The 71,768-nt window shown below is 51.3% G+C and overlaps 2 protein-coding genes across 2 annotated transcripts; both read right to left on the minus strand.

Annotated features, from left to right (window-relative positions):
* Nucleotides 1-15,591: 15,591 nt before the first annotated feature.
* Nucleotides 15,592-53,613, minus strand: nAChRalpha6 (nicotinic acetylcholine receptor alpha6). The gene is made up of 13 exons (XM_029111121.1): nt 53,595-53,613; nt 49,981-50,132; nt 35,785-35,829; nt 28,187-28,296; nt 25,537-25,616; nt 25,282-25,458; nt 24,767-24,961; nt 23,675-23,761; nt 22,829-22,915; nt 18,515-18,624; nt 17,681-17,981; nt 17,496-17,617; nt 15,592-15,711 (listed from the first exon to the last, which is right to left on the minus strand). The coding sequence occupies exons 4-13, from the start codon at nt 28,195-28,197 to the stop codon at nt 15,592-15,594; spliced, it is 1,290 nt and encodes a 429-aa protein (XP_028966954.1). The 5' UTR covers nt 28,198-28,296; nt 35,785-35,829; nt 49,981-50,132; nt 53,595-53,613.
* LOC100902014 (polycystin-2-like) lies at nt 44,427-46,772 on the minus strand. The gene has a single exon (XM_003742123.3). It carries the CDS (start codon nt 46,770-46,772, stop codon nt 44,427-44,429), a length of 2,346 nt encoding a protein of 781 aa, XP_003742171.3.
* Nucleotides 53,614-71,768: the final 18,155 nt, after the last annotated feature.

Here is a 71,768-nt window from a genome sequence, read left to right on the forward strand (position 1 = left end):
TTCCGGCCCCTACTGGGACTTGCCCCGAGGGAACAGATGTTTTCCCATCGCAAGTCTTACCAAAAGCAAGGGTGAAACGTCCTACGAGAGGAGAGTCGTCTTCGGCGCTGACCTCGTTGTCGCTGTTTCCATCATCACAGTCGTCATCGCACAAATACACCTGAACGACAACAGCGACTGCAACGGCAAAGATGACAACCGAGACCGCTGATTTGGAAGAATTTTAGTGAGTATTTGCCAGCGTCCCCCTGTGGTTCCTGTTCCATGGGGAAGAAGCTCACAGGAGCGAGCAACTGTCTCGATGACAACTCTCCGGATCCGCGAGGAGCCTCATTTACGATATGTTGAGATCTATATATGGCATTTACGATATGTCGCAATGGAGCCTGAAATTGACTCCTGTGGGGGAATCCATGGAAGAATGTTGATCAGGGAATTCCCCTTGTGATGAGTCGTGCGCCGGGATCGACCACGGGACGTCTTTTCTCTACGAGAAGAGTTCATCGTTTACCTGTACGACGGTCGAAATGGCCATGCTTCCTTCAGGGGAATTTATTCTGCACGGTGGCAGGAGTTCGACTGAATAATCACATTCTCGAGTCATTCAACTCACGGTTGCTTAATATAGGTTCTCTTTCTAATCGCAGGAGGGAATACCCGATGTTCATCCTCTGATTCGGTCAGGAACGATGAGCAAGTTCAGGGAGCAGCAAAGTTGATAAGAGATGGGCTACGTACTGGACATCCACCAGCTCTTACCTGTTCGAGCGACAACCTACTGAGCAACGGACGGGCACTCCCAGACTGGGTTCCTCTCAGCTTCAGACGCCAGCTTTCTTCTTCAGAGAGGATCAAGGGATTGTTCCGCCGGGTGGAGCCGTAGCCTCTGACACTCGCGTTCGTTCGCTCTCCGACCATGCGTTCGCCCCCTAAGTCGTCTTTCCGACTGAAAAAGCGAACGTCTGTCGCAGTCGCTGATGTCGCGTAATTATTAAAAGCCTCCACTTTAATAATTCAAGCCAGGCAACTTTTGAGCTCATTCGCACCGAGGGCAACGAGGAACTGACGTGCGATGCCAATCCAGCGTGCGTCGGTAGGGTCCACATCGGAGATTCACCGACGAACCAGGGGCGCCAGGCGAACGGGATCACTTCGTGCATACTCAACTTAAGCTTTTCAACCCGAGACCCTACAGTCGAACACCGCGATGGGCTTGCGTGAATCGGAACTTCAGAACAGCGGTCCAATGTTTCGTAACCTGTGATCTAACGAGAAGCGGGATTAGTTTCTGCCCCGACAGCAGCGTTCCCTCAGGAGGTCCTTCGGATAGGACCAGAATCGGATACGATAAATAAGGAAGAGAAATGAGCTCTATGATCGCCGAAATTCCGGGGTAATCTCGGCTGATCTTTGCGCCATTCGATTATGTGATTATTTTCACGGCTCGATTGTCGTTGACGAGGTTGCTGATTCTCTGATGATTTACAGTTGGACCTCTGTTTAGGTGCGGACAAGATGATCGCGCGTCCGGCGCTCAAGCCCGCGAGTCTGATGTGGGCATCCCTGCGGAGCGCAAGCCGGCCGCTGACAAACTGCGCGAGACGAGACCTCGAGCTGCCGCACTCGGCTCGGGAACGATACTTTCTTGGAGCTGGATAGAGCATCAGGCTCCCGAATGTCAGTCCGGTGAAATCTTCATGGCCCCCCGATCACTGCAAAAAAATCCGAAACTTTGAGCGATGCGATGCCGAACTTGTAGATACCACCGAATCCACGTCAAAGAAACCGGGGGAATCTAGAACTGTTCGACAAACTCTATCTCAGGATTTCTCCGCAAAGGGAATCAGGCGTGAGAATGGGTGATGGAAAAACTCCCGCTCCGCACAAAGCCGACAGCTCGTTTCGACGGCTATTGTCGTGACAACGACTGTCCAGGATGTGGATCATGATAGCTTTTTCTACCAGAGCCACAAAGCGTTTGCTTACCTCTTTTCAGGATGCTTCATTTCTTCTGAATGCATGGGCTCGCTCCGGACATTGTTGCCTGGAATAGGGTTGAAGAGTCCGACGGCGGAGAGCATGGCATTTTATTCCCTCCTCTTCCTTTTCCAGGGGGAGGTTGCCTGCTACTAGTGTGGACCTCCTCTGTTCATACGCCATCAGAAGCCACGACATCGAAAAAACTGAACGAATATTCATCCGTCGGCTTGGTCGGGCCTCTCTTAGAGCACGTTGAGCGAGACAGATACTTCATCGCTGCAACTCTAATGCCAAGGCAGGCACGATCCGTGGACATCGAGCTGGTGAGCTCCTTTCTGTATGTTATCTGATTATAATTATAATCTATAATCTATAATCTATCTATCTATCTATCTATCTATCTATATACATAAAAATGGAAGTCCACAAAATCGTTGTGTCGTATGGACTCAGTTAATATTGAAAACATACTCTAGATCTTTTAAGAGGACCTTCAGAAGTTTCCCTGGTACCCCCCCGACACACGAGATCGACGATTCCGCTTCTAGATTTTAAACATTCAACGATTTTACGTGATTTTTGCCTACTTCGTTGTTATTGTCGATGGATGACGATGCTCGATGCTGCTCATGAATCACTACGGAGACCTGATCTCGATTCTTTGGCTCCTTCGGAATCGGTAGAAGAGCTCCTCCAGAATGGGCGCCTCATTCGTAACGTTCTAGTTCGTACCTACTCGGCGCACGAGATCGTGATTTTTCGGTGCTCTCCGTCTCTGAGTTGATTTCAAGCTGCTTCTAATCTATGCCTGATTGAGTTTATCGGAACAGAAGATTGTTTTCAGGCTCCTTTGGAACGGGTGGAAGACAAGACGGTCTTCTGGAGCCCACTTCTGGGTGGGGAAGTCATTTTCTAGGATAGTTTCATCAGTGCGGGCTGGTAACGGTTATCAGTTGTCCTCAGAGCAGGGGAAAATCTTCCTTAAGTTATTTCTTCTTCTTCTTCCTCTATTCTTGATTAGGAGGCCGACGAGGACAATAATCAAAAACGGGAGGCTAGGAGGAGAGTAGGGGAGGAGTGAAGAATGGAAGAAACATATATGGGGAACGAGAGGAATGAGAAATAGTAGGAGATCCGAGAGCCAAAGGACCAAAGAGCTTAAGAAGAGGCACGGGAAAGAAGTACCAACGAGGTAAAAAAGATAAAGAAGAGAAAAATGACAGGGACGGAGAAATAGCAGAAATTCAGGGAGAGGGAGCGGGAACAGGTATCGAGAAGTGATTGGAATGTGTGAGACAGGGGGGGATGAGAACGGGAAAAGAGGAGGCAAACGCTTACGATATCATGAGAAACGGGAGCAGAGGAGGGGATTAAAACGTGGATGAAAATTGGAGAGATATGGGAAATGAGAAAAGGGTGTAACGGGAGGATGGGGACATCTGAGAGTAGACGAGTAGCGGGGCAAATACGCGAAGGGACGGGGAAAACAAGGGAAAAGTATGAAATGATAGAAACGGACGAAGTGTGGGGGAGTACAGAGTGACTCGGAAAAGAAGCACACGACAGAGGGGAGAAGGAGGGTAAACGGGAAGAAGAGGGACTGAGCAGACAATTGGGAGAATTGAGGAGATCCGGGAGGAGAATAGAAACGAGGAAATGAGAGTGACGGGAGCCAAAACTGAGAGCAGCAGAGAAACGGGAAGAATCGGGGTAGTGGAGAAAAGGGGAAAGCCGGGGGAAACAAGGGAAACGAGGAGGAGAAAGAAAATGGGGAAATATCTGATCCAGGCGGAGAGAGGGGAGACACGAGACACGAAGGTGAGAATAGTGTGAAAGAAGGAGAGATCGAAGTATAAGAGGGGGAACGGGAAGACGAGAGGATCGGGGGGTGGCGGATAGACGGTTGAGCGAGGAAAGTAAGGAGGAGAAGGGAGGACACAGGGAAGTGGGGGAAGATGTGAAAAAGTCAAGGGTTAGTGAAGGAAGAGAACCAATTCTGAAGAGCAAACGAGAGGGAGCCTGAAGGGCGACCGGGAGACGAATAGAAGAGGGAATGTGTGGAGCAGCGGGAAAAAAACAGAAATCGTGACCGCGAAATTAGGTACGGGTAGAGATCAGAGGTTCTGGAGCAGAGAGAAGAAACTCGGATACTAAGGGACAAGAATCGAGGAAGAGGAAGTCCTATTGAAGCGAAGAGACGAGCTGGGAATGGCCAGATCTTGACAACGCCACTGATTTCTAGATTTTGTTCGTCACGATCTTAGAATAAACATTTATCTAGATACAATGTAAGCCGCAGCGCAGCGCGGCCGGGCACGCTAGTTCCTCAATAAAACTCGAACACATACAACACACTACCTTGTTCATTCCCACTGGAGAGTAGTCTCGAACATACGAACAATCTCTGAGAGAGGAGCAGGTTTCGGGGATTTGAAAGTAATATAAGGACAGTCCCAGACATACGGGCAGTCTCTTATAACGGTCACCTTCTACAGCCGGAAATCAGACAACCATGTCCGAAAGACTTGAAAAAGATTTCCGGGAATGACTCCGATGAACAACTCCGTATGGCCCACACATTCGTACGGTGGATCCCGCGGTGGCCGCATTCGGAAGGAATCTCGGTCTATGCTATGGTGGGGAATGACAAAAATCGAAGGACAGCCTCTGTCACACGAGCAACTAGGATATTCATGGTGTTATATATTTCAGCGTTGTATTTCCATGATCTAACTCTTCGTATAAGGCTATGAATCCCAAGGGAATCGTCGGAATGAGCCTGATTGTCAATGAGACATCGCAAGGGAAGCAAGATTGAGATCTGGGTGTCAGATCTGCGAGCACTCAGCCTGGCGAAGATCGTATGACCGTACTCCCGTCGCTGATGTCTTGTCTCTTACGGCAATTTCGAGTGGAAAGTTTCACCAAGTAAAACTAAGGAGGTGAATGCTCGAGCCGGCCTTAAAACACAGTTTCGTGGGGAAGCGACAACTTCCCATCTTTTCACAAGTGGAATGATGCACCGGGTGCAGGACAACTCCGTACACCAAAATATCCGAGCTTTGCTCTCGTCGGCGTGGCGTACCATTCGGAAGCTGTTCGCACGATAAGCTATTATGAGGCAAGGGTCCCTTCACGGAAACACGGGCCGCATCTTTCGCAAACCACGGTATTTCCTGATCCCTAGACTTATCGGCCGTCCTATATACGCGCAGGTCTGGCCGCATCTAAGGAAAACCAGCTCTGCGGAGGAGCCGACCACTGGAAACAGTTTAGCCCTTCTCTTCACTGCAAAAAGCATCAAAAATAGGTTTTCATTCATCCTGATATGCTCGGGCAATTCGACCCCTTCCCTGCAATTGTCACGAATAAGACCCTGATCGCGTTCGAACTCCAAAACGGAGATTGCGACGACTGCTCTGATCGTTTCTTCTGACCGATTGCAGTCTACGACTTTATATCTGCTGAACGAGAGCCTGCTGCAGGAAATGTGGATTTCCGACCCTTGATGGTCGGTGCCAGCACAAAGGAACTCGAAGGAGACCACTCAACCGTATTTATACCGATTTGAGAGCATACCCCTGAATTTTTCAACCCACAGAAGGGACCTCTCCCGAGAATCAGGGCACCACACTCGATTTAGTTCCATAAGGGCAAACATCAGAATTAATCTCCGTCTCGTGTATAAGTATCTATCTTGTTGGAGGCGTCTGATGCGGCTCCGATTTCTTTCCCCGAACTCAAGAAATCCGATCAAGAAACCTCGGATCGACTTGAGCTCATCTGACATACGATACAGGTGGCCTCGCGAAGGACGGTCAGCGCTCCGGAGTAGACATCTCCACCTGAGGAGCTTGACATTGCCGGAAAAAATTTCGCATGCTTCTCGCTTAGTCCTCGCTCGATGGAACAGAGGGTTCTAGTGAGCGAAATGTTCACATACGCGGCTTGTGATTCTAGTACACCATTGGTGAGTGGAACCTCTCGCCCCCTCGAGCATCCACCCATATAGACACACGCTGTATGTGCTCGGCTGGGCCAAGGAAGAATTGCGATTTGAGGCCGAGGCGGCCATCCATGTCCGATCTGTATTTCTGAAAAGGGATGAATCTGGACTTTCGGAATATTCGACAATTTCGGAAGTCCGACCGACATCTTCTCTTTTCTCGTTCACCTTCGCGGGCGCGGGTTGCTGAATTTCTGAAATTATGTGACGGGGACAATACATCGACAGCTAGTGCTTCTTGATATGATTACAATGCTCCGCAGGAAGGTTCGGAAAAGAGGCTCTGATTGGTCAGCGAGTCGCTTCGTGGGATTAAACGTCCCCCGCTTCTCATGTTTTTCCTAGGCTAAGGGGAACTCGAGCTCGAGCTTCCACTCTCTCGGGAGCCGATTCGACCCGCGGTGGAGCTGATCTTCTTCGAATGTTATTCCAGGCTCTAAATCAAGACGCGATCCGCAATCACCCGTGTGCTCAGACGGAGTCGAACTACCCCCACCGCGCCGGCCCATAAGAAGACAGGGACATCGAATACATGACTTCTCTGCGCGGACAAGGAATTAAGTGCATTGGCCTGAGATTCTCGGCGCCAGAGACTATAGGTGCCGTTCTTGAGGTGCGCAGATTGCTTCCAACTCACGTTCGAAGCTCCTTTCATAGGAGTGTGTGTTCTCTTCGAGGAAGCGTAAACTCACAAGTCGTGGGTCATCTCGATGAGGTGTGGGGCACTTGAAGGTGGGCAAGCGGGTGTGATCTGAATGTCGGTCTCAAAAGCTAGTGCGCGGATACTCATAAAACCGGTTTCTGATGTTCGTTTCCAGGGTAACCGCTGACAGGGTCACTTTAGCCAGTGGTCCGTTTGTACTTCCGGTCGGGATAAATCTCGAGAGCTTCCCTCTGCCGCTCTTGAATTCTCCGGGACCCCGAGACGGCTTAGGAATGAGAGACTCATCCGGAGCCGAAATATCATTACCACTTTCACCGCGAAGAAACCTTCGGTCCGGAGTCCGGAGACGGTCTACCTGTCCCTTTTCGGGATGCTCGATATCTTCTCACATGGTCACAGATTCCACATCCCCCAGGGGGGGGGGGGGCATTTTCTTGGCAGGGGCTAGCTACCGATGATTATGAGCCTCAACATGGAACTCTATGGGCCAGAAAGAGATCTTGAGGGGAACCACGGCTCCTCGCCCCCGCTGGGCTCGCCGTTGCTTCCCTGATATGCCTATGCTCTTCATTGAGCCTCTCAGGCCAAAAAAGATTCGGAGAGTTTCTCATTATAATCATAAACCATTCGGGGGAGGAGCCACGTATTCGGTGAGAATCCGATTCGGTAAAGAGCAAACCCGGCAAGCTTCCTGCGAGCATGGGTGCTTCGGTTCCAAACGTCTATCATCATCATTACTGAAAGGCGCTACGGAAGCGTTCCGACGATGCTCCACTCGCCCCGTCCTCAAGCCGACACGCGTTCCGGAAGAGTCACGTGACCCCTCTAGGCTTGGGCTGCTGTTCTCTGCTACCCCATCAGTCGATAAATCAACCTGTTTTCGAACCAATTGATCGACGGACGATTCGTTAATGGCCTCGACGATCTAAACATTTTGTCGATGCTATGAATTTTGTTTATTAAATGATCTTGTCATGGAGATGGTGTCTGAATCTTATCAACCTATGCCAGCGAGGCCATCGGCATTCGGTGATGATCCGAGGACCGCCGCCGCATCTCCCTTCTGCACCTCGATGGATATCCTCTGTGGGAGAGACTCTTCAGCTCTCTTATCCCCTGATGACTATTTGATCCGGCTCCCCATTCTATAAAGTAATAAATGGAAAACCGAGGGGATATTCTCGGCTGTCCCCGCTCTGAATGGCGTCCTTATTTTTCGACATGAATGCGGCGCTCGGATTTCGAGTTCTTGGGGGGTACGGTCGTCATTCGCGGCGCAATGAATTATGAATCCCCTCGAGCCTCAAGTTTCCCATGCGTAATTTGCTTATGGAATTCTGAAGCAACAGTTTGCCGCCAGCCTTCGAATGGATTTCCTTTCATGGAGACATTTTTCACCCCTGTGATTCGCGACAGCAACGTCAGCAAAGCACTCGCCAGCAGCGCGCCCGAGACAGCCATCGAGCGCGACCGGATGCCTCTGTCACCTCTGTCAATGCAGACTCTGTCACTTTCCTTCATCGTCCCCGTTTGAGCCCGGGATAAGGGTAGACTCAGCTGAGACAAGGGAAAGTTAATGTTTTCCTCGCTGGAAGACTGCAGGGAGAAGGTAGACGGGATAGGTGCGGAGCTCTTTCGAATTCAATGACGCGAAACGAAATCATCTCCTCTTCTCTTTTCGGTGCTTGATAAAGACTCTTGCACTCGGTACCTACCTCGCCCGACATCTATGTTCGACTTTTCTCCGTTCAGCACTCATACTTCAACGATTTCGATTACCTACTCATTTTAAGCTCCCTCCATCAGACGATTCCCCGAGAGTAGTCGGCTGCCGTCTGTCCGGAGCGATTGAGGCTGTTCCGTCGATGGGACGGTGCCGCGACGTTCGGTGTCGATACCTGGCGGGACTGAACTCCACCTCGGATTATCATGGGCGCGACGAAGTAAGTTGCGTTGCTAGGCTCGAATCAGGTCGACGTCCTGGGAGGACGCTTCAGAACACCTAGGAATTTTTGCCAGTTGTTAAACCCTCGTCCCCTCGCGCGTTCCCTCCGGTGTATGTATTCTCCCTCAGCTGCAGAATGAAAGACAAAGCGTCCGACCGAGTCCCGGGCTCACACAGCAGGAGTCCGAACTCTCCATATCTTTTCACTTTTTCCCTCGATCCACGCCTCCGCAGCCTGACCCCGATGACCGTCTACATACACCGAGTCCGGGAGTATTGACCAAAGTCCTACGCTGACAACATCGTTCATTAGCTCGGTGAGAGTGCTCTTGTTGGCTGTCATTCTGTTTCTTTGTCCTCTAGCGCTTCGGCTTGGCGTCCGGACGGCCGAACAGCCTTCCAGACTCACAAGCTACTTTGTAGGTTTCCCTGAGCTGTGGTATTGGACCATTGGAAGGAGTGGTTCTCCGGTGTTGTGTGCAAGATGGCTTGATGAGATGTACTCATGTTGGATATCGATTGCGGCCTGCTTAGTTCTATACGGACCGACTCGTTTGCCGGCCCAGCCGTTCTTGAAAGAGAATAGCCGTCTACACTGAAAGAACCCCGGCGATCCTTCCGGCCGACATGCCTCGATGCTCAGATCTAGGGAAGTGAGAACAAGCTCGATTTATTATATTAACAACAGTCATTTACTCTCGTTTATTCCAAACTGACTCCATTATTCCAGGAATTCGTAGATTGCTCGATCTCGAGTGAGATCTCTCCGGTACTCTCCCTGCTTAGCTCTCTCCGATCAACTTTAAATTACATTACGTTCCGCTAAGTCAACATGGTGGCGTACCCTCCTTTTCCAATTGTTGAGATTTTTGATTAGCTTATCAAATGAAACGTGAGTCTCAGCTACACTCACTCCCTCCCGACCAGCTCCGCCTGCATAGACGGATACCATTCCCAATCGGCGTTTCCCTCATTCAAGTTTCTCATCGACATCGTTCCAGGTTCTGAGCTTAGCATCGTGACCTCCCGATATCGAGAAATCGTGACCATTGCGGAATTCTCGCTCATGAGAGCTTATTCGTCCCGCGAATTACCGGTTGTCCCAAGGACTTTGCACGACGAGAGCGAGCCCGGCTCAGCCCCGACCACGGATTTGACTCCCGAATTGAGGATCCGGAGGATGGGTGATCGGTTCAGAGGCATTCCGATGTTGAGCTCAGATCCCATGAGTTATCTGGGAGAACTAATGATAGAACTTCCAAATGAGCTCAAATATATTATGTAGAAGTCACACCACTTAAGATTTTCTCGAACAGTGTGCTATAGATAAGCGATGGAGCTCTGCTCAAGGAGCCGAATCATTCGCACATTGATTCGCTGCATGTAGATCTTTTTAGCTTCGAAATGACCGCTAGACTCTATCATCGGAATTCTTATCTGACCTCTGTGATTTCTTCCTAACGAGTTGTAGAAATATGAAAATGTGCGTTGACTTCATTTCTCCCCTCGAAAACACGACTGACCCCGATTTGAGCTCTGTCACGTGACCTGTCCCAAGGGAACGGCGGATTCCGCCCGATACGGAGATTCGAGATCTTCGACAGTTGATCCGTCGACGAGACGTGACCGTTCGTCAGACTTCGTCTACCACCCGAAGGATTTAGCTACTTGTTGAGAATATGTTCCCGGATTGAATAACCTTGATGTTTTGTCTCCTCTCCGCGATAGAGCCACAATATTCCCCTTGACTGATCGTCGTCAATATGAGGTCTATATCGCGTCCATACTCCCTCAGCCCTCATCAGGATCTCCACACACCTCCATCACGACTCAATCTCGTTTGAGTGATTGGCGTTCACAGCCAGAAGAGAATTTCTATTCCATCGTTCTCGAGGAATTCAGCAAATGTGACAGAATAACGTGATCAATTTGAGCTGGTTTGCACAAGATGGGAAATTTTCCCATGCATTTCCGCTGCGGTCGTGCAACCGAGGTCAATATCCCAAGTGCTCGGGTTGTGAGTAAATCTTAATTCTTTTCACAGCCAGAGCACGCAATAGGTAATCTCGCCCATCATCGGGGCATATCTGCTCCTCTCCATGGTATAGCACAAACTCCGCGAGCCAGGCTAAAAGCTCGAAGAGGATTTGAGCTTCAAGAAAAGACCTCTCCTTGCCTTGCTTCTGAGTTCCCGAAGTGCCCTCAACTCCCGCACTTGATAGGCCCCTCATACACTAAACGCTCTCTATCTGGAAGAATTTGCATTGGCCTATGGTGACCGATGTGGATCTCCTCTAATATATGGATTGCTTCTACGAGAAATTCAGAATAGATCGGAAATGATCAAGAGGGACGCCATATTCCCGGCGTTTTCGCGTTCGAGATCCATGGCCTCGGAGTGAAGTCCTGGATTTCAAACTCGTGGAAGGAGAATCCGAGCGTCAGCTCTAAATAGAGAGATTGGATACTGAATAGTTTCGCGCGTCTCACGGGGCCTCGGATCGGCCTGCCAAGGTCCGCCGTTTGGAGAGAGATTCTTCCGTGAGGTAGAGCAAGAGGATGCTTCCGATCAATAATTACGGTGAAGCTCACCGGATTTCATCGTGATCTCGATTCCCCGGGAAAACTACGTACTCTCTAGCTTAGTCCATACGTAACGACTGATTGAACTTCCCCGGGGAGTTCGGTCCAATGTACAATTTCTCATGAGGAATCCTGTGCTTTCAGAGACCTCCACTCTTCAGTGCTATTCATGGTTGGCACAGCGGCTCCTGGAGAACGCATTCAGTCGCAGACCAAATAGTCCGATTCCGGATATCACTCAATAGTCGTCTCGATTCTCGACTGCGGAACTGCGGACAATGAAGTTCTGCGATGATTGAGGGTGGAGCATGCCGAGAAGTTATCTCATAATCGTCCATGGTGGTAGGATTCGGGGACGCCACTCTCGATCGCGAAACCGTGGAGCCCCTTGCGTGACTCCTATCCCGCAAAGTAGCACAGGTAACATTCTACATACTCCACTAAGAAAACTTTTGAAGCTCTAGATGATGAGATAATACCTGAAACACGTCCTAGTATAGATCTGAGTCCGCGAAGGGCAGTTTGTAGCGAATCCATTGCCTTTAAAAGTGAAGTCCAATTCAAATTGCAGGATTATGCCCACGAGCAGTTGGAATCGCATTCGCACCTATTCTTTTCTCAGCCGTAAGCTAACGCACGTTCAGAGCTCCTTCTGCTTGCGTACAAATTTCAAATTGTCTTTAGGTCGGTTTTAGTTACTCGTTTTAGGAAGTTTCCACAAATTGTCTGCGGTCGTTAGAAAATTATCAAAAATTACCTAGGTGCACTAGAGCGTTTCAACGCCTCGCCTCTTCCCACGATGTCCGGCCGAATAATGGAAAAAAAGAGTTTCCAATTCCACTCTTGGGCATCGTAATTTGATAACAGTTTTGAGAGTGTCCTAGGGAGGTTTCTCGATCTTACAGCTCGGACTCAAACGATTGGGGAATCCATTCCCGAACCCCGAGCATGGATTGCCCTCAGACAGGCAAGAGTCGATACACGCTAGTAGAAACGCACATCATCGGCAGAGCATTGATTTGTCATTGACTGATACGTGAAGAGTCGATTCGGGACGCGAAGAACTGAGTATTCGACCGGCTGTCGTGTTCTCTCGCTTCTCTGCATCTCCTGCGAAACTCCTCAGACTCATCGGGAGTTCGTAGCGATATGCTCCTAGAGAGTAATGCAAGCATGTATTTCTGAAGACGGCTGTCGGCGTCGGTCTCTCATCTCTCCTCAGCCTAGGAATAACTTATCTACAGAAAAAGCTTTTCAATCGGCTCGAGTGTAAGTATGTTCCATCAGTTGGTCTAGATATTTTTTTTCCGAGTGTTTGACGGGATGTTCGTTCCAATCTTCGCAGGTAGGTACATTTCTCTCTTCAGTGCCGTCGCTGGTAGAATGCTCGACATTAGTTCTCGTTTATGGTGGGTGTTTAGCTCTGATCTTAGCTAGCTAGAAGGTGCTAGGCTCGCGAGAAGTCTCCCTTTTCTCTCGCATCGATCCTATGACCGAGCCTCAGGGTGACTTCGCTCCTACAGGATTATGCAGCATGCCGTACGGGGCTCTTCTGTCCTTGCATGTGCGATCCCGTGGAGGCGATCATTCGTAATCGCGTGTCTTGTGCTCTCAATGATTGATCCATCGACCGAACCCAACCTGCGACCCACTGATCTGAACGGTGTTCTCAGCGGACCCGGCTGTCGATCGACTCTCAATCAAACAATCATTCATACACAGAATGAGTAAGTTCCGTGGCCGGATCGATGTTCCTGAAACACGGTGCAAGCGTTTCCGAGCAGACGCACTCGTTTTAGACACTATCGGGCAACCGTCTGCTCTTCTAAATTGTTATACTTCTTCGGAAGTTGTATTCTCATCCGAACTCAATCCAGAGTATAGCCCCGTGAATCATTCCGTATGTACCAGTGGCAGAAGTGCGGTAGACTCAAGAAATTCGGCGCGGCGCCTCGAAAATTCCGGTGTTTTGCGTATGCCTCGTTTACGAAAAATGTGACGATGAATGAAGTGCTGACTCCGAACAAGCGAGACTGATTGACGTGAGCATGAGGACCGAATTTCGCAGACCTGACAAGATTAAGTGTTCCTATCTTCTACTGGTGTTCAGTGACTGTTGAATCGCTGTGGATATCCGAGATCTATCTGATATTGTCGAGCAAGCTTAGATTGCTTGAAGGCTGCAGCTCTCGAAGCGAGCTCTTGTTTGGCGATAGGAATAATCCTCAAAGTTCGATTTGTTGAAACGTCCCACTTGTTTGCTACGCAGTTTTACTGACAGCGCTCGAGGACATCAGCTCCATAGGCATTCGAGCCTTAGCAGAAGGATCCCGCTGACTGCTATACATCGTTATCTAGCCTTAGCGTCAGATCGTCACTGGCGCGAGTGATGCCGCGTACGGATTCCGCGCGGAGATGCGTGTGCAAGTTTGACGAATTCCGTGAGGGTGAACATTGATTTGCAACATCCATAAGGCTGGCATCAGACAAATATATCATTGGGATTACACGGTGTCGGAAAACCACGTCTTCATAATCACTATCCGGAACGAGATGGAAACGAGATCACCTCCTCTGGGGCGCTATGTTCGGGAGAAAGAATGAGTATCGATCGCACCCTGATTTGACCGCGGTCTCCTTTCGGATTTTAATGATGCTAAATTAAAAATCGGAAAGATCGATCGGGCATCGAACCCCCGAAATCTGTGATCCTCCGAAATTTTCCACGGACGGGGAAAGGGAACTTTTCCTAGCCAGGAAGCCCAGCTGATAGCTCTTTGCAACTCTCTCCAATGCTGATTCCTGGAACCGTTCGCCTGGATCGGTCAGAACAGAAAATCGACTTCCGCGCTTGCAGTCCGAGCGAAACGGCCACCCTAACCTGTTGTACTTGAGAGGCACGTTTGACAAGGGAATCTCAATCAACTTCCCCAAGAAATACGGAAATAGAATGTAATCACAGACTCAACTATTGATCATTGTTGTCTCATCGACGATTCTCTGTCAATAATTTGAACAGGCTTTCTACTCGGTGAACTTTCTCGATAGGAGGTATAGCCGCGGTTTTTCAATGGGGGTAGTCCCCAGAGCCGACGTTCCCACCGATCAGACAACAATGACGGCTAAAACAGAATATCCACCTCGGCGATCCTCCCTCGCCGTCTCATTATTTAGGCCATCTCCGCGAACGAGAGTTCCTCCAACTCGGACTCGACGTAGCAGCGAGCATTCAATGGATACCGGAGTCCACTGCAGTTCGGCTCACGTAAGACGTGGCATGACTATTCGAATGATTACGGAGCTGAAGTCCACGCGCAGAGACCCGTGTGTGTATGATGACATCAATGAAGTCGATGGAGTTTCAGATCGATGGTAGACTTTGTGACAGTTGTCCGTCTTTTGGGTGTCATTGTGTGTAATAAATGGTTGTCTCAATCTGTGAGCGAGAGCTGTTTCGAACCTCCCGTATACCATGGCTGGCACTTCTCCGGATCACAATTCTCTCCGCTTAGTCGATGCAACGTTGCGTTTTAAGCGGGCTCCTCCTCTACGGCTCATTACAGTCTTGAGTTTAGGTTTGTGCTCGGTCGTAGCCGAGGAGTTGTCGCATGAATTTCCGTCCATCCTACTGGTTAGCCCGCTGGTCAGCCTGCTTGCGAACTCGCTTGCGGAGCACTACATTTCAGGGATCTTTCGATCTTTGCGTCTTTCTGTGTTCGTCAGATCGTTCGACTGTCCGACATATGAACGGAATGAAAAGAAGGAAGATCTTTAACGCGGCAATCACAAACCCGAGTTTAAGGTGAAAACTGAAAAGCATGATATGGGTCAAAACAGAAGAAAAACCTTCTCCTTCCGTGGAATCTGATTTATCGATGGAGGAAATGTTGGGAAAGTATTCCAAAATCAAGGGACTCGGTGCCTGATTCTCTCACATTCAAAAAGAAGGTCCTCAGGAGAATCCATAGGACAATGACATAATGAACAATGGAGAATGATGAAAGTACAATTGCAGATAAGAGAATCGGGAGAGCAATGGTCAATTTACGTATCGGATCATAATCATTCTCCCCTCGTCCGCGGTATCACCCTCTCTGACAGCGACGCCCCCAGCTAGCTTTCAGTTTCTGGCTTCAATGGATCAACTTAGTGAAGTACTCAATATTTTCGGTTTCGAGGTCGGCTATCGATTCTAGAGATGAAATTCCTAATCTTGGCATTGAGTCCTCCGATATTCGAGCGAGGACATGAGTGCAACGACCGAATCCAACCAGGAATTCAGTCACGACCCGGAAACCAGTAGAAACCGCTAGGCCAATTTCGAACAACGTCGCAAGACAAAATCTTCCATTGTGTTGGAGCATTGAATTCCACGCGATTGTAGCTAGGCGTATCTCAGTTCGTAGATGCTATTCAAGCGTATAGATGGGGCGCCGAAAAGAGGCACGCGATCGTCGAAATTGCGGTAAATGCTGAGAAGAAGAGGAAGCACACTCGATCTATGACTTTAGCGGCAAATCGCCATTCCGAAACCTGGAAAAGAGTATCCTTCATTAGTTCATCAATAAGCAGAGAATACGCCCCAGAGTCTCACCACCAGGAGCGCCACGAGCCCTTCTAATGGAGGGCTCGTGTCTTCTGTCAGATAATCTTAAGCCGTCTACCCGAGCTCCGAATCGATTCATCTTGATTGTGTGTTACCCCAGTCATGAGTATTAATACAGTATTCACCATTCGGCCCGCTCGGAACGAGTCTCCGGACCTTCTAATTGAGCTGGGGACTATGCTGGATCCGCAAGCATGGATTGTGCGAAACGCGTCACAGCGTCAGATGCAAGAATTGCGTGTATCGAATGATTTTCTGTATAGGGTTCTACCCCCGAGACGAACTCGTGCTGGTGGCAGTGATGTGTACAGAGAACAGCGATAGGAACAGGAACGGTAGAAGATTTCTTAGGAGAGGCCATCGATAAAAATAATATTTTTTCCTCTTCTAAATCGGACGCAGTGTCGATATCAATCTTGGTGTCAAGTGAACCTCACAATCATGTCACGGAGCTAAGCTTTCAGCGAATGATGGATGTCAGGGCAGTAGAGCTCCCCGGCTGCCCTCGCCTACGTCAGGAATGAAGCGACTCTGATAGAGTTGCCAACCAAAAAAAATTTTGCACTCTGGGCGCACTAACGAGATTTGCTTGAGAGCCACCGAGAAGTTTCTCGTTTAGCGTCAGCCCGAAAGCCTCCGTCGCCAATGCGCCAATCAGTCCCGGCCTGCCAAAAAGCCCTCGGAAGTCACTTCGGCATTATTTAAGCAAGAAGTATGCCTTACTCGAGCGGAAGGCCATCCCGAGTACGGTATGGCTTTTCTTTACCGTCCGATGAGCTATGGGGCACGGTGAACTTGGCGCGGGGATCTTTCAAACGTTTATCCTCTCGAGGCTTTTTGGGAAGGTGAATCATTCGCAGCAGTCGAACTACCCATGTCGGGAGAGCTTTCTGAGCGGTGGATCATTTGTCAAGGGTATACGGGTCTGACGAAAAGCGACCGCGTTCATCCAAGCCCCGGCGGAAGCGTGTTGAGAGCGGCAGAAGGCTCAATCGCTCTAGTCTCGAAACATTTGGAGTCACCTCGACTCTGAACTTATACAGACACTCTGGGAAAAGGGAAAGATAATTCACTCGTCGATCAACCAAAGGAGCGACGGGAGTCACTCATTCTGATAGTACTTAGATATTTGGTCTTCATGGACGGCTTGAGCAGCCGAGGACAGTCGAGAACATTCGGAACGGATCTGCGAGGAGGTAATAAGCGCTCCTCCGAGAATCGCCGAGCGATTCTTCTCATCCAGAGCTCGTATCCGGTTCCACCGATCGCTCCAAGGCTGTTCAATGCGCACGGGAAGGCGGTGAGAGACAGGAAGAATAATTGCTACGAGCCGAAAACTCGAGCGATACTAATCGGGGGCAATCTGTTGAGAGATATCAATGACTTGTGATAACACCGTAATCTCCAGTGTTTCCGTTGCTGCCGTCGTGTGGAACGAGAATCAGATTAATCGACTCGCGAAACAATTACACTGACGCTCGCATTCAACTCCGTTTACGGAAGCGGTAATGAATCAAGCGTGCTCCGCTCTACTCGAGCACCGGAGGTCGGGAAGCAAGATCGGTTCGAGCGGCAACTAGATTCCGAGCCGCCTCGCTCCGTCAGAGAATATCGAGCCGATGCTCCCGAAACCGGGAAGCCGACATTCCAATCTGAATCCGCATAATGAAAATAGACATTGAAGACATTCGAAACAATGATTTCCACTTACGACTTCATGTTCCTCTTCGTCTTTCCTCATCTTGTCAGTAATATACCGGAGATCGACCATGATCGTTTGCAGTTCACGCGGAATGTTGGCCATCGAAGATGGAGCCGAGCTCGAGGGTTTGTCTATTGGGTCCGAGATGATATCGTGGTATGATCGATGGTGACGTGCAGACGAGCTGCTCCCACGGAACGAAGTACCAGTCCCGGCTGGGGGCTGTGACCTAGGCGGCGGCGGAGGATGCAAGTAACAGGCTGCGTTCGAAGGTCTGAAATCGTCCTCCAGATCAAGGACGTTAGCTAAGAGGCTGCGACTTGAGCGCTCTTTGAGCTCAAGCTCCTTGAACATCCGCCTAGCGGCACTCGATCGGAAACTCGGGGAGGCATTGCTTTCGGGCGAGCTCTGGCGCCGCTCGAGATTCGCTTTCAAGCTGGCAGGTACTTGCATTCGAAGAAGCCACGGAAGCCACACCAGGAATATGGATCGAACCTGTAAACAAGATATCCGCTTCCGTGTCAGCATCAGTGCACCAGCGCAGAGGTTTAATTGAATAGGGGACCGGGATCGGGTCCGCTTCCCGTGACGGGAAACGCGGGGCGATCTTCTCCCAGGGGAAGCGAAAATCTGAGACACGAAAATCTCCGATGGGATATTCAGATTGCTCGGGGCCCCGAGAGAAGTTATGAATAAATTGGAGGTGATCGTGGGAAACCCAAGAGAATCGTCAAGCGCAAAACGGGAAACGAAATTCCTTGCTAATAGTGGAACTCAGAGAGAGAAAAAAGAGAACTCACCCGAGCTGGCATCTACAAATTGGAATTCCGTCAAAGGAAGGAAGACGAAATCTGAACGTTCTGACATAAAGCATAAAAAATAACAGAGGAGAGATCTATGAACATTATTCAAGGAGTGAGAAACCAAGGAAAGAGTTCAGCTTCGGTTCTGAGATCTCTGTGAGCTGGGACCGAAGTGTATTCGGCATCCACGGGAAGGCGAAATGAGGACGAGAGACATGTACGTACCACTTTGGGCATCTCAGCGCATTCTTTGTTCCGATGATGATAATTTAGCACCAATACGGTCATAACCACAGAAAAGGCCACCATCATCATGATACAGGCGAAGTACGTTCCTGATATGATTGAATCTGGTTAGTGACCGAATCTACGCCCAGAACCGCGGCCAGAGCTTATCGTATTCGAACAATATATCCTTGGATCAGTCCTGCTCCAGAGCTCGGCTCAACTCAATCTCTCCGACTCGCCGGATGAGCGAAGATCGGAAATCCGCACCGTCATCGTTTTCCGCATACGACATAGTCCCTCCGTACATTTATTCAATGAGCGAGTCCCGTTTGAACAGAAGAGACCGCTAACCATGGAATTAAGATCTCATCCGATTTAGGGGCGCTTCGTTCTCCGGGGATCACGGAATCAGGACCGGGAACATGGGCAAGAATCGAGGATTCACATCATTCTACCAGGGGAACCCGCACTGCGGGGAATCATTTCCCCTATGGAGGACTCGCAACCTTGATGTCGTTCCTTTCTGTGCAACCTCTACATCAGCAGAGTCGACCCGGATCCGAACTCGTACCATGCGGGATATTCTTTGACCCGACTCCTAGCAATATGGATCCGAATCAATCTGCTCCGATAGGATGAGGCTGACTCGAGTCGCCTCAGAGCCGTCGCCACCACTTTGACCGACTCGGATGAGGCTCATGGAATCTGTTGAACTTCGAATCGAAAGTAGGGCAGGATTCGAAGTGAAGCGGAGCTGATCAGCGCTGAAATCTGGCAGGGGCTGACAGCCACGGCAGCCAAGCTTCACAGGGCGCGGGAGAAGAAGCCTCTCCGGAGACCGAGTCTGGTGAAAGCAGGCGAGATTCATTCGATGAGAGGCTTCATGAAGACTGACAAACGAGACAGCGATGATGCGGACTCGGGAGCGTTTTGTCGCATGAAATTGTACCTCGTTAATTAGGTCCCCATCAATGGATGCGTCTTGCCCCGAATAGCTCCCGAGTCACGCCTCTAAGCAGCTCCCCACTCTTTGCCCGAGTCTCGTCAAAATAGATTCTCATTGGAAGGTGAACACCAACGTGTCACGGGGTTCTGTTAGATTCCGCTTCGTAGCTCTCGTTTTCCCACCCTGAATAAGCGGCGGATGGCCGGCCGGGCATTCGGCATGCCCGTTGCCCGATTCCTCTCCGCAAGGTACTCCGGCAGCCCCGACCGAGGCGAAGATCGGTCACAAGTGTGGCGCCTGCGGCCTCAAGATAAATACGGGAAGCCTGGCAAGCTGGTCGAGTTCTCAATGTTGCGTGCCATTGAGCTCGCGGAGCTGTCGAGGCGAACCGGCTCGCTCGGTTTCTTCCCTGTTCTACTGCCGCTACAAGAAACGAAGACGACAACTTCCCCAAGTGATTCAAGAGGGCGGATTCGAGAGACGCAAGGACATGCATCATCCGAATCCGAGGACGACGGATTGCGGTTCGAAATTGAAGAGATTCATGTCGATGCGTTACCGATGGGAGTCGGCTCCGGAGCAGGATCACCAGCGGGAGCAGTAAGACCACTGCTTCCCGATCGTCGTGAGGCTAGTCCTCCGTAGAACATAGAATCGACCTATTATTAACTAGACTAGAGGTAATGATGCAAAGCTTGAGTGGAGGCACATGGAGTTAGAGATCGGTTTTCTTGTCATTTCGTTTCTTCGGTGAATTGTCAATGATCCCATCACTGGAAGCACACATAGTCAGTCAGGAGGAAACTCACAGTCAGATAATGGATTTATGGATGAGAAACGTTTCATACAGTTAATCAATCGATCAATCAAGGAGTCACACAAGTGCGCTATCGGCGAAAGTCTCGGCTCGAGGAACGGCGCAGGGAAAAGGGAATCGCGAAAGGCTCGGAGACATAGTGGAGCGTCGAAAAAGGAAGCGTCTCGCGAAGTGGAGTCTTCTCGTCTCTCAAATCCAAAAGCATAATCCAGAATCGTTTACGAAGTATTGGGCCCTCGACTAGATAAGGCTTGGGGTACATTCGATCTGGAAGTCCTCATCAAGATGGAATTCGAATGGAAAATCGTTCTCAAAACGAACATTGTTCTCGAAAAGCCTGAAAAAGTCTCATCTTACGAAAAATGCTCGCGGTAGACGGAGCTCTGATGTCTGAACTCTCAAAGTTTGGTTCCCCGTGCTTGCTGAGCGCTCCGGCGAAAAATGTCCTCAAAACTTGTCCGGAAGGAGCGTTGCCACGCCGGCCGGCGGCTCATCCGTGTTGATCCGGGTCATCTAACCTGATCCACAGGTAGGGTTGTCGTCGCTCTTATTCGCTCGAAAATTCAAAATACTACTCCGAAATCGGAAAAAGTTACGCGGTCCCCGAAAACGTGAATTCAGTCAATAAGAGCTCGGCGACTAGTCGGGGCTAATGGCTGAGTCTTCGTCACGGAGAACTCATCCAGGGAAAACCCTCGACGGGGGAGAGAGGGAGGGGAACGAGATTGGTTGAGGAGTGCCTCCGACGGAGCGCAAGGAACCGAGCCGGTCTTAAACTCTCGACTCATATCAGAAGCAACATGCAACCGAATTATTCTCTGAAGGAAAGCGAACGCATCTCCGAAGAATCGTTCCCGGAAGAAGAGACAACTAGCCTGGCTCGCCGTGCTAAGCAACTTCCCCTCGCAGATTGTGTGAATAGTTCACTTCCACAACCTCTTGCTACCGACTCAATCAGGTCACTCGTCCTGTGCAACGGAGAAAACCTCGACGACTGCGTCATCAGACTCCACTAATCCCTCGAGCGGGTCGTAAGACGAGCCGCAGTCTTCGACGACGACATCCACAACTGCCTTAGGACTTAAGCCCAGGCTTTGCATCTTGAATGTTGCACGTTTCAGCAACTCGCTCGCTGGCGAATTTCGCGTATCTGGGCAGAGGTAGATCTAGTCCAAGAGAACGCTTCAAGTCGATTCCGACCACAAGCGTAAAAATTGGATACAATGAAGACTCATATGGGCGCATATGTGTCTTATTATTACACATGGGCGCATCTGAAGCGTCAGCTTACAACTCACTCGGACGGAGACACCGTCGGGAGCGGCTGGAGTTTAGATTTCACCGATGAGTTCCGTAGCGTCGTTGCGCCCCGCAAAGTCTCGGGGACTCGCCACATCGAGTCACGCCGACTCGACGTGAACCACGCCGAGGTGGAGAACTTTGAAAAGTTGAGGACAAATCCGCCATTTGAAAGGAGCGCGATAGCCGGATGCTGTCAAGGTCGAACACCTGAGTCTCTCCTCTTCGACTCTCACCGAGTGTCTCCTGGGAGAATATGATCGAGTCGAAACTCAGTGGAGCGGTAAAATTCGGAAAACTCTCCTCTTCCCAGACTTCATCAGTTGAGCTCGCCGCCGTCACATCAACGTTATAATAAACGGGGCGTCATATGAGCCCTATGGAGATGACTTCTTTTTCCGCGGACTGAGTGACTTCTGAATGAACAGGAATGACGGGGCCGCCTTCAAGAGAAGAGAAATTCATCTCAATTTCAGCGTACATATTCGATCTTTCGCGCGTCGATCGGCGTTCTCCGAAGGATGATCGGAGAATAAGTGGAAGCCTGTGCGACGGAGTTTTCCTTAATTGATGGACAGCCGACTTTGCCGCCTATCTGCGGTCCTAGGCACTGGACCGGGGACATTGAGGTTTCCTGCGATACGATTTTCGGCAGGCTGAGTCGGTGTATTCTTATGAATCGACGAGAGAGATGCTAGAAGCGCAGGCATATTGAAACGAGACCAAAGGCAAACGAGTGAACAAGCATTGGAAGAGACAGAGCGGGGGGGGGGGCGGCGGCGAGGAACTAACACGTCGAGTTGAGCGCTTGCAGCATCTGTATCGGAAAATTGCTGAGCAAAGACTACGCGGAGCGGGCTCCTGACTTTTGGCGTAGCAAGTCGGCGACATTCGTAATACGCGGAAACTCTCTCTCAAGCGATGCTCGGATGTCAGAGAATAGGATCAGAGTTCTCGTCGTGACACTCAACAGGGAGTAGGGGGAACGAGAATCCCGACATCGAAGCTTAATGGAACGATCGGGAAGACACCGATTTAAGGAATCTGCTCCGGGATTATCACAGTACGGTCGTATGCGAGAATCTAGAACTTGATCGGAGGCAGGGATCTCGGTGAGCTTTGATGAGTGGATGATGATTTTTTGGTAACTCGGGAGATGAGGTCTTTGGAGCGAGCGCTCCGGATTCTGGAAATCATGACCGTATGTCTCGGCTGCGGATGCGTCTAGTCAACAAGGAACGGAAATTACCAATAAGCGGCACCGCGTCCGAAGTTTCTGGCATTTTTTCGCAAATCAGTAGCAAGAACACAACGAGCGAGAGTAGAATGGTTATTCCTGAAGAGAAAATGAAACACGTCCTCTTAGCCTTTCAGAGAGTCATTCAGGTCGCTCTACACTCAGCGATCTAGGGCTGTCCAGGACCCGGACGGTGAATGGCTATATGAATAAAGCGCGAGATCTAGGTGATTATGCTTCTCTCGCTTCATCGGGGGCTCGGAACTATTCTAAGCCATTCTTTTTTCGCCAATCACTGATATGGAAAATTTGCATGGTCATGCTGTGTGCACTCCCATCCAGCACCTCCGTCTGATGGCAGTGTCTTCGAACAGGATGATCCGTTCGAGGCAAGGACAAGGCCGGAAACCGGAACCTCTAGACTCTGGACGGACTACTTACCGTGGTTTGCAGGCGGGGTAAAGACCCATCGAGCAAACCGAACACTATTAGGATTGCAAGAGGAAATCACAAGAGGATTATCGACTGTCCCCGATCGGACTCGACAGATTCGTGATTCCAAGCTCGTGCTGATAAACTTTTCATGAAGCGCGAGCAGGGAACTTCTTCAACAGAGCTCTCTATCGAGCCTCCAGATTCTTGAAAGTCATCTCTTCTATAAAACGGATTCGAGACGCCGTATTCTGAAGTGAGCCGCGATTTGAAATGTGCATTCCAGCTGTAAGACCTCATGACTGCCAGCGCGACGACGGTTTCTATGAAAATTCTCCAAATATAAGCGGAATTTCCTCCTCCAGGTGCCTCCACCCTGTCCAAGAATCTCATAAGACTCCGGGTGGCATTCCCTGACGAACGAACCTATAATGGATACGGCGTCCGAAACTGGAGGCAAAGCTTCAGCCAGTTGCAACATGAATACAGTCAGAGACAACAGTATGGTGACACCTGTAAGAGACTGGGGGTTACGATTTCCGAGGTCCCCGCAGCTAGCTTCGCCATGGTCGACGGATTTCGCTCCGTGCAACTGTATCATACAAAACGTCGTGGGAGCACATGAGCAGTCGTGCCGGGCGAGTTGCCGGATGGATCCCGCCTGTCTGGAGTTCTACGATGTTTTCCCTCCTCCGAAGCGCTTGTGTGTAAGCGCCATGTTAGCTCTCCCCATCTCCCGAGAATCAGACACTGCAGATTAGGCGTGTAAGCGGAGACGCGATAACTCATTGTCACTCTTTGGGAGCCTTATGGAGCTTCTCAGTCGGAGGCAGTCGAGGCGCGAAAATTAATTTCGCTTAGGTAGCAGTCGCTCCACCAGAAGTGGCTGTTTGTGTTGTTTCCCGGGCGAAATTTGTCAAGACAGGAGCGAAATGGAGTCAGTCGAGATCCCTTGGACGCGTGGACAGATCGGCAGAGTTGGTTGGGGCCGCTCGCTAAGGACCAAAATCCTTCCGAGGGTAAAAATGGTAGGCGGTTCTCTCGGTGCAGCGCAGCCCTCGAAATTTTTCTCTGACGTCGGAACGCACAATCGCTTCTGCGAAGTCGAGGTCGAGTTCCGTGTTCTTGTTTTGATGATTCCAGTCAGCGCGTTCAGGAGGGTATTGCGAAGGAAGATGTTTCCCCTTCAATTTTCAATATTGACCGATCTCACCATATAGACAGACACGCTCCATTCGCGAGAGACAGAAGGGAAACACACGGATTGTTCGTCTCTCGCTCCGTTGAGACGGAAAGGTCCGGTCCCTCTTGTTCGAGAGATACCTGTCTTTCTTACACAGCGGACCGACTGGAATTAGGTCGTGATGTCGGAACGCAGGCGCAGATGAATATGGCGAAAGCTCTACCATGTGGTCGTAGATTAGGAGGATCAGCTGATTCAGTGGGAGAAGTCAATGTTCAGTCAATGATATGCTTTGAGAGGCTTGAGGTGCCGAGGAAGAGATCGAATCGACTTACCCAGGGTCAGACGCTCTCCAGTGTCTGGAGGCAGAGTGAAACCAAGAAGTGTCATGGATGATATCAACACGCAGGGTATGATGAGATTGACGCCATAGTAGAGAGTCCTCCGACGGATTTTTATCGTATAAGTGATGTCGATGTACGGCTCCGGACAGCACGTGTAATTGAACACGTTGCGTTCCCCCGGAAGCTCTGAGTGAGAGAATCGAATCACACACTTCATAATATCGTCACTACAGAGTCCCTCTGTTCGCTCTTTCTTATTTGGAAAACAGTCTTGGGGAAGCGGACTGTGAATTCTTGGTGCGTTAAGACATTGAGATTGAGGGGCGAATCCTACTTATGCCGCTTGGTTTGTGAATAGAGACCTCCGGTATACTTTCAGAGATCTCTGATACGAATGGAGAAATGCTGAAGATATCCGCTTCCAGTAATGATTAAAGAACTCGATACATAAGGAAGATGGATCTGAGTTCGAGCGGCATCGAGAGACATCCGGGAGCACTTCTCACCTAAGAGGTCCCATTCTCCGTTTGGGATATACGTAGTCAGGTCACCCCCGTCTTCGGAATTGAGTTGGAGATCTAACTGTAGTCCTGCATATGTCCACGATCCGAATTTCAGTTGGCACATTTGGTCGTCAAATGGGAACCATCGGATATTAATCTTGCACGTCGATTTGAAGATACCTGTCGATGCGTAAGTTTGCTTAACATTGAACGGGAAGACCTCATATCGGACTTTTCGAACAGACGGACGCTACGCACCTGGTGGAATATAATTACAGCTGCCGTTGCTGCGAACTACCACATTTGTGGGGTAAGTCCCATCGAACTTTTCGTCGGCGCTGGAATTTACAGTGAAAGGGATTCTGAGAACTCGTATCGCTCTGGAGTGGAAATCGAATAAGCCGAATTTGCGGGGATGTTGCCGCCGAATCGGGAGAGCAGGAAGAAATGTAACTGCATGTCCTCCCGATTTGAACCGTGATTCTACCGGAAGATCGCCGAAACTCGGGCTATCCATCATTCCGGACAAGACGGGCACAGCCGCTGACGGTGGAATACCATCCGTGGACAGCAGGTTCCGCGCTCAATTATGCTCGATCGTGACATAGGCGGGGACGTGTGAAGAACAACACTGGTGATGACGACTGGCATGACAGTAATTGGATGACGCGAAGACACTCCTTGGGCAAGCGCTTACTGTGGAAGATCTCGATTCGACCCGTTGTCATCGGCGTCCTCCTCATCGTCTCGTCTTTGATGTAGGAGTCATCGTCCTCGTTTCGCCTTGGTCATCTCAACTTTCCTTCCGTTAGCTGTCACTCAGTCAGTCAGCATCGCAATCGCGAGAGCTACATATGTGCCGCCATCAAAGATTGGACGTATTGGTATGCAAGCACGTTGTCTGGCCGTGGCAGTCGAGCAAGTAGGACTCCCGCTCCTCCGCAGAATGCCACCGCTCAACGGGGAATCGGTCGCGCACGCCACCGTCAAGGTCGTGGATTGTGCAAGGTCCTGCAGTAGTGAAGGACCGGGCAATGAACATGTGATTTGCGTCGAGCGTCTCGGAACAGAGAGGAGGATATTCTCGAGGAGAGAACTCTATGAAGGCTGTTGGGGGTACCCCTATCCGCGCAGAGCTCATGATGGGGTGCGCATGAAATTCGGCACCGAGTGAGTCACTGGGAGCTTGTTCGATAGAAAAAAGTGTTCCAGCGAGAGACCGAATTTCGAGCGAGATGGAGTCTCGCGGTGTTTGAATTCCCTAGACTTCTCGTTGTCGCGGGGTACACAAAATATTCCATCCGGAAAAAAGCAAGCGAAGGGTTTTTCGATTCCTAGCCGAACAGTCTGAAGCGATGGATTAGTATTCGGAAGAGAGTTCCCATATCGACGGACGGCTCTCGAAACTCTTTCATGACCCTGACGGCAGGCAGACGCATACGAGAGAAACTGCCATACTAGATTCCTGCTCCCGGCGGCTCATGCTTCTCCTTCGATCCCTCCGATCGGATGCTGACTTCAGCATTGAGAGTTCCGAAGAAGATGTCCGGTTTTGAGTGTAGGTGTATATAAGTAAGTGCGAATATTGGGAACTTCGGATTAGTCCGCCGATTCTGCTCGAATTAAACAGGGTTGAATCGCAAAATCAAGCTGTCCAATAGTCGAATCGTTCTCGTTCAGGTTCGATCATGCGTACGCTTCCTGTTTGACTTTCGAATCGCTCCGGAAGGGGACGGGTAGGTGTTTCGAAGGCTGACTCGCTTCCGGTAGATTATCACAGGTAGTTTGCCGACGATTAGCATCGATCCCCCAATGATCAAGACTGGATCGAGAAATGATGTGCTAGGGAGGGGACTTCCGATGACTGACTGAGATCATCCAAGGAGTTCTCAGGTGCCTAGGGAGACATCGATAACGCGAGGTGCCCAAGAGCGACTCCGTTGGGGAACGAGGGGTTCACCTGTTCTGAGCCTCGTTATCCTTATTTCCTATTCCTTCCCGAATTCTTTCACCTGTCGATTCCCGCGAAACGGTTTCCTGGTGAAACCCATGGATCACAAGGCGTGTCTCTGCTCACATCGGCTCGAATTTCGACATGCTAAGCCTTTATCTCTTCTGTTCCCACCCGTCTTTGAATCTATTGTCTCTAGATTCTCTCGGGTCGTCTGCCTGACCCGTTCGCCTTTCATTTGCACAGCGAGCACCCTCCCCCTTTTGCATCACATTCCACTGAGGTATCATTGGCAACCGCAAAGCGCCAGTCGCCGCGATCGCTAAGACCTTGTGGGAAAGGGCGGCTCATCCCGCTGGGACTCGGCACGCGGGACTGTGCGGCGAAAATCCCCTACTCAAGGTGCCGAAATTCGGCAAATTTACATACTCGTACTTAGTCAAGGCCGAGAGCTCGGGAGCCTTCTAGACATCTTTCATCAGCCCGCTGACATGAATAAGGAAAGCAGAGCCAAAGAAGCCTTGTAGGTACGACTTTCGAGTCTACCGAACGCAGATGCTGCCGAGTATGAGTGGCGTCTCGCAATCCGGAGCCCGATATCGGACCAGCCTGTTGGCGGAGCAAGTCTGGAAGCAGTAATTCCACCTAGGAGGAGCGCGTCGCTAAAATAGCGAGTTCGGAAAACTTCCGAGGGGGAGTGTGCTTCGGGGAAGCCGCCGAAAATGACATCGCCTCGGAACAAAATTCACCGAAGAGGAGTCAATATCTCTCCGAAACGGAACTTCGCGTAAGGAGAGAATTTTGAGGAGAGCCCCAGGCCAACCCCTCAGTGCGGCGGTGGAATGAAGGGAAAATGACCCAAGCAGCGAGATCAGCTTACGCTCGATTATTTCTTGTCGTAAGCTCCGCGGGGAGCTCCGAATCCCGGAGTTGCCGACTCGGTCTGTAGGTACTCACCTATTGTACATAAGGATATCCGGTTTCCATATTCTATGAGGAGGAATTCTAAGGTCGGACACTCCTCCGTACTTGGCTGGGTCCCAACGAAGGTTGACATCAACCCAATCCTGAAACGGTGCGACGACGGAGTACTCCATTAGAGAATCTTGTATGTCTCTTATAATAGTCGTTGTATATTCAGAATTCCGACTCAATCTGATGAACGTCACTTGCAATATTCTCGAAAAATCAAATCGTGCGAAGCCTCTTCCTACGATTCCTCTTTATCGGTGCGACGCCAACAGTGATTCAAAGGGAGCATCTTTTCTGACTGAGACTCGTCCCTCGATTCGACGCTGCGAATTCTGAATTGTCCAGGGTCCAGAGAGCAATAAAACATCTTCTCCAGGAAAGATACTTTCCACATCTCGGATATTTTCCTTCCTACACGATCCTGAATTCCAACTGAGCGATTGTAATTTCTGAATCAGCTTCGATTCGGAGAGGAATCAGATTACTGTCGGAGTTGACCTTTTCGTTCCTGTCCCGATTGGAAACTGTTGACGCCGCTTTGGGTCGCATTCCAGGGGATCACACTCCTTGTCTCTTGGGAAAAACACCGCCAATAAGCGAACAAGCTGATACGCGAGCGAACGAACAAACAACCAAACAAACATTCATGCCCACTCTGGTTAGCATACACCCAGCGAAAATCTTTCCCATGCTTCAGAGCATCGCTCAGGCGATCCGAAGGCGCTCGGACGAGAAGCTGCTGAATTTGTATCGGCGGGGACTTAGGCGGGATACAGAGGGAAGCGGAGACATTGCACGCCGGAGAAGAGTCGAGAGAGAAAGGAGCTCGCTCGCTTGCTCGCCCCCCTTGGAAATGCTGCAGGAAGCGCTGAAATGTGTCAGGTCTGCGCTGTTGAACGCCGAGTGGCTGTCGGTAAAGCGTTCTTCCTTTATTTCATTTCTGTCACAGGCCCCTTCTTTGCGTTTCGTCACGAATCTCGGAGAGCTCACACTCCTACAGGAATGAGTCAAAGAGGATGTCGTATCGATACCTTCTCTGATGGGGCCCCGGTGTACCCTTTCCGATCAGGTCTTTTTTCCTCTTGAATAATCTAGATAGGAGGAAGTCTCTCCGCCTGATATCGTCCTCCCGGACATACGTATGGAGATATCGTCTGATGACTCTATTTCCCCTCTCTCTCTGATCTAGCCTCCTGTCGAGATCCGACCAACACGTTTTAGCATTGTTCGGAGCAGATCAATGCCTGACATGGATACTTCCGTTAGGATCAGCTGTACTTGAAGGTCACGATAGCATGCAGTTGGAAATCGGTTTTATTCATTAGCCGTCCTTCATAACTTGATGTCTTTCGGAGAACCATTCCCGATAACCGCAGCTGTGCAAGATCATACGATTCAGGGGCCGAAATTCAGAGAACGTGTAGACTTCGGAAGGAATCAGTGTTTTGAAGCTTCCCGGTTTCCCATCCTACGTAGTGTGTCCAGGACTCGCACAAGAGCGACGAAAGCGACGGCTGGACGCTCAATAAACCCCGCACATTACCATTGAGCCGGGTACTAGACAGTGTTATCTCGCTCATGAATGATTGCCTCGCGGGAAAGCGGAAGAAAAGGAGATATGCTTCAAGACAAGAATCCAGTTGGCTTCGCTCATCATAATGACAATGCATCTATCCTCTCACGTACGCACACAGAATGGCTGAGCGCCAGCAACTGAGAGAGGGGCCAGTGTGAGAAATAGATTCAGAAGACAGAGAGAGATAGTGCTCCCACTGCGGGAGTCTGGAGTGACAGAAAAAGACGGTGCTGCCGAGATAATACGTGGAACCTAAAAGATCGTCAGCAACAATCGCTTCTCGGAAGGCCGTGACACACGAATGGTTTCTCCAGCAGTCGGACATGGCACGGTTCCGCGCCGGAGCGTGCGTACGCTAAAAGGGAGAGGGAAAATTTTGCTATGAGAGCCCTACGTATTCGATGCGGGAAACCGGCCCCTCTGAGAGGCGAGGAAAGCAATGGTTTCAACCTAATCACAATCAGTCGCACATTGTGCATGCGGATATCCGATTGAATTAATTGCAAAACCTCGATAGGTATGGTAGTTCCGCGTACTCGATCACCGACTTGAAGTCTGCTCGGACACACGTTGCGCCCAAGAAAACCCACGCGAGAACGAAGCATTATTGCATAGAATACCGTTAACACCTTGTCAAGTCTCCGACATTGCGTTTCTACCGACGCATCGTCTCGCTTCCCTTCCTGTGAATAGCGAGCAGGGTAATGGGGATGATCACAGCTCCGGCTATCTCCTCTAGGAAGGCGTAAGTTCCTTCTGCAAATCCTTCGGGTTGTGACGCAACCTCGTACTCTTCTCTCGACCCTCGCCTTCGCAGAGCAACGCAAGTGAGACGTGTCTGCACATATGTGCATATTCATGGTCATATAAATGTTCCGAAGTCCAGCACGGAATCTCACGCAATATCCGGCCAATTACCCCATCGGGCAGTCATTCTGGAGGCTCGTTCGTCGTCGGTAGAGAGATCCAACACTTCGGGTGTTTGCGACGAGATTCACGCCTTGCCGATTCGGAGCAAGACTGTCTTTCCGAAGCTCTCTCATTTTTTTCCAATAATGGGCGCGCAGGTGTCTCTCGACCGCCCTTGGGGGCAGGGAGCCGGGGAGAAACAGCGGGAACTGACACCAATTGGACCGCATGCCGGTTTTATCGCTTTTTGTAACAAAGCACTCACTACCACACCTGTATGCGATGCCTGGTGAATTCCCTTCGTTTTCGACAAAAAACCGTCCCGACCGTCGTCCTCGAGAACGGAATAAATCCTCACCGAGCCACCGGGGCTCACATCTCCGCGACTGGTATCCCCTTGCTTGCTCGAGAAGGATGAGAGAATGTACCACAAATACTTCCCCACTCCGAACATTCTTTCGGTTGTGATTGTCATCGTCGTCGGCGAAGGCGGCCATACAGAGGCGATTTGTTCCTCCAAGGGAGCTCGATTCAAGTGTTTTTCCTGCCTGTCCCCTGTCCCCTGTCCGCAACCGTAATTCCGCGCTTTTCCAACGTCGGCGTCGTTCCGCAGAAGCCTCACATTCGCTGAACTTTTTGGACAGTGATGTGCAACTTTCGCTGGCATGTTCGGTATGGGCGTCTCCCTCCTGGGAGGGAAAGTTCCTTCGGGCCATTCGATGAAATGTTCAGGCGCCACGCGGCCTCGAGCAGAAAGCGAGAGCCGATGATATTCGATTCGGATCCATGATCGTGCGTTGTTTCACGACAATGCCGATGTCTGGAGGAAATTTGTCCCACATAATTGTGGAGAAGAGAACAGCGATGGTTTTCCCCGCAATGCAGACTTGCGACGAGGCAATGGATGAAACGCTCTCCGAATCTCTCCTCTCTCCCTTGACGAATGCGAGGGAATGGGAACTCCGTCTGGAACAGAAGTTGCCGAAGACCTGGCAAAGAACCGAAGTTTCCATTCAAATCCCCAGAAACGGTCCGTCTCCGGCTCGTTTTCCATCTCCCTTTGGATTCCATTATATCGAACGGTGCAATTGGTTCGCCCGAAGAAGCGACTGCCAACAAAGTTGATCACCAGCCTCGGTTTCTGAGGCCGCTCCCAGCACTGAAGAACCAGAGGGGCTAAATTCGATTCGAGTTGAAAAGCTGTTCCTGCTCCTCTTCGGAAGTGCAGGAGCAGCAGTCTCTCTCGAAGCTCTGACTGAGTAGTCTCTCTGCCATCTCCCGGCGTTCCAAATTCGAGACCGCGCAAGGAACGCCGAAAAAGCAACTCGCCCCTAACTCAGCTCTACTGGTGTTTTACCGACGATCAGTTGTCTGTTGAGTCGGGCTCAACAATCTGAACCCCATGAAGGTGTCTGTCCATCTATCCTGCTTACGATCCCCTTTCGGCTCACACCATGTCGCCTCGTGAACGGAATGGAGACCTTACCCCTGGATCCTCGTCCCGAATCGTCAGAAGCGAAATTCTAGAACTGGGAAACCTTTCCGACGCGGTAGGCGTTCGCCTTTTGTCCCGCCTTCGATTTTGCAGACCTGCGGAAAGCCCGGAAAAAGAAAACAGTGTGTGTCATGCCAGGCCTGACGCTGGATGGGTGGTTGGGCAGGGGGTCCGAAGGCTGACAACCAGAGTTGCTCTCTTTTTTCATTGACAATGTTTTTTGTCAACCTGACGACTTTTGTTCGGAGCCTTTGTGCTCAAAGGGAGCATGTTCCGTCGAAATCGTTGAATGTGGTCGCTCCGCTCCGAGAGTCACTTCGATCACGGCACTACCGTTTTACAGAGTTCGCGGGAGCTATGCCAGCTAACGCCGTGGAGCCGCGGTCGGTCGTAAGCATTGGAGCGCTGCGCGAATCTCGGCGACTGTATTGGCTGTGAATGGCGGTTGGCGCTGGCTCTGACAACGACGTCATCGATGATCCGTTCTGGAGCACAGGAACGTCGAGGGAGTCATTGTCTCGGTGTTCCGGGGCCATTATCACGTCACCAGGCGGCACCGCGTGAAGTCCGCAAGGTGATCCTAATGCCTGCGCATTTTTCATGGGGACTCGGTCCCCTCCGGTTAAATATTCCGCCGATGTTGGGGAAGAACCCTCCTGGAGCTGTGAGCTTGCGCCGAAATTTCAAAGTCTTGTTGAATAAGTCTTCGCGGGTGTTCAATTCTGCATGCGATGTATATTCCCTTGCATTATCCGTGTGAGATGCATTCGCCCGTTTCCTTCTTCTGCTTCGCTCCAAGTACATAACATACATATACCTAAGCCGCCTCTGCGTCGAACGCAGCGCGATGCGAGTTCGGGATGAAAACAAAAGGTGAGAAATTCCGAGGAGCCCTTTCTCGTGAATGCAGCATCGGAGATTCGTTCTGTCCGCTTTTAGCGGACGAGATTGAATTGTGGAGGCAACACCGCCGGAAGATTTGGAATTGTAGGCATCGCTCTCGGGAGGCGGGATTAGAGCACGGAGGAGCGAAGACCGGTCGAAATGCAAGGGAAACTTCGAAGCGCGAGGAGGAATTTCTTCGTTCTCTCCATCTTCAGCTCAAACCGAGAACGAGCCTCACCTCCGATGCGTTTGAGTGTCGTAATCGTTCCTCAGCATTCCGAAGCTGCCATCTGCTTCACCGTGAATCTTCTCAGATTCGAAACGAAAACACCGACTTCACCCAGGTGAATCAAGAGACGGGCGTGGGCGATCCAATTCAAGTGCGCGACATGAAGTCGGGAAGAGCAAGCTGTCTGGCGGCGGACGAAATCGCTTGCCCTTCTCGGACCGGTTCTCCAGTCAGATGTTCATTCCTTCGTTTCTTTCAGCAGGATGTATAGCATTCCTCGTACCCGTCCTATTAATCCAACCGGCGATGCCTTCGAGATGAACCGGCTGGGAAAACTTCGTCTCCACACGTTTTGGGGAAGAGAATCGGAGAATCCGGGTGGGGAATTCTCGTCCTCGTGGTCATTATCCTTCGGATGAAGTTCCTTGATCTTCCTCAATCTGTGAAAGATTGCCGTGCGAAAATCCGTCGTAGGTGTGATGGGTGGAAGTCGGTGGACCGTCGTCTTCACTCTAGTCAATGTCCAGGGCCATGATTGAACCCTGTGCAAAATTCATAGGATTTGGAGCGCGATCGGATGTTATGGTTGTGTTCCGGGACCGGCATTCTGCCGACGAACTCCGTTTGGAATCGACAGCTCCGGAGAAACGAAAAATCTATCAGGTGTGGGTTTGAGCACATTTGTTTCCCTCTCAGAGGGCATTCTGACGAAGTCGATCGAGAGGTTCAATGCACGGCGGAAGTCTAGTAGCAGTGTCGACGACTCGGTGCTCCAGATAATTCCCGCTACGAAAAACGACAAAGATTGCGATTTCAAAAATCAACGCCACGTCCAGAGCAAGGCTGAGGATAGACAGCCATCGAAGCCATTCCTTGGGGCGCTGTGGAGACGAGAAGGATCGGGAGCATGCGGCTAAGCTTACACACAGAAAATGGATCAGTTAGACCCGAGCTTGATTAGTTTTCAATACATTCAACAGGGTTCGAACGTGTCGACTCAGCTCATATGCATCATATAGCTTCAGCCCGATTCTGAGTGGCTTTGATTATGCCACTGAGAAAAAAGACTAGGATTCTTCAGGACCCTAGGATGTATCGAGAGCCTATTCCTGACGAAACGGGTGTTTAAAATCTCCGGTGACCGTGCCCCGTAGGACATGCACAGATTCAATGCTTATTTTTTCGGCTGCGAATTCTTCTCCATCGAAGGGATTGTGGGTCTTCCCAACGCTTCCTATACGTGCGCGAGTTCCGCAGCCTCGAATGAACAATCGAATTGTGGGAATTGAACCATTTGGGCTGGCAACAATCGGATTCGACCCTGCGGATCGGCCGGCTCTCCATGATGGACAGTCGATAGGGAATGGATACCAAGCAATCACGGCAATAGCCAACTGACCCGACACGATTCTCATCGACAGAAGTTAGAATGTGAGGCTCCCGCAATTATGTGCCTATCAGGAATCATTGCGTTAGAGACTTTTTTCACACAGTCTTCCGACGCTTTCACGAGACTGGAAAAGTCTCTCTGAGCTGCGACTTCCGAGCTCGATTCCCTCCCTCGAATCCGTGTGCTGCTGCCGCGATCGTCGAGAGAGACAGGAACGCGATGAAAACTCAGGGGATATTCCACATGATTGAATTGACTCGATCGGAACCGAAAGGGATGGTGGCGTCGAATGCCCCTCTCAAATCACTCCGGAAATTAAGAACATTAACGGCATACTCTGTAGAATCGCAGCAGGCATAGGTATGAGATCTTCATTTTACATTGGCCGAAGGGCGCCTTTTGCCGATCGGCAATTGGCGAATCTGGTTGGACCAAACGTATGTTAAAATCCGGGGACCTTCGACATGAGGGGTGAGTGTGGAATCGGATGATTTCAAAGGTGCATTAACGATGGCTCATATGCATATCATTCAAGCGGTGGCTGAAATCGGAAGGGGAAGCATAGGCACATGGGAGGACGGTGACGTGAAGAATGAGGTAGGAAATGAGTTGAGTTGGTGGGAAGCCGGGAAGTTTGTCGTTCCGGTTCGAGGCCTTCCATCGCTGGAAAAGGAAGTTGTGGACCTGTGCATGGATTTGCGCCGAATTGAGGATATTGCAGACCCCGGGCCCGCTCCCCGATAGTGAGGGTGATCAAGCTCCATTCTCTCAATCACTGAGGATGACGAATCGGGTGAACAGTTTGACCGCAGCTCGGAAATGGGACGAAAGTGGGGACAGCCGCAAAATCTTCACTTTGCTGATCCGCAGAGAAGAGGTAGCCGAAGTGGTAGTCAGTGCAGAAGAATGAAAACGGAATCATGAGACACGCAAAATCTGTTCCCGACACCACGCCGCCAGACAAAGGAGCGAGCAAGCCGTTGAGCCTGAGCTCGAAGCGAAGCCGTGAAAAACGGATTGTTTCCCGAACAATCAACATATCGATCTATCAATGAACCAGACAAGCTTGACTCACTCGCTGTCAATAGGGCAAACTTACCAATTTTAACCACAGATTAGTTACAATAAGTTGGTTCTTTTCGTCCTAGAATACCAACCCGCAGCAAAACGACCACGTCGAAAATACACGGGGTGGATTCGGGGGAGGAGGGATGGGAAGAGAGAAAAAGAAAAGCCAGACATTAGCTCTCGCGTCGGAAATCAGGAAAGCTCGTAATTCTATTGATATTGATTAGTATTCGAAGCAGCCGGCGATCAGGACTGTATGCCCATTTCTAGACCATTCAGCATTTCACGGCGACTCAGAGTCTGGGATGCTGACTCATCGACATCCCCATCAGATGTCAAAGTCATTATTCCGGAAGAGAGATAGTCCCATCCATAGAGAGGCCTGAGCATTAGTTCTGATTGAGCGAGCGAGTTTATTCCGGAGACCTCTTGTCGAATAGAGTCCAGAATCCAAGCTAGATATAGTCCGAACTGATTAGACCGAATTCTAACCAAAGCGTCATGGGCATTTCTCACGGCTTTTCTCGAGATCCTATTTCCAGAAATAGCATCGAATCAGTAGTTGCACCGAATTCGAGAGCGAAGCGAATCGACAGCTGCTAGAGGCGAAAAGTTTAAATGCTTCGCGGGTGCCATTTAAGAAATATATGTATTGTTTCGAGATCGAACAGAAGTATTTTAAGCTTGATCACGTAGCGTCCTTGATTTCTCATACGCCTCCATCGATAAATTTTCAGCATGAAGGGCATTATCAGCAGTACCTATTCGCTTGGCTGGAACGATCGTGAGGATGACGCTCAACGCCGCAGAATGACTTCTGGTCGCGGATGAATGAAGTGGACATCACTCCTTTATTCTCTCAAAAGAGATTGCATTTCGAAATATCGATCTCTCAGGGTTCACCCATCATCCCTCGTTGAAACTGAGCTCCGGTGGGAAGCAGTCCTCCTATAGTCGAAGTAGAGCGTCCGCTATCAAATAACGTATGTATCTCGGATCGAGCGACCCCAATATCAGGAAGTCGTAACAAATTGATGTGAGCGCAGACAAGCGACGGGTGTTATCTGAACGGGCGGGGCGGTGTGATTGATTTCAGGCGGCTGAGCATCACTGGCTGCCACGCTCGCGGAGCAATCTTTCCCCTGAGAACACCTTGTCGTCCCCAAGCTCAGACATCGGACAAAAAAATGCTCTAAACGGCTTTTCCTTTGTTTCCGTTTCGATATAGGGACGACCCTCATCGACTTGAGACTTCCTCCGCGATCGTACTCATTTCCTTCCGAATCGACTCCAAACTCATGTGGAAGTAGGTAATCCAATCAGAGGCCGGGAACCTATGATATATTAGCCGTTTTTTTCTTGACGGCTTCGACCAGCTCCGAGACACTCGGTCGTGGAGTTCGTGCCATCCGCGACAGAAACGACTCATAAAGTCCAGGGGATAAAGAGATCCTTGGATATGGACAATATGGAGACTGAGGAACGATGGAATCGTTGCCCCGGCGGAAGGGTTGCCGATAAAAACCTATTTCCTAGCCAGCAGATTCAATTGCGACTACGATCGGGGAACTCGACTCTCACACACATCCATCTTTTCATACGGACGAGGATCATATACACACTCATGGTCACACGTAACATACACGGATTTACATCGAATGCGTATCTTTGACAATTTTAGGCTCGAGGTTTGGCTCAGGCTTGAGTAATCGGATACGGCCGGGTGGGGTCATTGCCTTGCTTCTCAGAACGCTCTGCCAACAGATAGGTGGGAAAATCATCGATTGGATGAATCCATCTACAAAATGATAAAGTAATAAAACTGACACATGCCGCACAAGAATGATATGATCATATGTCTCTTCGTCACCGAATGAGGCGAGACATTTTGACTTTTTCTACTCCTGGAAACCGCCAAAGTTTTCGGATCTGAACTTGAGTTCATTCTCTGTCGCATATTGCGAGGTGCTCGCTAGGCGAATTCGTTCACCCATCGTGCCTTCACCCCGACAGCTCGGGTCTCATATCAAGCTATCAGAGAATGGGATCTGCTCGGCAAAAAGAGCTCATAACTGTTCCTGAACGCGGAGGATACACATTCTACTCTCGCGAGGAATCTCGATACGTTTTCAGGAATAGGCGAAACATATTTTTCCCAGCAGAAAACATATGTTCTCATTTTACACAGAAACAGACGTAGTTTCCTAATTTTCCATGGAGAGAAGTGTCGAAGGAATATTCCAAGATCTTATAAGCTCCGCAGACGGGAAAGCGGAGCATTCGGGACGGATTGGCGAAGCAGATTTTTTCCAAGATCGGCTTGGTGCGGACCATCAGGTAAGGAGCTTTTTGCTTCGATTCTGTTGAAGTCAAGAGCGCTAAACAGAGAATCGTTCCCATGAACAACACAAACAACATTGACGACAATGGCGACAATAACATCCACAATACAAACAGCATCCGTGACAATATTCGTGATGCTGGTTCTGGTAGACTTAGCAGCTTCCAATTCGAGACAGCAGTCCGGAAGAGGGAATACGCTAATCAACGAACTCGAAAACAGAGGTACTGAACTCAAAATCGTTTAGTCGTTGCTTATTGGTGTCGTCTATCTTTCGGTTATTCAAACAAACTTTTAAAAAAGGAAGATGGAAACGAGTAGTGAAGGTTTCCGCGAGCTTGCTTCTGCTTACCAGATTCAACCAAAGATTCGTCGTGATTATCTGGTTCTTCTCGTCCTAGGCAGATAGAATGCGAGCCGATTTGTTAGTAAATGTGGGACTCTCTTCTTCAAACAAATCAAGTGGCGTGAAATCATCTGGATGAGCACAGATATGCGGAGCGCAGGAGTGATCGATATCTGTTTGGCATATATGTATCCTTCGAACGCATAATCTTCAGTTCGACGGTACCATAATCATAAGCAAACGCTATCTAGTCGCCGCGGAAGCACAGCGCTGAAGGTTTGTTTCATCAATCACGAAATAGAGCAACGATTTAATATCGGAGTATCTCTCCAGGAGCCTGTCTTACAGGCCACTGGCAACACTCTAACCTCCCGTAATGAAGATGCATAATTTCATCATCTCCGAGGAGATGTAGGATTTTGGACTATCCTAATTGCTCTGCAGCCCCAGAGCTGGAACAGCCCGTTATCCGGGAATGTTCTGACACACAACACACAACCCCACCTACACTAGGAAAAAAATACACGAATGATATGCGGACTTCTCTGGTCGACTCTTGGCGCCGATTCCCCATTCTACTGTCTGGAGAAACGTTTGACAGCGAGTATCGCGAGCATCGGCAAAAACTCGAATTGCGAAATTCATATCATAGCTTCTGAAACCACAACATACCCATGATGGCTTCTATCGTTCGGGCATCGTCATAATCTGTCTCAGGGGCGAGAAGATGTACGAGAGGGCCTGTCAGTGAGTATGCGTGATAGCTGGCAAGTGTCGAGCACCCGGGCTCGCATAGTATACTTACATCAGGATCCGCAGTAATCCTATTATGGCCGCGCTGTCCCAGAGTAGCTTCGCCCCCGAACGCGCCGATAACATCCTCACGGAGTTACTCAGCGGTCTCCGACAGCTAAAAACTCGCACTTGAAATTTGTCGCGTCCGTTCTCTCTCAGTTTCCGCCGGTCGGCAATTATATCGCATATCCGGTATGATTTGAATCGTCGGGCCGTAGCAACAAGTTAGGCCCCGCTGCTTGAGGTGGGCTCCGGGCGAGCCGCCGCGGGATATTCCGACTGGCGCATCGAGATCTCTACCAGACCCGACTCCACTCGCGCACTCAAAATCGTACAGAAGATTAACGGCGCAACGCAAGTGGGCCATCCGGCGTGGATTCGATGAATTCGAGATCGGGGACGATTCAGCGCGCAGAATAGGACCTGGATGAATTCTCGTTCGCTCAAGAGAAGTCAGATTCCTCGTTAAGTACAGCAGTTCCGGCGGTCACTCCAGCACGATCCGATGACGAGCAAGCTATCGCTGGATCTAAGATCGGAAAAATCATCAAAGAACGATCCACTCGTGTCCGAACATCCGTAAGATCGGGCCTACAATTCAATAGTGAAGCGAGCACATAGATCGAGACTTGAACGGACCCCCTCTCGCACATCGACCTTGGGACTCCGGATGGCAACAGTCCCATCGGGATTGACTCGAGCACGCTGCGCGCGTACACGCCTGTGCGCAAATTGGATATGTTCCGCGTGACCGTATTCACGGGTTGCTTCATTTTGCTCTTTCCGAAGTTGTTGTTCGCGCGGACTTCGGCACAGAACATCGACTTACGACTCAGAATGCTTCCGCAGTCTCTTAATCTGCATTTAGATTACAAATCGTGATGCGAGTTCGCCTGATCGGCTGCACCTTTCCATACCCTCCGTGTCGGCACGTGCGTCGAGGGTAAACATTCGTAAAAGAGAGAATATCGACCCTTAGGTAATGGGTCACGCCGGCGTCGACTCCCATAAGCTCGAGCACATCTTTGCCGATCGAGGGAGCGGCGGCGGAACTTATCCGAAGCTCAAGAGACAGCCGAGTGCTTACTCTGATAGTGCAAGGATTGCATCCGCTCCGGGATCTCGCAGTTAGCGAATCGCTCCAGAATAATTTCCTGTAGGTACTCTTCGAAATTCTCCGGTATCTTCTCAAATCGCCCGATTCCCCAAGATTGGGATAGCTCGATCGATAAACGTGTCCCCTCCTAATGGCACGTTGTGTCGCTTTGGCCCTCATCCCGATCGCCGGCGAACCGCCATTAGAGACTGAAGATATAAAAAAAAGGCTTTTTCGTCGCTGCAGTAATCCCCGCCAATGAGCAGCTTTCAAAGATACGACTTCTCCGAGCAGCGGACTCCTGTACTGTACGTGTCGATGAACCTTTCTCCCAGCTGCGATGAGTCTCCAGATGTATTGGAGTGATAAAAATCATTTATTTTCATCGATGAGGCACCTTGGGATGAGGACCGATGACGGAGCAGCAACGGTGTATTAGCAAATTACCGAGTTGTGGTCAAGATCAGACCCCTCCGGCTGACGCCAATTCGTAGCCCTGAGATGTGTTCGCCGTCGACGGTTTGTCGCCTCCGACACATCTGTCGACGGTCGATTTCTCTTCTCGATATCGGGCCAGCTGACCCATCAACTTCCAATACGAACGCTGTATAGCGATGTACTTGTGTCAATGATCGATGGGTGTCTAGTTTATGAGCAAAGCTGTCCGTGACTCTATGTGATCATTTCCACGTCTCCGCATGGAGAGCGACGAGAAGGCGGGAAGAGTTCATCTATCCCTCGATTACTCCCCCCTGTCCCTCCGTACAATTTTCCTACCCCTCGCATTTTCCCAGTGGGATTCGGAAAATATGGGGTCGGAAGGTATTGAGGAAGGAAGATCCTTGATGAAGGGCAGGTCGACAACACGCACACCTGGCGGAGCTCGAGGAGTTTCTCGGAAACCGATAGGGAGCCCAACAGCCTGACAATGCTAATTCAAGAGGTGCGCTGACATAGCGTTAGTTTGGGTCGGCTTCCAGCAACTCGTTCCGGAGATGAAATCCCGATTGAATTCGAGCTAACTCGATCGATTTCTCAGTGGAACTCAGGGTTCCAATCGGAGAAGGCTTGCTCATGAGTTCGAGGTTCGGCTCTCGAAATCTCGGATTTCGACACGTTTATGATTCCGCGGGCGGAAAGCGATCGCATGGAACGGCACGGACTTCTCGCTTCGAGTTGAAACCCGGAGATGCTGAGGAAATCCAAAAGCCAAGTTAGCTGGAATGTTCAGGTGGACAACGAGCCCGCTGAGGAAGATGTGAAACGATTCCGCTTGTCGCAGAGAGACTTTTCAAAGCTCTCAAAGGAGGTCTGCCAGATTTCCGAGCTGCTCGTCCGAACTTCGCTGCTCAAAGCAGCTTCGAACTTCCGAGTGAAACCTTTGAGTTTGAGTCAGGATGCACGGATGGGCATCCGGAGAACGGAGCACGGAACGATTCTGCGATTGAGAAGAGAGAGACCTCGATCAGGGAAGCCAACAACGATGGTCACCGAGTTCTCCGAAGCGTCAGCGAGCACATCCGATCACGTCAGCACAAAGTTGCAGCGATAGCGGAAAGAACCATTTTTCTCTAGTCACTGATTGACAATCTCTTCCTTGTGAGTGACTGCCGCGCGCTCAGTCAGAGCTGGACGAAGCGCGCGCTCTGAATTCAATCGAGGTCGAAAACGATTGAAACCTGGCACGGTCTGTCGTCTGTCGGGACTACGATTGCCATTCTCGGAGGTCCCGCGCGAATTCGTCGCAGAATCGGCCCAATGCGAAAGTTCCCGACTATGGCGAACGGGAGACGAATTTGCCGAAAAACAGAAAGGGACGGTAGATGAGCTGAGCGAAACCGTCCGAATTCGACGATGAATCATCGCATTACTCCGCGGAGCGCATCCGGCCGCTGTACTTGAAAGTCTCCCCTCATCCCGCAGGCGGACCTGCATCCAACTGAGGTGGGCCTCGCTAGCTGAGAGTGCCATAAACCACGATGTTATATACTTTCAGCACAAAAAACAATATGCCTTTGATGGCGATGCAGCTGCTACGGCCGCGGCCGTGTGCGTGCTGCAGACACTGCCGCCACCGGTAGGCGGGCCTGAAGCGACAACAGCGACCTTAAGTGTCTGCCGGGTCGTCCATCTGTTCGTCGCTTCCCCTCGTCCTCCGCATGAGTGTGAGGATCTGAGCCTGCGTGTTCAGGCTCCGGTAGATCCGGCTTGTAGGTTCAGGTGAAGCCCTTCGGGATGGACGCAATCTCGCGCTCGGTGGTGAGAAAGAGCTCATCATCGGAGTCCCTCGTTTCGCCCACAGGCAACTTGTTACGGAATTCCAGTCTCATGAACGAGTCGCTCGCCAACAAGCCGAGCTCGCCGGCAAGCGTGGCTGAATAGGAGGAACCTTGCCCTGCCGAAGGACCGACAAGCGAATGAGCGCCACAGAAGGGGCCCGAGGGCTACGGGCCAAGTTAGGCTGCGTCATACCTAGAAGTCGGAGTCGTTTTTTCCTCCATTTCCGAGTCGCTAGCAGCAACCGCTCGGCATTGGCCAGCGAGCCCACATCGAATCCACTAGCTTCAGGCCTCTACCCATGGGAGCCGAAGTTTCGCATGATCAGAGTGGTCCTGGGGGATGCCGAGGTCATAATGAGATTACCGGAAGGGGGTTCCGTTGGGCCGCCGTAGAGACCCATTATCGATGCTCCGGGAGACGATGGGATCGCAAGCTCTCATTTTGCCTCCGTAAACTCCTTCATAATTGATGCAGTCCAGTTCCTCGCTGAAGTGAAATTTTACACCCGCGGGCGAGCGACGACGCGACACGAAAGATACGCGTAACCTGTCTTCGAGTATGGGGTGAAACTCGACCCAGCGACCACTTGAGCTCAGAGATCGAGGGTTGCCGATGCTTCGGAGGAAAGAAAACACAAGGCTGCTTTTCTAATGCATTGTCAATCAAAACCAGCCCCAAATATTTATTGTTGACTTTTCCTCTTCCCTTTGAGGTTGAAGGCCGCGGCAGCGCTGATGCGTATCGACCTTCGACTCCCAAGGGGGTGGGTAGGAGGTTCAAATTGCTCGTCCGTCAATGTCGTCGTCAAAAGGAGATCATCGCAACTGGATGAGTGTTCTTATCTTAGGTATAATATGCCTTGAATAACAATCGTATTCCGCTGTTAGGATTATAAGAAGTCGTCATAAGCATCACAATGAATCGTTTCTGCTTCAATCCTACGAGAAGCGACGAGGAAACTGTGGGAGTTTTCCGATTGGTTCGAGGTTGAGAGTCCGCCTGGACACGGAAGCAGCTCATTCCCAATCAGTCAATGTCGACCCTATTCAAAGTTTGATAACTATCGACTGCTCAATGATACCAATCTCGTCCGGCTAATCTAAACGTCGGTCCACGGTACCTATGCACGGAAATATAACATTCAGAATGGAACTGTTGCCATTTCTATAATAGAATATCGATGCAGACCAGGTCATGGGAATGGCCAGGTTCGCTAAAAATATTTCATGAGGTCATAGTAGGTCTCGGAGAAAACCGGTTCAACTTGGATATCTGTTATGCGTTGTCAGTCTCCACGTCGGGTGTTGGAAAGAGTTTCTGAGTTCGGGAACAGGTAGCGATCGAAGTTTCCGATCTCTGATGTCTCCGACTGCGGGCGGGGGATAATATTCATTCATTAGGGGTGATAGATTATAGTTTTTGTGCGCTCTGCTCGATACGGTGCAGGAAGTCCATCAATGATCTGCGGACACAATATTATTCTGATTGGGCGCTACACATCGAATAAATACAGTACCTATACATCATTTAATCTACATCCGTGGACGTCGTCGTGATGGTTTTGCGACCACGGGTCCGTTGGAGAAGGTCTTGAGACGATATCGAATCCATCCTTCGTAAACTTTGGGTGGTTCGAGGCCGATATTGCTTGCTTGGTTTTTTTTTGTCACGTTGAGCTTCCTGTCTGCTCTCAATTTCTTATCATCGCGATGCTGCTCCCAGTCCCGGGAACAGTCAAATCAGAAAACGAAATTAAGGGAATTTTGGTCAGAATAAGGATCCCTTGCGATGTATCGAATACTACTTGAAGCGAAACTAGGGCTGAGACGGATCTTTCAGCGAAGCTTCAGATTCTGTTCTCAGAAGTTCTTCCTTGACCAATTTCTCGATCCGGGTCCTCTTCTCCTTGTCGTCGATCTCTCCCGAATCGGAAATGCTATCAAGTATTTTAGACATGCCGTCCCTTCGACGTTTCTTCTTGTTCTCCATCTCTTCCATGCCGCGGAGAACAGCATCGATTTTGCTGACGATGGCTCCGATCGAATGCTCCATACGATCGACTCGTTTCTGGAGAACGTTAATCTCTTCGGCGCTCGCCGCATCGAGACCCCCACTTCCGCTGATGGGAGACTCGGTCGAGATGCCGTTTTGTTCGTTGGCGATTTCCTGATCCAGAAGGTTCTTCTGTCCCTCGAGGTGCGCCATCATGGCCTTGACCTCCTGTTCGTTGAGTTCGCGATTCCCGTCGATGTCGTATTTCGCGAAAAGCATCTCGATCTCGGTATCGCTGTAATTCTGACCGCGGAGGCTTTTACGGACCTCTTCGAATGTGAGTTTGTTGTCGTTGTCGGTATCGGCCATGCGCATCGCGTTCTGGATGTCGACGATCTGATCTCTCCGTCCGATCTTGGTGAGGAAGTTGTTGTAGCCCTTCTTGAAGTAGTCGACGATCTCGAACTCGTTCTTCTGCTGCGCGATTTCCACTTTGACTTCGGCGTACGTGTCGTTGATGATCGCCAGGAACATGTTCAGCAAAACGAAGAAGACGAAGAACACATACGAGAGGAAGTAAATCGGACCAAGGACTCGGTTCGCCTGTTCGAGTTCCTCGAAGTTGAAGTCTCCGAGGATTAAACGGAGGAGCGTGAACACTGCGTTGGAGAAGTTGCTGAATCCTTTGATTTGGGTCCCGAAGAGAAGGTAGCCCAGTTGGGCGAAGGCGAAGAAAACGATGAAGAACATCACCGAAAATCCAGCGACGTCCTTGGAGCATCGAGACAGGGTTGACGACAATTGAGTCATGGTCTTATTGAAGGAAATGTACTTGAAGATCTTGATCCACGCGAAGAACACAGCCAGAGCGACTGCATTATTGAATTGGAATTGATAGAAGCCGAGTTTACCGAAATCGGCGTATTCGTCCGGTTTGTTCAGGAGCTCGACCAGTAATTGGTTGACCATGACTGTTCGGTATATGGAGAAACCGATGCAGACACCGGATATAATAATCACCAGGATGTCCAAGATGTTCCAGATGGATTTGAAGTAGGTAGCTCGGTTGGCCTTGATCTCCAGGAATTCCTCGATGACGTAGTAGAATATGTAGAGAAGGAAGATGAACTCGCATCCGAGAATCATGTAGTCCCCGGTTGTAACGTATCGGAGGAGCTTCACCGTACGGAAACTCCACGACGGGATCATGCCGCCGGTCGCCGGAAATTCGAACACTAGCTTGACGACGCAGAAGAGGTTGACGTTGGCGTTGTAGACGGTGAAGTCGATGAACACGGCGCGAGTTCCTCGGTTTATCCAGAGGTTGTCCTTGAGCTCCTGAACGGAGTTAAGAGCCTCTTCCTTCGTGGTACCGATATCGGAATAATATCCGGCTCCGCTGTAGCGGTACAGCAAGCCCCAATGATCATAACCGTCGAGCTCCTTCTCCTTGTGGTAGGTCCACGCCGTACCGTTCATTAGCCCGAATGGTTCGGTGTCTTCGAAGAAGGGCGAATAGTTGTCGTAGCACTGGGAGATGACCTTCTTGAAATTGGTGTGAACGTTGCACGAGTTATTCCGGACGCGCAACTGCCGGAATCGAGGCGAGCCGAGGAGCCGATTCTCGTAAAGGATGTTACGGTCGTCTCTGACCAGCGTCTGGTTGTTGTACCACGTGTCCCAATACAGGGAACCGATGAGGACGTCATCGACGAACTGCCAGAAATTGTCGAGGCTGGTCGCTCCTCTCATGTTGCCCGAATTGTCCTTGAAGTTCGAGTCGAGGAAGAGGTCGTTCAGGACCTTGGTTTGATAGAACATGGTGGGACTCATCATACCGAACGTGAGGATGCACAGGATGCACAGGAAACAGATGTAGATGAACAGCTCACGAAGGGTCGTTTTCACCAACCAGTCCTTGTCCGACTTGTCGGCCGCCATCTGACGGGTGGCCCAGAGGGCCCGGATTCCCCGGAAGCACCCTCTCGGAGGCTCAGCGAAAACTTCGCTGCGATCGTCAACGATTTCATCGTATCCTGCTCCAAGGGTGCCCTCGAGATCCTTCGACCGGGATTTTGATGACTTCCAGGCCGAGCGAGCCTGCTGCCCGCTTATGGGTCGGATGGCACCTCCATAGCTGAGATGATCCCCTTCGGGCCCGCCGTACATCTCGGTACGAGTTTCGAAGGAGTTTGTCGTCGCTGAAATTCCCCGCACTCTGACCGATGAGAGTGGGATCCGGGCTGTGGTCGGGGTCGCGGTCGGAACTCGTGTGCCCGGATAAGCGACGCAGCTCCGAGATAGTCAGAGTCGTCACGGAGTCTGCGTCCGGACGCGATTGGTTGGAGCAGAATGACGTCAACCCAGCCCGCTGTTGCACGGAGCGTTCCGTAGAGGTCGACGTCGTTGTTGCCGCCGGTGTTGGGGACGCAGTGAAGCGCGTTGACCGGGGGCAAAAAACCGTATGAGAGCTTATGAACGAGCCGTCGCACCCATGGATACATCGGCAGCACAACAACAGGCAGAGGTTTCGTTTCAGCAAGAATACCTCCGCTTACCGTGCTGCGCACTGACCTGCGACCTTCACGCCGAAGGGATCTCCCGGGGATAGGGTGCACCACTTCGATGCGAGGGAATTCGATTAACAGCATAATTGATGTGCGGAGGGGGAAGGGGTGGCTCCGTTAGGCTCCGTGCTCCTCAAACGGAGAAGTCGATCTGTTTGTCGGAACGGCCGCGCCGCATGGGTCGACCAAGCGGAGAAAAGGAAATATTCCTACGGTTCCTTTCCGTACGGAAAATTGGTGAACTCCGAATGCGCGTCTCTCAAGCTGCGGGACACCGGTCGCTCTCAGCTGTCCAATAACTAATAAGCAGCGAGGCTCTGACTTTCTCCTGGTGATTCGTAGCTCGTGTTTACGACATGATTGCGGCAAGAAGGCTGCAGAAATGCATACGGCGAAGCCGACCATAGTCGTCGTCGGCAACTGCGACCGAATACGAGTGGGTACGCAAGAACAGACGCTTACGCTACTGTATGCTTGTCGGTTAGCCCGGCTCTCTAATGGCTTAGTGTGCTCTCATTGCTAGGGCATGCATCGTTGGCCAACTGTAGCGCCGTGCACGAGTCCCGGCTTCATCAGAATACGAGTGCCTAGCCGTTTCTAGTCGGACCAGCGCCAAGCAGCCAGCCGGTCACACCGACCCTACCCGATCCGTGCCGCGCGACCAGGGACAAAATGTATGTAAGTACGTCCCGCAACCACCAGCGACACAATGCTATCAGCAGGCCGTGAAGGACACGTACGAACATTGGGCTAGCCTTCTGAGGAGGTGTTTAGCTGTGCTCCGGCTGACGTCAAAGCCCCGACTGCGGACGTGGCTGACATCGTTCGGAGCAACATCCAAGAGCGAGTTGGGCGCAGGCAACACCTACGTACATATGTCCCGACTGCTCAATCTTACGATAATTTTTCTGGCAGAATTTAAAGGCAGAAACCGTGACGAATGCACAGCCGCTGAGGGATGGTGAAGGTCCGTCTCTCGCTTTTCAGCGATCGCCCTGCCCGTGTTGCGCCCGCTGCCTGACCGTCTGACGTGTTCCCGAAAAACGGATGTCGGTGGGAATTGATCTTGTTATCACGAGTGTCCAAGCAGGGAAATGACACCGATAAGGGAGCGAACCCTTCCCCAAACTCTCGTCCGCTTTCTGAGGACTCTCCATTCGAGTAGAATCGATGCATCTCATCAAGATTCCATCTATCCGGGGATGGAAGTTTCTTCCGCTCGGGGCAAATTTCCCCGAGCTAAGTTTGGAAACGATTCGAAACCGGTTCTCCTCTCGTTTGAGGGGGTCAAGCAGCTTGCCTCTGATGCTCAAAGGAATAAGCTGCTGAACTCGGGTCGAGTCAGAGCTGTTTGAGGAGAAACACTTCCGTGGGAGCGCTCTAAAGAGTAGTTTCTTTCTTCTACATTGCCCGCTTGTCGGACGGGTAAAAAACAGCGGCAGCTGGAGAGAAAAATGAGAGCACGCTAAAAGTTTAACCTCGTCGCAGCATCTCGGGGCATGTGGTCATAATCCTCGTAATTTTATTCAGCGTTGTTTTTCCCATCACGTTTCTCACTCGGCAGTTGCGCGCGTCGAGCGAGGGAGCGCTTTTTGAGTCCCGGGTCCTCAATGAGCCCTCCCGATGTTTCGCAGTCAATTCTGCGGAGCAATGCATTGTCCGCTCCGCGCACCAGATCTCTTTCCCGGGGTTCCCCCGATCGTTCAACACGCAGGATAGGAACCGATACCACCGAGACAAATCCCTCCATCCGCGGACTTGAATCCGCCAACACCTCCCAAAGCATCTCATGGCTCTCTTGTACCTACTGGGGAATCAAGACCTGAGACGCGAATGGCCCGGCCAGAGCAGCAAGAGAGCGCTCGGGTCAGTCGAAGGGCTCCGGCAGCTGCTCAATGCGATGCAATGGAGAGGTATACGTCGGCGGCGAAGGTATATAAACAGCGTGTGAGTATATAATATGACGGTTCACTGCTTCCTTTCGCTATAAGGGGAGCAATCGTTTAAGCGTCGCTCAATATCGGGGAACCACTTCCAGAGCCGCCATACGCTGTTTCAAGTAGCGCTTCTCAGCTCTTTCAATCCGCTCAGATTTATGAACTCGTCCTTCAGTTCACCTATCCCGACAGCGGTCCTAATTCCACCTAGACCAAACTCCAAGATCGAGGGTTGAAGCAGGAGTTCTACTTTTTCAAGCAGCGCCTGTCTTTTCGTCGCTTTTCCGCGCCTCTTTCCCCGATACGCTCTGCTGCGGATCGGCATATTGACCATGGGGAAGTCTGGAGCGTCTATCGCTGTCCGACGAATCATGTATTTCAGGTACGTACATATAAATCGCCTACAAATCTCGACATCAGTGATTCTCTCTGCGGAGAACTCGAAGCTCGAGATGTTGAATGCCTGAAATCAATTCAAGGATGCTCGCGACGGCTGCTACGCGCCTCGAGTCGACCCAGAGAAATTCGCAATATCGGGTTCTGGATAGAATGCATGGAATCGCTATCAATCTAAAAGAAGCAGGTGGCTCGCATGAGTGCTACGGATGTCAATTCATGACCAGCAATCTGCCAGATATGTAGGACGGAGCTCAAACAACCGGATCCGGTTATATACAAAATCTTTGATGAGACAAAGGAAGTTCATTAATCTTGGGAGGTCTGATCCATAGTGTCGAAGATCCATCATAAGCAATCTCTGATACTGGATTGCGAATTATGCCTAAAAATATCCTCCGCCACGCTCATCGCCTACGGTAATGAGGGGAATTCTATCGTGATTCGGGCTCAGAGCCCTCGTTGGACACCACTCACCACGTCGATGATTTGCTGAAGAGTGAGCCCGAAACTCAGGAGGAGCGGCTCAGATTCGTTGGCGACGGGCCTTTCGAGGACGTTGTAATTCCCCAACAGATCGTTTAGAAGTCTCTTTTCGTGCGGACCAGATAAAGACTCTGAAATTGTTAGGATAGACCACGTTAGGGGAGGGTGCTCATGACGAGCTCTGATTAAGCTCACACATCTTTTTCAATGTAACCGGCTCAATTATAGATCGCCTTAGGGGGAGGGGGGACGACGAAGAGGAGCAGAGCGGTTGGGTCTCTTCCCTCGAGCTCCGTCGACGACGACCGCAACCTCGGGTTCCCCTAGTTGTCTCTGCAGCTATATGCATAGTCGTGACTCCTTTCCAGGTTCCGCCCAACACATAGAACTTCGTGGAGTCTTGATGCAATACGCCGGTGCCCCTCTCCCCCCCCCTCCAACCCCCAAGTCGATAGGCGGATAATCCTCCTGATTTTTGCCGAAGTTTTGTCCTTGCTGCACCAAAGGCTAGGGGGATCCATGATAAGGTATTCTGACTCAGTCCTCACTGGATTTCCCCTGAGAAACTTTCTCGTCGCTGCCCGTTTTAGCGGAGGACCTCCTCGGCAAAGGGTCGGGAGCTCGCTTCCGCGGGCTATCGATACCCCGTGACTCTGCGGAGCACCGATGGCTGCCCGGCTCCATCTCCCTCGCGCGTGAGGCATTGCCGACAGCGTTCCCGGCGAAGTCTGCCTGAGGTTCCTCCTAAGGGACCTGTTTAAGGGTTCCCGCGAGAATTTCCGCATGAATTATTATTGAAAGGTGTTTCATTTCAATTTTCCAAGCCCACGATTGCATTGTATATCCAGAGGCAACCCGGGCTCCCTGGGTTAGAATCGCGAGGAATTAGGGCGTTCCGCGACTCGTCCGAAGACGGTCACGGAGACTGACGTTACACGCAACAGTTGATTACGAGCGCGTTCCCCATAAGCCCGTTTCCGAGGTGATTATTTATTATGGGCGTTCTCCTCGACAGCGACGCGCTGGCGTAACCGGGAGATGTGAGTCCCCTCGTCGCGGGATGGATCTGACGACAAAATCCTTGTGCTGATTAGTCCCGGTTAAGGCTAGCTCGGCGGCGGCGGCGACGCTGCAGCGGCGACGTGCGGCTTGTGTGGGTACCTCCGCCGTGGAGCGACAATGTCTCCGGCAAGCATCTTCTTCGCTCAGGTCCCATTCGGGCTTCGACTATAGGTACAGGTAGGCGCTGCGCCGCATCGAGCCGCAGACGCGTAGCAAATTAATCAGCTTAGGAAATGAGAAAACGCAGGAAAATTTCGTTGCATGACATAAGGCGACGGTGCGGGAATCTCGACAGCTCTGAGAAAACAGACCGTGAGCGATAACGTGGCAACGGCTCCAAAATCACCCAAACGAGCTCACAGTCTCGCACGCGTCCCTTCCGAGCTGACCGGCGTTCCGCCACCGAGCCAGAGGAGCGCCCAGATCCGATTCTCGATCCGATCGCTTTTCACGCGTTACAGTCTAGCCAGACGGAGAGCCGGAATCCTCGATAAATACTGCAGCAAGCAGATACATGACACCACGTGTCAAGGTGGCGCTCGAATCCCGAGCTGCTCCCTGTCAGTGGTAATCTGTCACAGCGGTGCTCACTAACAGTGAGATCTACCGCCGAGCTGATATGGTGAGAGAACGTAGCGCGAGAAGTTCGGCCCCGCAGCCACAGAATCCGCGGAGCGTCATGTCCCTATATTGCGTCTTGCCTCAACAATCATTGCCGAAATCGATTATTGACTCCATCGGAAGATTTCCGACTTCGGACTCCAGACGCGGTTATTTGTCCTCAGAAGAGTCCTGAGTGGTTTTAGTCGTACATACGCTGCAAATGTTGAAATATGAACCCCGGTCCACAGCTCCATTCCAAAGGGAGAGGGGATCACGGTTTCCGATCGGAACTACCTCTCCCGGATTTAGAGCGGGGCCGCGATTCAGACACGGTTAACTTCTCAAACAGGTGGTTGATGGGAGAAGGCACAGACAAATAAGTCATGCGGAACAAGTATGCTGATTCGGTTGACCGTTAGACCCAGCTCAATTAGCTTTGCGGCCGAAGGCCAATTCCTTTTAATTCGCTCGCGCACTCGGCCGCGACCGTCCAGAAAGGATTATTCGCGGACGTTCGGAATGAGACGAGCCAGGGAGAGGGCGCCAGCTAGTAAGCCAGGGAACAAAAGAAAGACAATCGCCGAGTTCCGCCCAGTTTCCGCAAACTTTGCTCGGGTCGCGGAGAATATTCATCAGTCAGACGGCTCCCAAGCCAAAGAGCGACCCGGTCGAGAATCGAAGAGAATCTTCTTTCCCTCTCTGGCATCCAGGAGCCGCTGCAACACTCATGATTCATGGCTGGACACAACCGAGCCATAACCCCGCGTCCCTCTCGCAAGAACTAGGACAATGGATTTGGAAAACCTAGTCTCCTTTGCGGACGAAAGAGCAGCCTGGACTCGATGTTCTATGTCACTTTTCATGGAGTTCTGATGTTCCCGATAATCTCCTGACTCTTGTGAGTCCACAATCTCCTTTGCCGCGGCGTGCGCGATATAGGACGCCTCAGGCAGAAACTCATTACGGAAAGGCGCCCTTCGAGAACAAGGACCCGAGTCGAAAAACTTCGATTGTGCCAGCCGCGTAAACCACCCGATGCAAGTGGGAACACTGAAATTGAAACTTCTGGAGCAGGAAGCAAATGCAAACCCTGAGGCTCATCGATGACTTCCGACGAGGAGAAACCCTGGAAATCTCCAGATCTGGCCCGCAGACCAATATCTGCGGACGACTCCGCAACTCGGGGTTGTCAGACCGATGCTTCGAGGAGTACTCCGTCCCAGATCAGAGGGATCCGCTGGCTCGCCGAGTTTGACATCTTCAGGGAGCCTTCCGTGCAGATCAGGGGGTTTCGAGAGACGAGTGAAACTTCTGCTCGGTTGACTTCACTCCGTTCGTTGACAAATAGAGAGATAAACTCACTTGGAAATGTGCTCTCGGTTTGTTCCCCAAAAGTTGCTGAGGTTAAGTTGCGGAGAGTTTTTAGACTCTGAAATCTTGGACCCCCGTCATCGCAGACTCGAGGAAGAAACTTTTTCGCTCTTCGTTACGATCGTGAGTATTTTGTCTCGAGACCGTCGGGTTCGCGGCGAGCAGTGCGAGCCCATCAATGAGAGGGCTCGAGACGCAGCGGACGAACAAATGTGTATGCGTTCGACAGTGGAAGTTTTCCTTTGCCGTGACGACGGGACGGCGAGCTTCGCCGAAGCTACTAAGCCCCGGAATAAGGAAAAAAGCCCTTACTCCGGACTGACAGAGAACGCTGTCGCTGGCAGATGTTCTGCACGGCGCTTGCGTGCAGCCTGCCCCACTGTGGCAGAGCTGAGTGAGTGAGCGAGTTTGTGTACTAACAAGGACGTTCCGTAGGGTCGAACTTTGCTCCTTTCCACGAGCTCACGGTATGGAGCCCGGATATCTTCCGACGTATGCCTGACCTAGGTCGGGGAAGTTCCGCTTTTCCGTCCTTGAATCTGAGGCCTTCCCTGCTGCCGTGTCTGCGCCGAAAAAAATAATAATAATTATTAAACGAGGCCGGGAATACGACAATAATAATCAGCGCCAATCATTAAATGGTCTTCCCGTCTTGGAAAATGTGAATTCGAGCCCTCTCGGACGGCTGCAATGTATGGCATCCGATGGGCGTATACCCTTTGAGTCTAGCGATTTTCCTTTGGGAACGAACCGGATGCGGGACTCGATAAGGGTTCGGCTTAGCATACGCTTCGAGGTCCTCTGATCCAGTATAATCACATGCCACAAGGAGACGGACATTCTCTTCTACGTCGTATAGGACTTGCGACCGCATATCGTTAATTGAATTGCCCTATTATCGTGTTCTCACAACGCTGCTCATCGAATTCGGTAGATGCGCCGGTACTCTCCCGATTACTCTCCATATTGCGATTTCTCCGCCGATTGGGCCAACCGCTTAGTCGGATCGAGCCGTGGGACGCGATTCCTCTCTCGTACGAGTCTCCTTCAACTGTGGAGATTCGCTCGACGGACCTCATTGTCCGCTCAAAACCGTCAAAAAATGTTCGTTGCAGAGCCTGAGATTTCCAGAGATGCAATGCTAGACAACAAAGTCCCCCATGTGGCGTAAGAGGATCAGCCGTGTAGAGCGGGATTCATGCTGCGATAATGCTTACGGTACGTACAACGTACCTGGCCTATCGAGCGGGAGTTATGCGGTTGCATCGTCCATCAGCGCCACAACGGGCCCGTCTCGGACGACGTTCTGCATACCGGATCGACCGCCTTTGACGGGAGAAGTCGGCCGCACAGCTGCCGCTCCGCCAACCAGCACCGATTTGCGCACCTATTGATAGCGTCGCCAATCTTCCCCTCGGCAACAGGCATCTGTCGCATCGATGCCGGGGCCTGTCGCGAAATCCTTCAATGCCATACACGAGATGAGCTCGACGTACCGGAGACGGATATTCCACCTTCGATACGATCCTTATCCCAGATTCGGACGCTTCGCAAGATCGGCAGTTCCGTATGAAATCGTGACGGCATTCGTGGAGGTCCTGTGAGAGCGAGTCCATATCGCGTCACTCTCACGAATGAACCAAGCATGGACAATAGCTAGCGCGAAATCTCATGCTCCATTCGCATTGTCGACCGGCCGCCAGGCGCCATCGGAGGGCAGACCCGCCCGAACCCATTAGGAGCTCTTCAAAAACGCATATCTCATTGTCAGGTTGATTGGACTCGCAAAGTGATTCTGCACAGATGTATTCTGGAATCGATTCGTTTTTTTGCGCTTCGCAATTCTTTTCAAATCTGTCGATCATGTTGCAAGAGCAGTCTTTTTGTGCTCGTCGCGTTGTGGCCCGTTGCAATACCAGGGACTGGGTATTCAAGGGACAATGACGTGATGCGGGCTCGTAAGCGTGGGGTCTCAGGAAAAAAACCGATGCCAGTACACGCTGCTGCTCTCCGACTGACTGCAAGAGCTCGAGCATCCGGTATGTCTCACGTATCTGGAATTGAAGCAAGGACAATAATTCCGATCGGCGGGAACATACCGAACCTCAGGAGCCACCGGATTGGCTTCGCCAGCCATCGATAATCCTCTAGAGGAAAGGACTACGTCGGATTCAAGTACCTGGATAATCTCCCTAGCAGAAGATTTCCGGGCCAACTGCCGGGTCAGGAGAGGGCATACACCCCATGAACGGGCGCTCGACGAGTCGTCTCATTCCGATCCACCGAGGGAACCGGCTGATGAGATGCGGTTTCACCACCGAAGACGAAGGGGGGCAATTCCATGCACACCTGTTAAGCAAGATCATATCATATGCTCTACCGAGACAAGAATTTTGAAACGCCTCGTGTACCGTGGAGCGTCGCAGGGGCTCGCGTCCACGTTGATCCAGCTCGCTAGATTATCAGGTTCGAGCGGAGAGCGATTCGATTTTTGTGCGTTCGAGCCTCGCTAAACGAAGCTGAATGGATAGGCGAGAGTTCGGGAATTCACCGATGGAAAATGAAAAGGAGCCGCATCAAGCTCCCGCAAGATACTCCGTTGCGCCTCGGATAATTGGAAAAATCAGGAGCTGGGAAGGATAAGAGACAGTGAATGATGCGCTTCCCAATATATCGCTCGGGCTACTGGCGGAACTCAATCAGCGATAAAACAAGCGCTTGTAGGCCAACTTTTCATCAGATTCTGGAGCAGCTCGTCAGCCTCAGTGGATAAGGATACTTTTTGATGCCTTCTCAGAGACTCGCGAACAGTAGGTAGCCGTCGTCGTTAGAGAGTTGAGCCTTTCGCTGCATCCGAGGCGGTAATTCGCTCATCCTGACCTGGGACGCTCCCCGCCCATGAGTACATCCACCGGATCGATCTTCTCTTCCGCCGCAATCCGCTGATCGAATCCGGTCCGATACAGGGATATATTCCACATCCCACATTGAAGACCGACTGAACTCCCCGTCCGAGACGCTCGATCGTGAATGAGTTCATTCAAGGGGAGCTCAATGACGTCGATGGGACCGTCTAGCTCGATGGAAGATGGGAGAGTGGAACTAGAAAAGAGGAGAATTTCACAGTGACTGAACCGCGGATCGGCAGGATCATCTCATCATCGTTTTCTCCTGTTTGCGTCTTTCTCCGAGCAGGAGCACTTTTTCCAATTCCTCTTTCAGTCCTTACAAGAACTCTTTATTCAGAAGCACTGAGAGAAGTAAATCTTTTCAATGTCGATCGGGCCGAAACCAATCCTGAGATTCTTCTTCTCCCACATATTGTATGACCGAGCGTCTCGGAGAGACTGCGGGAACAGACTCGCGCTCAACCAATGGAAGGACTACGCCGAAGCCATAATGGAACTCCCGCGGAGCGATGTGAGAAGCATTCCAGACGGGTCTAATCAAATATCGGGCACCGATGCTAATACATATTCATTCGCAGGAATTTCATTCTGCATTCTGAGAAGTCTTTGCCTTCTTCTGGAAAACTGAATCCTTCTTCTTCTTTTCCAACTCTCGACAGAGGTGAATTTCAATATTTGACACCTGGCACTTCTTGAAGGTCGACGACCGCCTCAAAGTTTTCCTCCAACTTTCCCATTCTTTGCTCGTGACCTCATCCGAGAAGCTTTCATCCTGCCTTTCTCATCCTTTCGATTTCAATCAGCTCTTTTTTCCTATTCCCACAATTCAGCGTCTTCGAGCACAGGCTTGTGTACTGTCGAATTGAGAAGGAACGCGGGATGAAAGGTTCGTGGCAGCGGCTTTACGAGGTGATTTCCGGACAGGAACCACGGGAGCGCAGTCTCCTCCGACCGAAGATCGGAACATGTAGTTGTTGGAAAGCGATCGCAGAGGTACCACAGAGTTCAAAGTTACACCGATGCAGCTTTTCTCACTCATTCGAAGAGCGGCTTCGGAGTTCAGCTACAATTCGAACAAACGCAGGAGCAGCAGCAGAACCACAAGGAGCTCGATCGGGTGCCGCCTCAGAGAAACGAAAGCAGGTCGAGGGAGATAGATACGCATTCGCGTAAAGTTTTCCGAATGCGAAAAGAACAAATGCCCACCTGTCTGCCTGCCTGTCAGCCTAAAACAGTCAGGCGTGAGAGGCGCTGAAGAAATAACGCGCCCAACGCCGACGCAAGAGCTTCGGGGGAAGACTCTTCGAATGCCTCCCGTGTCCGTGTCCTTGCTCGCATTCAATATGAACATATTGGATAAGTTTTTGTGGCGAAAATCGCTCGTCACCCGAACGCTCGCCCGACGTCGAAGGTTGTGGAACCTTTGCCTTCAGAGCTCACCTGCGATGGATCCTGCGAAGCCGCTATCTGCCACCCGACTCCTCGTTCAGGTATGCTTCTCTAAGAAGATGCCACGTCTCCTGCATCAGGCTTGCAAACGTGTAAACTCCAAGATTTTCGATCCCGTGGGACCGTTCGGCAGAGCGCGCCCGGGGTCCTTGCTGGATCGAAGCCAGTCCTACCTCGAGTCCACGCCGAGGCGAGGCGAGAAAACGGCTCGCAGTGAGGCATGACCGAGAAGCCGGGCACGTATCGAAAAAGTGAATCTGCAAGAAAGTCGCAGATCCCCGGAACAGGATTGCTTGTCGCGCGGGCGGTCGGTCGGTTTCGAGCTCGCGAATTGCGGAGCGGCCGCACCTCAGATCGATATCGGTATGCAGAATACGAGAGCCGTAGGAGATTTCCCCCTGAACGACATCGAAGTCGTTCACTGACTAGCTGACATAAGCGCCGATTCCCCGCGCATTCCGCGGGTCTCGTCTCCACCTTTCATGACGAAGCAGAACTACGGTACGATTCCATCCTTCGGAGCATTCTCAAGATCCGTCATTTTAAAAGCGGACATGTCAAAGAGGCTCTTAGTGAATTTGTTGGAGGCCCCTTCTGCCATTCAATATTCATGTAGAGAAAATCTTCTTATCAAATTCGGGACGTTCCCGCTCCTCGCTGATCGCTTTCACTCATTGTCGACATTTTCGCGACGAGCTCTGCCTCGAAAATCCCGGATAATTTCGGCGTGAGAAAACAAATGAAGCTCCGGATTACACTTCAAATCTTGGGCCGAGCGGAGGCTCGTGAAAGAGCCCCGTCAAAGCTCGGAAGATCTCACTAAGGAACCCAGCGATTCTCAAACACGACCGATGAAAATCCCGACCACGGGAGCTCCGTCGCACAGCTGTTACTCCTCCAGAAAGTACGAATGTAGGGTGGCATTCCGCTAACATCTCATGTAACATCCCCGATGGGGAGCGTCGGACGGAATAGATCCGATTGACAAATTACTTCACCCCTACGAAAACCGCGGAAGTACCTGCGATTTGTCTGATGCGTTTCCCCTTCGCGAAGATATTAATGGACCTCGCGCTGAGTGAATCGGATTTCCCGTTCAAAGCACAAGAAGCACGACCATCAGTCACCACGAGGTCCAGCTCCACACGATGGGAGCAACCGTAGCAACAACATCAGAAAGAAGCGTAGTGTCAGCTGCGTAGCGTACCGGCCACAACAGTCCCACCAACAACAATAGTACCGTCTTCTGGGCTCTGAATTCTCGCGCCACGAGCACCAGGAAGTCCTAAACATACCTGCTTCCTCTACCGTTTCCGGGTAGGCTTCCTCCCACAGGAAATGAGCCAGGGGTCTGGTTTACTTAGGAAGGACCCGATGCGCGGCGAAGCAGAGGCAGGTTGATTTGAACGGGCTAGAGGAGACGTGCAGAGATAACGCGTCAAGTCGACCCATCCATTGGAATTGGACAGCTTGACCTTCGTTTTCCGCGGTTCTTCCCCCCTCCCTCTCCCGAAGGCAACGAACGAGAACGAGACGGGGCATTTTCTCGTTTGGGGCTCCGGGTGCGAACATCATCCTCTCAGATTCGTCGGTACTTCGAGTTCGAGAGGTCGGTGATATGCGGCTTGCCAGTGGCAAATTAATCAGCGGATCAATTTCAGGAGCGAGTCATCGGTGAGCGTCCCTACGAATGGAAAGACAGGATAAGGCTCAATTTCCGGGCGATGAAGCCGACGGAGAGGAATATGCATCGATCGGCCTCAGAATTCCTGTATTGATCCATTTCTCGAATGTACCCTGTCCGCATGTTCTGCTAAATCGCACCCAGTCGACGTAACCCGCCGGACCGGAAAAGAGCAAAAGAAGGAACGAGCACCTGTGGCGCGAATGGTGTAATAGGTTTAGCCTTATAAAAGATGCCATGAGGGCTTATCGAGCTGCGATCGATGCCCTCGTGAGAATTCCAGACACCATCGGAGCTAAGGATTACCGTAGTCGGGCCCTCTGTTTGCCGACGAAATCCTTCTCGTCGCAACGGATTCTGGGGGAACGACGAGGGGGTTATCGTCATATCTGCGTGGAATTCACGCTCGGCCATTCCGACGGCTCGAGCCTTTGCGACTCCTGCCACGCTTCTAGGCGAATGGTTGAGTGGTCAGCGCGCTTTGCACGTCTTGCGCGCAGCCGCGTTCCACCTCGTGGATTTCTTCGAGGAACGAGGCTTTCCGAGATGGAGGTTGTTGGGATCCTGCAGTCCATCGATACTCTCCCCGTCGGGATCGAAAACGGGTTACTGGCCTGTCGAACAGATTCTTGCGAAATCAGTGGCTGGGCTCTCAGCGGACGGCGCCGCCTCCCGGACTGGGCAATTTCGGAATCCGTAAAGAGGTTTGGCGACAACTCTGGGAGGCTTTCTCGCCTTCGATGTAGAAGCAATGCGAAAACCTCCCGGGAACCGGATCCCCTCCTCTAGTCTACCCCTCTGTATGGTGTACTCGGATGGGTTGAGATCATGCTCCGCCCTCTTCCTTGAGACGTGGGCGTTCGTGATGTTCGAAGCCATCCAGACGGCGGTGCCGGAGAAAATCACGATTGGGAAGTCGAGCTATCAGAGCGCATCATTCCAGAAGGGCGAAAGCATCCCCCCATCTAAACCCAATCTAAAATATGCGCCGTTTTTCTTTTATTTAGCTCCAGCTGCGGAATTCGGTGCGAGCGTGCAAGTTTCAGCGTATTGTCCCGCGGAAACCCGCATTGGCATTTTTCGGCACAACAGAGCTCCGTCCGGGAAGAAGATTCCAACTCTGCACTCATCCGGTGCGCAACCACCGAGCGATCGCTCCAACCGACAAGGCATTGCATGGAGGCCGCACAAGTTAGAGAAGAACCAGCACGGCGGCTTATTTGCGTCAAAAGTGTAGTACTGCAAGAGTGCAGTAGTTGAAGTTTCGCAGCGACTCCCTGATGACATGCGGGACTGGGAGGGACCGAGACGGGAGCGGAGGAGGGAAAAAAGTAAGCCGCTCGACCGTCATATGCGGCTGAGAGATGACGTGAATCATAGTGTTTACTGCTGCTTTTTAGGGGCACAGATGGTGACGGTTTCGTATTCCGATCGCTGAATCCGAAAGCAACTTACGTAAATCTGAATTCTACCGACGAAACAGCAATTCGGTCAAGCAGGCGACGAGAGGACGGATGCACGAGCGTTTGGACTGCAGGACGGATGCACGAGCGTTCGGACTGCAGGACGGATGCTCGAAAAAGTTCCGACGAGAGAGCTTAGGTAGGTCGGGGGTCATCTTACAGCCAACGTTGCGTGAATGTTCTCATTGCAAATTCCTCGCGAACCTTGTCCGAGGGGTCGGAGGCTGAGCCCCGCGGGCGCATTCGAAACGATGCTCGAAGCCCGCGATCTCTGTCAATATCGTCTTGGCTCGTGAGAGCACGGAGTTGTTCTCGAAGGTATGCATATGTGGAAGATCCATGCTGATAACGAGTGTTCGAAATGCGAGACGCTCTTACGCTCGCGCGCCTCCAGCTGAACTCCCGATTGCTGTCCAAGAGGAGATACCTCGACTTCCTCGTGTCACCTGAGAGACATTGCGCAAACATTCGACGAGGCTCTGGAGAGCTTCATCGGACATTACGTATGGCAGAGTCTGGATTGATATTTGAATAGCCTTGAGGCAAATCATGGGTATCGTTGAGCGGGCTCGTGATAAGTGCGGTTGCAGGGGCTACAGATCTTCTCATGGCAGAGTTTGCTCGTGAACAAGCCGATTCGAACGAGTTTCACATCTCTAAGCATCGAAATTCGTTCTCGGACTCTACGCAATTCTTGGAGTCGTACCTATCTGATGGTGGCATGATCACATCTAGATTCCTCACTCCTAGCGAAACTTCTCGACGCTCCCAGATCACCCAAGATAGTGGATTTGGGTCGTTTTGCCCTGAAACTTCTCAATGTGAGAATATCGTCGCATCGTTGATCCCGCGCTCGCACTGACGCGAATATCGAAGAAGTTTGTCGGGTTTACGAACTCGCGGAGTAAGTTTTCGGGGGCCTCGGTCCTCACTTCTCTGTTCGAGGCTCTGACGGAGCTTGTCATCCCGAGCCGAGCTTTCTGCCACTGTGGTCTTGATTCCCCGGCTGGCTTAGGACGAAGACCTCGACAGGGACGCAGTGTAGCCCTCGACTCTCAACTTTGGAGACGAGCGCATTGAGGAAAAAGCGGGCTACTACCTCTAACATTTGACATGCGATGGAGCCTGCCGCAACGACTTCCAAGAAGATGACTGGGTATGCGTGATGGAGCCATGCGCGGATGCGAAACGGCAAGAGCAGCGTGAGGTCAGCTGGAGAGAGTATACAGAGGTCGAATCATGAGCTCCGCTCCGGTGCACCCTCAGGTAAGGGCTTATGCGGGCGAAGCGGGTCGATCACCCTTCGAGGCGCATATCCCTTGCTCATCTCGAGCTCGAATCCAAGCCCGAGCCGGTATAGTTTCCTGAGCTGAGCAAGCTATCCGATCGAGCGACTCGAGTCGAGCAGCGACGTCGACGGTGGCTTCCACAGAAAAGCTCTTGGCGAGAAAGAAGTTCTCTCCGATTGGACGAGAGGAATGGACACACGCAGAACAAAAACGCCCACGTAGAAAGAAGTGGAATGCATGGCAGCTGCACTGAGTTGCATACATGTCAGTCTCAGTCGAAATGAGGTCTTAGCCTTCTGTTGATCTAGGCACGCTGCCGTGCACGCTCGGCTTCAACACGCACGAACAGCTTGAAATGCTGCTCATTAGAGACGTAATCTAATCTGAAATTCAGTTTAGAAAGCCAGTTGGAACGTTGCCTGGACACGGATTACTCAAAGGGTCGTTAAAATTCAATATTCAAGGGAGCTCCTCGTAACATATTGGCTAGACTGCGGAGCGGAAAATCTCCGGCTCTATTCCGGATCAGAATATCATCGTCCGATCCGCAGAACCCGGAGACGAAGCGTCAACTTATGCCGGACTTCGAGTGGCAAGCTTGTAAGACTTACAACTTCGGAAGATGATTTGAATACCGTATCATCCGACACGATTTGTGGGTACTTAAGAAACCGGTAGGAATTCTGCCCCGAGCTCTCCCTGATGCTGTGCGGGTCTAATTCTGCGCCGTAGAATTATCCGAGTGTTTCTCTTTTGCTCTGAGGGATTCTTCCCCGCCCGGACGAACTGCGGAGAGACCCCATTCCCGCATACGCTGCTTCCTGAGCCGTGCCAGATACGATCCTTTTTCTCTCGACCTCGCTTCTCGAGCAAGGTGCTCTTGGGGGCGATGGGGCACACTGAAAGCATTCACTCATCTGTTGAATGAACATCCTGAGCGATTCCTGCTCAGCGGAATGAAGAATGTCTGCAGGACGGCGACTCGGGATTCCAGCTCCGGAAAGTTCGCCGATCAGCACAACCTACAGCCTCTCGCTTTTTCTCGCGATTTTCTCGGAGGCTGACTTCACTTATTAGGAGGAAAATGATGACTCATGCTCGTCTTTCACGACTCCCCACGCATTCGACCCTCGGGACGTTCATCCTTTCCTCAAATCGCGAAACGCATGTCTTCATCGTTATCAGCTTATTTCCATCAGGGAAAGACCTTGGATCGATTGCGCAACCTCGAATTCCGAAGACGGCACGGGTTATCCCGAGGAAACGTTCGAGAAACGGGACGGTGATGGAGCCTCGTAGGAACGAGCTCGAGGGAATCCAACTCGGGATAGCATCAAACCTCCGCGGGGGAACTGATTTCCAGTCGCCCGAGCTCGGAGATAAGTCAGGGATGGGACGTTCATTTCCAAAAGAAAAAAGTCGTCATGAAACCATAAAAACATCCGAAGTCTCTTAAGCTGCTTTTTCGAACTGAGGGCACCCCAGCATGGTTTCTCCTGGACAGCGAGTCTGAACTTGGGAAGCCGGTCAATCTTGGGAGCGTCCCGGCATTTTGACCCGTGATACTCGAAGCTACTCTTTTCTTTCCCTCTCCGGCTTCTCACGCCATCCTTTGATATCATCTGCGTTGCTTATCTACAACTCAGACCGATTTCGGAATCCTCCGAGACTCCTTGTGCTCTGACTCTCTCGCCGAATCTCCCTCTCTTGTACTATCCAAGGTCTCCCGCCCTAGAGTCCCTCTACGGTGCTTGAGCGATGCCTTCCCCACACCTGCCCCTGTTTTTCAACTCTTCATACATATACTCCCTGAGCCTTCTCGCTCCGCTGTATCTCCCGCGCAACCCCTCGCGGGGCTTTTTGTGATAGATATGCGAAATTTCCGTCGGCCATTTGGATTCGACGCAGCTAGGTAGATGCGGTGAAGGGCTCTCATGAGACCCGGTGCGCCAGAAAAAAATCCAAGGAGCTCAAAGAAGGGTGTGTTCCCATTCAAACGAATCCGCTCGCATCGCCGCGGGCCCTCCCTGTGAACTCCGTCGTAGGTTGCGGAACGCAATCTCATGAAGCTGTACTGGTGGACGCAAGGCTCTCCCCTCGGATTCGTTCACCCTGGAAGGCGGTCGGGTAATCTGCGCCTTGTTCGGCGCTTTCCTTTCTTCAGGGTGTCACCCGTCGGATTCCGGGAGCTGCTGGCGTTCTAATTTCCCTTGGCACCCCTGTGAGGGGCTCGGGGCTTTCTACTCGGTCGTCAGAATTCAATCATTGCAATATATGATACTTCCTCAAAGAATTCAGAGCAAACCGACCAGACCGAGGCTCCGGAATCCGAGATTTTCCGCTCTGTTACCTGAATCTCGAACAAAGTTCGCGAGCATGCTGACGACATTTCTGATGCGGCCACGCGCTCTGGAACGAGAGATCCAGCCACAACAAATTAGCACAACGGCGAACGAACAATTAATTCCGAAAGAACGGCACCGCGTAACAGGACGCGTTCAGCGGCCGCGAGACGGAAGTTTGGGAACAAGCCACCTCGTCGATTATTATACCATGCCCAAAACGAGGGATCGTTGAACGCACATTCCTGTCGTGACAAGAGATTCAGCTGAGCTGGCTGGTCTCGGAATCAGTGCCTTCGGTCTTAGGTACTCTCGCAAGGGTTCGACAGCGGAACACACGAGCGCCAGCCATAGGTGACATTCCGCAAAACGCCGCGCGGACAGACAGGATTTGTTTGGACACTGGGATCCTGAACTGTTCGGATCGCACAGGAAGGCCATGAGACAGATCGAATCTTTTCCACGACCATCACGCTCATTTTCTCTTCGGCGTCGGACTGGAGCTGGCGGCGTTCATTGTTGATGGATTGTAGGAGGATGCTCTTTGTCGTTTGTGCTTATAATTCTTATCTCTTTGATGATCATCGAGCTCACCTGCTTTTATATGTCTCGCGAACTTCGTTCTTCCATTACTCGCTCGATATAGCACCGCCCTCCTCGGAGATCGCGTCCGGATTCGATCGCCTCTCTTTCATTTACGCCCGTGGAATCCCGCTTCATATCTTTCGCTTGCTTCTCAGCGACAAGGCTTGTGGCTCAGCGGGGATTGGGAATTCTTTACGATCCAGAACGATCTGACATGGGACCATTGGATCTCTTTCACTGTATGAGGCTCAACAGGTGCTCGACTCACAGAGCAATACACGGTTCGCGAGGACTCCACATCCCAACTCGGCGGAGCTTCTATCGGGAAGCTTCAAACTCGAGCAGACTGTTCATCTCGACTTACGTCGCCGCGCGGTGACAAACACCACCGTGCCTTCCGAATGCGAAGGACTTTCTCAAGGGGGCGGGCCCTTCCAACATCCAATTTTTCCGAATCGAAGCAGTAATCAGACTCGGAGGTTTCGGCCACTATTGAAATTACACAGATTCGCTGAATGTGTCTTGAAAGCAGCGGTGCCTGGTGAATGGAGAACTAGAGCTCCGCCGGCAGCCGAGATAGATTACTCCTCGCGGCAACGGAGTATACGTGGAGTCTGCGGCGCGAGAAGAATTCCGCCTGTCGTGAATTCGGCTCACGCCCCTCAAACATCGGTTCCGGCTTCGTGACGCGACCGTGCCGTATTTCCGGAGCTTCCCTCATCCTATTTGACGGTTTTTCGGGACTCGGGAGCTCAGTGAGCTCAGATCCGCATGATGTCATCGATTTTTCATCGCTCTGAGTTCCTTCGCACAATAAATCATTGCCAAATTGAGCTGAGATGCTCCCTCAGAAGCTAACTGTTCGTCAGCAGCGTAACTCTCCGAGTGATTCACGGGAGACTTTTAATCTACGATGAGTGAGGAGACGAATCAAAGCAGAGCCTCTCCGACACGTCGTCTCCTCCTCTCTGGAAGCGACAGATTCGATGCTGTAAATGTAACGTCTCGCTATTACTCCCGGGAGGAGTCGGCTCCACCTGGAAATGCATTTACATCTCTCGGCCGCTCGCTCATCTGACCGGTGCATCGCTCTGGCGCCCGTGACGAGAAAAACCATTCATTGCAGATGAAACTGATGCCGGACGTAGTCATAACCTCCACGGACCTCTTGCTACCCTCCTCACTGTTTTCCCTGTGCAGGCTGAAGCGGGAGAGAATAGCGTAACAGCCTCCGCAGACTGTTGTGGGAGGAATTCAGATCGAAATAGACTTCGTCGATCCCTCCCGAAACTGAAACGGACTGTTTGGAAAGTGGAGGAAGAACAACAAAAAGCCAAGGCCTTATTTTGAGAAGTCCCCGCTATTTCTTCTCTCTATATAGTTCAGATCCAGCGAAGCCAACTTGCGCGCTGAGCTGCCATCCAGCTCGCGCTTCCGCTCAGTGGACCTTGGCGAGCTCTTCGGATCGGAAAGTGAGCGACCGTTTGATGGAGGAGCTCCAGCTCGACGGGGGAAAACGACCGATTAAATGACCCATCATATTCCCATCCATTTAGAGCTAGGTGGAGTCGTCGCTTATGATAATCGACAAGCGTTTCAGCAGGAACGCTTGGATGTGTCCAATCAACAAACTTCTGGGCAAAGGGACAAGGAAGCAGAGGCTGCGGAGGTCGAGCTTGATCCGACGGGCTCCAGTCCCGGCAAAGCCGCGGATTCGCTACGAAGGAGCTCCTCAAGCGGGGTGCCCAGCTCATCAGCGACTTACAACTAGGCCTTCCAAAGATCGACAGTTTTCCCCAGGATCCGCGGATCTGCCGGCTCTCAACCAGGTGCGGAGATGATATTCCACGCATTCTCATATACCAATGTACATTGAGTCCAGAATCCAGTCGATTGCATTCGCGGAAGTCTGAAAAATCTTGCGTGCCGGATCCGCGGATCCGGATCCGTCGGAAGGCCCACTTACAACTCATCAGTGTCTTCCCATATCCGTCGAAAGAAAGTCGTATGGTCCGAAATCAATCCTCGCATTGGAATTGGGGCGAGCACTTTCCCCTGGGCATTCCTTGAGACCGAGACGACGAATTAACGGATGTATGAATCCAGCAGTCGGAAATTCCTCTCGGAAATTGATTTCAAAACTTATTTGGCAGGTCCAATAGCGTACCTGAGTCAAGTATCCTCTCGACCCGGACCTGAGCCATCGGGAATCCTAAATCCCTCGGTGTCCGTTCCGGGTTGGTGACCAACTTCGCTCATGAGGGTCAGCGAGGTCTGACCTCGCGCTAATGATTGGTCGGCAATGCGTGGTAAACGCGGTAATTGGATAGAACTCCAGATAAATTAAACACCCTCGCTACTCGACCGGAATCGCTCGCGGATGTTTGGTGAGGCTCCACGCAGCGTTGCAGGAAAGAAAAGCGACGGGGAGAAACGATGCTTGATGGATATCCATAGCGTATCTCGTTCTCTGATTGCTGCCGAAGAGCAATCGGCGCGTTCCGCTCCAATCCCCAACAAATCCTCAGAATGCGGCTCGCGCAGCCGCGAACGAGCTGGCGGCGGCGCGGCGTGACATCCCGCGAACGCGAGACCGTCGCCGGCACAAACAAATAAACAGACAATCTCCACATCGCTCGGTGGCTCCTCTTTTCCTCCAGCTGTTTTTCCAAACTCTCGCTCTCCGGTACGAGCACATCGAAGACGGGAGTCAATGACGGAACTTCCTTCCATCGGAAACAGACATCTAGTCACCATTCTCTTGCCATCCGAGGACATATTCCGCTTGCTAGTCACCATCCTCCTGCCATCCGAGGACATATTTGAGGCCTATTATGCGGTCAGTATCCGGAGAGGACCCCGACCGTCAAAAATTCTGCTTATTTCGTAACTGCTCTTCCTCGCAAAGTTCCCCCGATGAGGCAGGGAAGCTCCTCATCAAGCGTCGTCTTCGGAAAGGTTGCGATAGCACTGCCGCGTAACACTGCGCATTCACAATCAGGGAACTTTTCCGGGTCCATTTAGATCCGGAGCCGGACGACCGGGCTTCTTGATGGAGTCGAAAAAGGGGGAGTTTCCGCTGCCACCGGGCGGTGTCACACCGATCTTTTGGAAGCTCGGAGGGCCTGACCTGAGAACGGGCAAAAACCGGATGGGGAGCTCAATAAGAAAGCAATATCTAAATGTCTGCAGGTCTCCACAGTCTCTGCGGACGTTTCGATGGGACAACCTAAGGTCGCCTCCGGTAGAATCATTGGTACGACACGGAAGGTTTGCTTCGTAGTGCGACAGACGCAAAGCGTCGAGGAATCCCGCTCCAAGTCACCGACCGTATGAAGGGTTCGGTGAGCGTTCCGCTTGCCAGCGGTTTACCGAAGCTGAACCGTGTCGTTGGTGGTCTAAAAAATACTACAGATCCACGCACCCATGCGGTTTGGGGTTTACACTGGAACTTTCGATACGGATTCGGAGCTGTTGTCAAGCGCTTGCTGAATCGCAAGATGGATTTCCCCGAACATTCGTTCAGGCGGACGCAAGAAGCTTTCCAAGCTCAGTGCAGCTCCGATCCAAGAGAGAAACTCTATCCGCCCTCGGATCGTCGTTTCGTAGGTAGAAGACACCATCTACGTCATCAATCGGGAATTCGAGCCCTCTTTGCCGCAGTACCCGGAGGGAACTCGGAAACTGAATCCATGGATACAGGCCGTCGCCCCATATGGGAGGTTTGGGGTCGCCGGAAGATTGGCCGTCGCGCTAATTATTCCGAAAGCTCGAATGTTCCATCTCGGAATGTCATTGCGTCTCAGACCACTTTCAGGACTCTTCTTTTTACGGTTTAGATTCCCGGCACGTGTTTTTCTCCCCGTCGTTGGAAGCGAGAATTGGAGGGGCGCACATCGTTTGCCCTTCACAATGCAGGAAACTCGAGTGAATTGCTCGTTCGAGAAAAAACGACGAGGCGCAACTTGCCCAGCGACTTATTAGTAATCGTGGCCGGGCGACAATTGGGAACGCTAAGGAGAAACGCGAGTGTCGGTGACCGGCAGACAATGTTTCCCCGGCTTCAATGAGCTCGAATTCGTGCCTCGTTCTCCCACCGTAGCCGCGTCCTGCACTCGTTCATCGCAAGAACTTGTGATTCCCCACGTTTGGGACGATTCTTTTGCGGGAAGTTCAGAAACGAGTTTCACCATTGGGTTGCCGCTTCGAATCGGATAAATTCGGACATAAGTCTACACAAGGCGGAGTATGAGTACTCAGTTGAACGGGGTCTAAATAATACTTGACGATGCTCGAATGAATTTGGGTCGGGAACTCCGGGCTGCACTGTCAGAGAGACCAATGGGAAAATTGCTGGGATTTGAATCGACGAGAGGTTATCGATGAGAACTACGGAGCGAACATTCCGATCGAAACCCCAAGGACCATCGACAGAGGATTGGATTTTCAAAACAAACACAGCATTGACTCCATCGGGTGCAGCGGAGCGGTCAAGAGCTTGGACCGATAATTAGTTTGAGCGACTCAACGAGGCCTCTTTGGGAATCAGTTGCCCTTGTCGGTTCATTTTTGATACAAGTCTCCCGGTGATGACAAAATGTGCGCCATCTTGCGTGCTGTCATGTCATGCGGAAACCTGAGGGACGCCTCAATAGAGCGAGACATTTCAGTCGAGAAGCGACGTATCACAGGAAAAGCCAAGGTGACACTCGTCAAAGAGACAACAAAGAGGAGCTCTTAGTCTCCGAAACCCCGCAAAATTCGAATCTCCGCGGCATGAAAAAGAACTTTACGGACCTGGCTTACCAAGCCGCGTCACGAACGGATCCCGGCCCTCGAGACTTGCGACTAGTTGAGGCTGGTAGATCAAAATCCGCTCAGATAGGACCTGGATCGCGGCAGATCACATGGGCTGAAAGTCACGGGTACCATTCGAGGATTCAAGCGTCCCGAGTCTCTGCCTTCAAAGAAAATCTCCTCGCGCAGTCCCCGTCGAGCAACACTTCTTCCGACAGCAGAACGGAATCCTTCCCACGCATTCCCTCGATTCAACCCCAGGCTGGCTTGTAAGCTTCATTTGATATGAGTTCGCATCGACAAGTGATTGGAGGCTCTGCGACAAGGACCTCTCGAGAGATTCGCTTGTGGGTTGTCTAGGCGGGGCTTCTCGGGCGCTTTTTCCCCTTGATCCGATAGGAGTCCCTCGAGGATGAAAATTTTCGTTTTTCGCGCTCCGCGCTCCGCGGAATATTCATCCCATGACCTAGCCATTTTCGCTCTATTAAGGGCTCGGGAACAGGTTTACCATCTTTAGGGTGTCGGAAAGGGTAAAGGTCAGAAGATAGCTGTTGTACAGCAGCAAATCATCCGGTCAACTTGAACATGAAGACGAGGTGTTCTCCTCATCAGGAAGCGAAGGTCGAGATGCAGACCGGGAAGGATGTCTTATCGTTGGAGTTTCCCAAGCCATTACATACGACGCTGAGTTCTTAGGGAATGATTACCGAGCGGGGAGAGCCCGCGTCGTTCTCTTCCGACGTCACTCACCTGCAAGGAAGCGGAAGGTCTTGAGGATTTTCGCCCGTGGGAATTTTCCCTCATTGTGGCAGTGATTCGAAAGAGGCGCAGAGTTCTCCGGAGAGGCCCGAGTCGAATGATCTTTTTTTAATAGAGTACGATCATCTCTATCATTGGACTTCTCGCTCTTTTTCCCCCGGACTTTCCTCCGTCTGCGATGATGGAGAGAACGCGTGCGCGCCCAGCCGCACAGCTAGTCGTCCGGTCGTCCGACGTTCCGGTCATTCATTCGTCTGTCCTAACAGCTCACAGCATAAGCACCTCGTCATTCAGTCGGAACCAGCGAGTCCCCCCAAGCGATTTTCTGCGGTTCACAGACCAGCGACTTGGCGGGCGCAGAGCCCGCTCCGAAACCCAGGAGACCGTAGTTTCGCGAATATCCGAAACCGACGGAGGTTTTCAGCTCATTCGGACCGGTACGCTCTTGCGACATCAGAGGGTATATGTTTTGGAGATTTCCGCGATTTTCCGCTGGCGACTCCCGTTTCCCCGCGCATTCCGGCGGCTCCCAACAGGCACCCCGCGTTTGAAGTGCGCGCGCGGCGCGAACGTCTTGGACTCGTCGGGGGTGTATGTACATGAATTCATCATGGGGGAGACCGATCGAGAACATCGTGAATACCTCCGAAATGGCGAGGAATGATTAGCTGATATAGATTGAGGATCAATCGAGCAACGGGGAACAGTCGAACGAGCAGAGACGTTTGTTTCTTCTCCTCTTCTGCCGAGACGGGCGCCGCGACTCCGTCGTTCCGGCGGATGGTCGAGTGGTCAGAGCGTCTGTCGCTTACTGTGCAAACGTTCGTTCCACTCCAAAAAGCCGCGATGACGCCGCTCGCGTGGAAGGTGGCGTGGTTTCGATCCATGCTGCCGGCCGGGTTCCCTTCGATATGACGGTGTTACGCAGTCGTCACTCAACAGGTGGAAAACACCCCATCTGAGTTGAGGCGCCATCTGATCTGCCTCATTCGTGACACCGATTCATTGATTGGAACCAAGAGCCGAGATTCCGGTTCCCGTCCTCATGGTACCCGATGTGGGTCCGCGCTCTTGGCACTACGGAAGGACCCAGTGGAGCAATTCTAGAGTATCTCCCTCCAGAATGTGCATTCTCTGAATGAAGAGACCTCATATTCGTCCAAACGGGAAACCCGGACGGGGGACGCTGGTTCCTGTGTACGGAGGATCTTCGGAACTGAAGACTTTATAATCCCGACGCCTACCGAAAGCAGCAATCGGAGCATTCGAGTTGAAGAGGTACCGAGGAGAAATAAGCCAATCTGTTTGAGGCTCGAGGTCGGCGCATTGCTCTCGGCACACAACAGCTCTCTGGAGTAATTCATCCTGAGCAAGAGGGCATTCAGGGGATGTCTGTGACGTTCAATTTGGATCCCAGACGATCTCGGTGACGCAATTTCTTCATCAATTTTCTTCGTGCTTTGTGC

This window comes from Galendromus occidentalis, unplaced genomic scaffold, assembly GCF_000255335.2.
Source record: "Galendromus occidentalis unplaced genomic scaffold, Mocc_1.1 scf7180000077284, whole genome shotgun sequence".
Classification (NCBI taxonomy): Eukaryota; Metazoa; Arthropoda; class Arachnida; order Mesostigmata; family Phytoseiidae; genus Galendromus; species Galendromus occidentalis.

Bases quoted from the DNA above. Each gene is read 5' to 3' on its own strand.
- LOC100902014 (XM_003742123.3), bottom strand. From the start codon at position 46,772: ATGTACGGCGGGCCCGAAGGGGATCATCTCAGCTATGGAGGTGCCATC.
- nAChRalpha6 (XM_029111121.1), bottom strand. The intron at 25,459-25,536 runs GTGCGTAGCGTC...ACGCATCGACAG, and splicing joins CTGTAATTATATTCCACCAG to GTATCTTCAAATCGACGTGC. The intron at 15,712-17,495 runs GTAAGTGGAAAT...ACTCTTTTCCAG, and splicing joins ACGAAGAGGAACATGAAGTC to GTTTCGGAATGGCGATTTGC.